The sequence below is a fragment of the Centroberyx affinis genome, unplaced genomic scaffold (genome assembly GCF_046629955.1).
Source record: "Centroberyx affinis isolate AG114_WGS23_722 - 3 ecotype Tasmania unplaced genomic scaffold, CSIRO-AGI_Caff_v1 ptg002997l_1, whole genome shotgun sequence".
NCBI classification, from domain to species: Eukaryota; Metazoa; Chordata; class Actinopteri; order Beryciformes; family Berycidae; genus Centroberyx; species Centroberyx affinis.
The window spans coordinates 149,322-217,533 of NW_027281100.1; the positions used below are offsets into that span (position 1 = coordinate 149,322).

Here is a 68,212-nt window from a genome sequence, read left to right on the forward strand (position 1 = left end):
GCCCTCTCCTGTGAGTGGGGGTGCACCATCCCCCCCTCCAATGATAGAGGGTCCCAGGCGCCCCCCGTCTGCCCCTGTGGGGCGAAGAATTGACCCGTATGGTGAGTCCCAGTGGATGACTTCCCCTTCACTGATTCGCCGAGCAGTTGCACCTCAGTCCTTGGTTACAAACTTGCGTCCTTAAATCTTGCTCCTCTTGCACGCCTCGCCTTATTCTTTTCACCGCTTTCACCTCCTTGAGTTACTTTCCTTTTTTCTTTCCAGTGCGTATCTCATCCCGCATCTCCTTGGTACCTGTCTATTCCTTTGTGTCCTCCTCAACTCTCCATTTCCTACTCCTGTTTTCTTCCTTTTCAGTTAAACCATACAGATATTTCCTTTTGTGGTGGAACTATTCTGCTCCTGTTCAAGCCTGCTTCACCCAACTTTTGTGTTGCTGAAATAATCCACAATGCTCCATTCCTCTGATTGTTCTCCTCATGGAGTAGGGATTACCTATCTATGCTTTTGTAATACTTGGTCTTCTTTCTTTGCTTCTTATTTTTGTTGGTTGGTGTTATTGGCAGCAACAAACGTATGCAATAAGAAATAATCTAGGGAAGATGTAAAGTAGAGGTTTGAAAGAAAACTGAAATGCATTGGTATTTTCCTTCAAAGGAATCATTGGAAATATGCACGAGTTGTGTTGAGTATTTGCTGTAGACTCCCAAGTATTCTATGATGCTATTGCATTGTTATGATTAGGCATTAGGCACAACATGTCAGTCTACAGGGAGAGGATGAACCAATGAAAGCACAAACCACATCATCGATTCTGTTGTTTGTACTGGTGACAGGTTGTTTTGCTAGCATTACAGTGTGTCATTATTACTAAATTCACTGCAAAATCTTGATGAGAAAGTCCTCCAGGCAGCATCTTCAGGGATTTCATGATTTAATTTGTTTTGTATTGTGTTTTTCCCCTCAGGACCACGGCCTCCATCAGACCCGCACGGTCGTTACCCTGAAAACAAACACACCTCCGGGATTGGTACGTCTAGATTCATCTTCATCGAAGGGTTCACGTTTGCTTCTTGAACTGCCAACCTGCTCTTAATACTGTGCTGTTTTCTCCTCTTTTAGACATGATGGCCCCCCGTACCTCATCACCTGCCAATATGGACGTATCTGTAAGTCTGTCCTAAATCAGATGCAGATTTTATACTACAGCTTCTCTCATTCCATCTGTAGGCCTAGAGCTCCTACCTTCATGTCCCTTGTGTATGTCCTTGCTCTGAAACAGACAGCACCAGTAGATTCACAGACAAAAGCAGAGACACAGGCTGAGGCCTCCACTGAGAGTCCAGAGCCAGTGAGTAAAGAGGCTGGGCTGTCCAGTCTAAGTGCTAGGTGTGAAGGTGTATGTGCGCATTCCACCCCCTCTGCCCTAAAGCTGGATCCGGACTTGGGGAGAGATCAAAGGCATTTTGCTTCACTGGTTGACTAAACATTTCTGTCTGAATGTGTGGTTTCACCTGTTCTCACAGCACTGAAAGAGATTGTGATTCTGTTCTGAAAGTCTGAGTGAAAGTATTTGTGGAAGTGGTTTGATTTTTTATTCTAAAAATCACGGTGTGTGGTTATTGGTAATGTGATTGAGCCTTGGCTAACTGTACATTTTGCTGGGAGTTGTGTGGTGGTTCTTATTGCATGACTAAACTTTTATTGCATCTCGTGTTGCTGGTGACTGCTCATGAGCCACATTCAAAACGCAGCACACTAATGTCTCTGATTTGTGTAGATTTCTCATTATCTGCCTTTGTGTATTTCTCAGGGCCCCGGATCCTTCCTAGCCTCTCCAATCAGGGACTCGCCTGCCTCCATGGTCCCAGGACCCCCGCCTGTCCCTGGTGCTCAAGGCCTCCCAGCTGCTCCTGGACCTCATGACCCTCTGCTGCCTCCTGGACCCCATGGCCGTCTGCCGCCTCCTGGACCTCACAGACCCGCACGACCCGGCCTGGGACCCCACGGCCACCTCTACCAACCCCCGGCTGGAATGCCAGGGCCACATGGCCCCCTTCCTCCCAATGTACCTCCTCACGGGCCTCCGCTACCAGCCAACGGACACCCAGGTATGGCCCCACCTGGACCCATGGGAGGAGAGTTTGGACCTCGTCCATCCAACGGACATGCTTTCCGCCCCAGGCCGGGCTCTGGCCATGCGCTCGATCCTCGGGGTCCGCCACCCCCACACTTCCGTCCCCCTCCACCTCATCATTTTGGACCGATGCCTCCACCACATGGTATGGGAGCTATTACCTAGTTCAACCCAGTGTTTACATTAATCATTTATGCACTGTCACTGAGCACTTTGAATGCTTTTCAGCATGCGTTACCCCATGTCATGTCTAATTATTTGCCCTAACAATTGTCCGTCTAGGTGTCCGTGGCCCCATGGGACCACGCCCACCCTTCCCTCCTGATGTGCGCTTCCCAGGACCACGCGACCATGCTTACCCACCAGCGCACCTGCCTCCAGGAGGCTTCCCACCCCATCCTCATCATGGCGATGCTTTTGTTCAGGCTCCTCCTGACGCCCTCCAAAACTCTGTGGGACCCCACACCGGCCCCGCACAGGGGCAGGACTTGCCCACGAAGCAGGAGGCAGCCCCTCAGGACTCAGTCAGGCCAGCCATGGCCGAGCCTTAAAACCACCACAGAGGACTTGAATAACCCCTTACCCTAACCACCACATTAACCCAGATGCAACCCAACTATAATTCATGATTATTATTTTTTCATATTTCAATTAAAGAAGAAAAACTGTGCAATGAAAGTTTATTAAACATGTCCTTACATTAAAGCATCATAAATCAATTATGTGTCTGAAATTGAAATGGTGAAGAGTAGCGAGGATTGCCACTTTGCAAAACAGCTTATTGTGCAATAACAATTTTATTATATGCCTGAGGATTTTCAGTTCTTTTTAGGTTTTTAAAAAATAGCAATGATTTTTAAGGGGCAAAGTTTTTTTGGTTTTTTTTTAAATGTCATTTCCTGTGGAAATTATTTTAAAACGGAGGGAGGTTTGGGTTCTAGCATTTCAGGAATACCATATCTACCATTCTCCCAAAGCTGTTGCTTCAGAATGGACTGTAAAGGAAATGTGTAATTTGATGGCCAGATGTATAACTTATTTTACTATGTTGGTAGAAATTTTAATAATAAAGATTGTAAAAGCTATTGCTGTTATGTTATCCATTACTTACAGTTCATCTACAGATTCACGTCCATTGTCAGTGATCATTAATCAGTATACTGTGCGACACCTGTCTGCATTACATTTCTGCATTTCACAATGCCTTTGCTTCCTTTTGGAAAAAAAAATAAGGCATACATCTGTGCTGTTAAGAAGCATTTATTGTTTTGTTTGTCTTTAAGCATGAGGATGTTCATTAGAATTCAGCATGTTTATCAAAGCCATATGTAAACAGCATGTAAGCAGCTTCTGCTAGTCTTTTAAAAGGTATTCACCCAACCTTTATTATGCACATTTTGCTGTGTCATACAATGCTTTTCAAATGCATCTATTTTGCATTTTTGTATAATATACACAAAGTACTGGGAAATTGGAAATTTAAAAAAAAATGTATGCAAAGGTGTATTCTCTTGTTTCTGTGGCCCATGCACATGAAGATATTTCCCTCAGGTTAACATTATTCTGCCCTCCAGTCTGTTTCCAGCATGTTCTCAACTGGCAGGAACACGATGTGACATTTTCAGGTTGTGCACTGTGGGTAATTGCATCAAATCGAGTCCATTAGGACAGATTGCTCCAGAGGTAATGCTTGATGTCAGGCACCTTCAATACATAATTGCTTAACTCCACAGCTAAAGTGCACTGCATATGTCCCATGGTGCTTGAATATTCTGATGTCTACCATACACCCTAAAATCCCATTGAAGATATAGTAAAGTGGCCTAATACCAGCTTTGCTGACAAGAAAAACTGAAGAAATTTGAAAAATACTCCAAAACCCAGGCTAAAGGCGAGTTCTGCTCAGCTAAGAAATGCTCTTAAAAGTTGACTATGATACTGTTTTACCCAGTGAACAAGGTGTATAAGGTAGCAGCCTCCTGGCCAGATAACATTTTGTCTTCCTGGCCCATCCCAGAGTGTAATGCACACCTAGTGTTTCTGGCCTGCTGGTGAAAAATATTAGGTTACAAGAAAGGGAGTCTAACACGGCAAGCCACAAACAAGCAGCACAATACTGTATGTAGGTCTGCTTCTCTGCCTCATATTAGTCTGCAATCTTGAATCATGGAATAAATATCAGAAAATTAGTTAAAGGAATAGTTCACCCAAAAATGAAAATTCTGTCATCTACTCACCCTCATGCCAAATGAAACACAGGTGAAATTTGTTAGTCCATATAGATGATGGTGTAGATGATGACAGAATTTTCATTTTTGGGTGAACTACTCCTTTAACTTAGAGAACCTGTCAGATTGTGACAAACAGGAGATCATATTAGAAGTTATTGTTCTTTTTGTAGAGGTTTGTCAGTTTTACTTGCAGATTTACCACTTGATGTAGGAGTGATCCTCTGTTCTTAATATTCATTCACTGTAAGGTGCTGTGGATGAAAGCATCCACCACATGGCATGTCATGTCACAAAGAGGACCTGGCCAGCAGCATTTTGTAGTTTATTAGAAATGAAAGCAGTGTAAATATTCGATACAATTTCCCTCAATCTGTCAACAAAACTAAAATACTGTCAACAATTGTCAGTCCTACCATGTCATAGCGCGCACATACAGTTATATTTATCGATTAGTGTATCTTATCAGAATTAATTTACAGTCCTGATATCGTGACATTACAAAAATAAAATCTAAAATCAAATATTACAATGTAGAGAATGTTTTAGTGTAGAATCAGAATGGAAACGGATAACGTTACATGCAACCTCATTTTTAAAAAAAGCCCTTTATAACAGGGTGACATCATAACATTTCAAAATAAAAGTAGTGGGCTCTTAGTAACAACCGCAGAAAAAGACGATCCTTAAGACATCAAGAGTGCACCTCTAGCTCTGTTTGTCAGTAAAGATGCATCTTCTACACACAATCCCACGCAAGCATTGGTCTAGTCTAACTGTATACATGAAAGATGATGTTCCTTTGATGTTCTTTTGATCTGCACAGTATCACTAGATAAACATCATCCACTTCATTTTCTGCTTTCTGGCAAAGTGTTGCTGAAACATCTGGGCCGTGACCAAACGCTTGAACTGCATACAGAATCCACACCGGTATCTACAGCATGCCGACCATACTGCATCCATTTTAGTACCTACACATTTAGAAAAAGGTATGCAAAGCCATTTCGACGCACTACATTCAATACATACTGAAGCATGAACACTGACACGTTGTCTGTTGTCCGGATTTCACCTGGAATTGTGGGGTAAATTTTCTTATTCTCATCGATTCTGTGCTGAAACAAATATTCATAGAGTATTAAAAAAAAAGCTGGCATTTAAAGCGTATTCATTTGAGAAATTTTGACATACACAAATTTCAGAATCGGTATTCTGAAAACGCCTACTCGTCCAGTAGGATGTAAAGGCATTTGGTCACGGCACTGCTGTGCATTATACATCGACGCCTTGATATAACATATGACTCCACCTTCTAGCTTTATAAAGCCCACTGCCGGCTACACATTACACACTGGACCCTCCTGGACTATGGGACAATTTAGGAATGCACTTTTGGTGGCTTGATGGAGCAGATTGTGTAACTGTGAAGAGTTTGCCTTTTATTTAAACCTTGTATTTATTCAGGGAATAGGTTTGCTGAGCGTGCCCAGATTTCCCTGGCCGGTCCCATGGTCCATAGTCCAAACATCAGGACTCTAATTCCATTAAGACTCGAGCTCAAATTAAGCACCTGCAGTGACTCCCGAACACACAAGTCGTGCTGCTTCCCCTTTTTTTCCCCAACGAGCGAAGGAAGACTGGAGATGAGGCGGTATGAATTTTAAGAATACTGCTGCTGTCAGATAAAAACCTTCAACCTTCATATTAACACTCTTGATTTCAGGTAAACACTCATGCCTTCTTGAAACTTTATCATGGGTTTGGCCCTAGGATAATTAAACCTGCTCTAGCTATAAGCGCCCATGTAAACCTTCAGTTCAAGTAAAAACATTTAAAAAAAAAAAAAAAAAATCACCAAAATCGGAGTTAGAAGGGTTTTCTGGCACAGCAGCAACATATGCACAGTCGAAGAAAACTGGAGGCTACAAAACTGCAAAAATAATCTGCTGGTCTGAGCTGATGTGATGAACATTTAGTCACATCAGCCTTTATTTTCTACTTCCAATCGTGAAAAAAAGGGTCTACGGCCTTGGTTTTAGTATTGCTGACTGCTGGATGATGACTTGATAGAGCTTAAAAAAAAAAGAAAAAAAAAAGAGGTGCTTCAAGGTTGACGGCATGCTCCGTCCGACTAACTTAGCTGTCCTTGTGCAACGTCTGATGAAGATGCAGATAGAGTGGTTTCTTTGTCAGGAGCTGCAGTTTCTTCCTCTTGAAGTCGGTGGGCTTCTTGTACCTGAGGTTCAACGACAGAAATGCTTTATGATCCTTATCACACAAAGGAATCCCATGAAATATTCAGACTAAAATATACAGTATACTATGGATCACTTACAGCTCAATTACGATGGGACCAGGCTTGATCTCATCCATTTCCATGAAGGCAAAACATTTTGTGCTGGTAAACCTCTTCTTGGGTTTGTAGTGCTTGAATTCGAAGAAGATAGCTGCCCCTGGAGGAAGAAATGATTGCACTGTTAGGTTTACAGTATGTCACTTTGGCTAACAGTGTCAGCCAAATGCCTACAGTGTAAATGTGTGTGTTGTAAGGCGGCACCTTTCGGTAGTCTCTCCACATGTCTCTGGATCTCTACATCAGTACTGAAGTGGATGTAGGTGTCTTCCTTCCTGGTGGCCACAGGAGTGTCCTGCACTGGGTTCACATCTACACCATTCACATCTGCAGGGACAGACACAGAGGACATGATTTCTAGTAGAAAAGACATTTTCTATAATGAGACAGTAGGAAAGCTGAGAGGGCCAAAGTAGAAGAACCACAAGCAGAGAAAAGAGTCTGGCTGGAATCAGTCTGAAGCCAGCAGGAGTTTGTGAGTTTCCATTACAATAGTAAACATTCATGTGAAATGTGTATGTGGGATGGGAACTTTACCTTTTACACTAATGGTCATGTAAGGATCGATGCATTGCCCTGCATCCTTCAACCCAATTTTGTCAATCTTTAAGGTAAGTAGTGTCATCCCAGGCTCTGAAGGTAACCGTGGCAACAATGTACCTGGAAAGGACAAAGGTTACAGAAATTAACAGCTGTGCACAGTACTTAAATACTGAAAATTGAACAATTATTGGTAGTAGAACATAGTCTGCATAGCAATACCCTACTAAAATTCATAGAATGGCAGGCATTTTCTTTTTTCGTTCACATTTGGTCTATTCGGCAACAAGTTCTATGCACATTTCCATTGAAAAGCTGTGATAAAACGTCTACCATGCAGTGGAGGACGAATATAAAAGACACTTTGGTCAAGCCGTACCTTGCAAAGCTGCAAATGAAGCAGGTGGGGAGGAGAGCGAGTGATGAAGCCATGCACAGCACCGACAGAAGGAACAGAAGAGAGACACACACACATAATATACACACACAATCAGGACCACAGGACAACGTGACAAAAATGGCAGAACGAAGCAGTTCAGTTGTGGGTGGGGGAAGCTGTGGTCATACAGTACCGGGCACTCTGGGGGGAAAGGCCTCCGGACCGCCGGCTCCTGCTGCAGCATCCTCCTCCTCCTCCAGCTCCAGGTTCTCCTCCTCCCCTGGAGCCAGGATTTTCCTGACGGAGAGGGGACGGAAAGTTCCATCAGTGGAAAAATCGGGTTGATACAGCAGCAGAGAGAAGGGTGTAGAATATAAAAGGATAAGAATAGAACAAATATAGGGGATTGAAGGTAATATAAGTGGATGCAATGAAAGCATCATTAGCTGTTCACATGATCCGGTGTTTAGATTGGAGTATATATGTACTTAACTGTGTGCAGACATGCAAATGTGTATTATAAGCTGTTCACATTATCAAAAATTACAGATGGAGGTAACATATGTACAGAAATGTGTCCAGATGTGCAATGGTGCATTGTAAACTACTCACTTTTTCAGAGTATACTGACAGATTTAAGTAGCATAAATGTATGACTATTTCCAGAAATATGCAATGGCTCATATACAGTGATATGTACAGAAATATGTGCATTAACACAGATCAGATTTTGATACTGCACATGGAGAATCATATTTTAGACTTACCTCAAGGGCACTGGCTGGACATCAAAGGGAAATTCTTTGTTGTAGGTCAGTACATTTTGAATAACTGTTGACAAAAGGAAGAAACCTTGAGTAAAATAAAATAGTCAGAATAACCCAATGATGGCACGAGGATTAACAATGTGACACTTTCTTCCCAGTGGGTAAACTTACTGGGTTCCAGTTTCTTCAGGTCTTCTAACTTGAACTCCTCCTTTGACTGTGTGCACTAAGGAAAAACAGACAGGGCATGTTCAATACTCTGCATCTTTAGGAAGAAAGCAGTCATTTCTAAGCCCTTAGATATAAACAGTATGTATATATTGACAATGAACAAAGGAATCAAAACTTGTTGAATGTTGAAAGAAATACAAGAGAGGATCATATGATACAAACCTGCAGACTCGCACTTCTCATCTCCAAGCATGTTGCAAACTTCCCTAATGTTTTCTAAGGTAAAAAACAGAACAATGGTTAGAATATGTAAAAAAAAAAATTTAAAAAAAAAGAGAGGTTAGAGAGAGAAGATGTTCTGTCATTTACCTTTTGCTCTTCTGTGAAGTCAGATGAATTTGGTGACTGGACCTCTTTCTGCAGCTGCCGGGCCAAGCTAGGACCAACATGAACACAGTTAGAAGTACATGCATGCTTTACAGTGAAACTCCCTTGTATTGTGAGGCGGCCGCACTGATGCGTGGCTGGAGGCGACATCAAATGCATTTGCGCCCCCTGCTGGCCAAAGAGAGAAGGTGCGGCGATCTACATTTTGGATTATAATTAAATGTCATTTGCGATGATAAATCCATTAAGTTGACGACCAGATCGCTGCTCGAAAAGGCGTAGAGACCCTCACTGTTCATCCTGCCTGCAAGCAGCAGCCATTCCTCTCTAAACAGATGAAAACCCCACCCATAACAATGAGAGGGTGTGGCTCACTATTTCTCAATATTCTGAGAAATGTTGGCCCATTCTTGCACTGCATGACACAGAATATTACACCACATGCAGCTGTAGTTATATTTTCCCAAACAGGCCAAACAGGCTTATTAAAGAACTCTCCATCAACCAGACTGTGGTGAATGAAGTTGACTGGGATGCATTATGGTAGGCTACTTGCACGGCTTGTGCAACACTGCCACACATGCACGTCATGGATGGGTAGGGTTTGTTTACTCTTGTGAAAACTGACTGACAGATCAGAGGCTAACTTCGTGCAAAGCGTCACCATGCATGAACTATCTCCTATGGGCTATTTGCCTGCACATCAGAAGACAGCCGCGGATGGATTTGGCGGAGCTACAGAGAAACAGAAGCATGCGGTGCTGTTTCAAGGATATAAACCAGCTGCGGAGAGTCACGATACACATGTTGATTGCAACTTACATTTGGTACTCATCTATAGCCTCCACTAATTGTCCCCACGAATCAAAGTCTGTGCCTTTCCTAAAACTGGCGTGCCACTTCTGAATAGTCTTGTTGACATCAGACATTTTCACAGGGCGGGTGTGCGCGCGCTCTCAGGTCAGCATCGCCGATTATATGAATCTACAAGCCTTGCAGCATCGTCGTCACCCAGGTATCTGCTGTCCAGAGGCGCACAGATAAACCGGTGACACCCCGACCAAGCCCTTCTGCCTGCTCACCCTAATATCGCATCCGTGATAGAAAGGAAGTCCCGCCTAATAAAGGGGGTGCGCGCGTTTTGGAATAGGGAGTCGCCCGAATGGACGGGAATATTACTAAACCCGCACAATTTCATAATATTCTATTTATATTGGCGATTAAATTGTTCTATGCTAGTATAATTACGAGAGGCCGTGGTTTACAGTGATTTTTGAACAGCTACGAGGTGTTGTTAGGCACCAGGGCGGCGACACGACGTTGTAGTACAAAAACAAATGTTCAAGGAATCTTTTTTTAACAAGAATATTATTTTTTCGCCAAGTGTTTGAAGAGAAGATGAAGAAAGTGTTTGCTAAGCGACACACCGGTATGGGTGGGTGCTTTTCTGTTGGCGCATTAATTGTTAATAAGTCACAGGTGTGCTTTTATCACTTTCTTCCAAGAAAGGATAAAGACATTAAGATTAGAACAGAAAAAAGAAACAAAAGGACCAGAGGGTTTGCATTGCAAACATATACAGAGGAACAGATGATAATTTTATAGACAATAAGTTAAAAGTATATTAAATGTATCAGGTATTTTACAAAGGCTTCGAACGTGATTCAGCCGGTCAGAGCAAAGGAGTGCAACTATCAGCTGTATGGTTAAAAGTTATCTCTGTTAGTTTAATTGTATATAATTGTATTTTATTATTGCAAGTATTTTAAGGCAGTGAATACCCCCGTACACCACCTGTCTCCGAGATGAGTCTCGCGAACTAAACAATCTCGTGAACTCGCGAGATAGCCTGTAACTGCAAGGCTGTCAAGTCAGCCAGAATATAGGAACTTCCGGTTACAACTTTACAAATTTTTGACGAACATTCCAACGTTTTTGAAGTAAAACCTGAGTAAAACAAAATACCAAATTAAGAATAAAGAATATAGTGAATGACTAATATGTATTAAATTCAAATACAACTGTATTTTTTCTTAAAGGTCCTTTTCAGAGCATATGTATTGTAGGCCTATGTAAGATGCAATATTTTTAGGGCTTTCAAAAATACACAGGGAAAGACCCAATCACTAAACATATAACAGACAACTTGAAAGGATGTCTACGATGTAGAAAATGTCAATTTAATTCGCAAATGCTATGGAAGGGGAGGTTCGGTCGGACAGAAAAAAACAATAATTTTTATTTTATTTTATTTTGACGACAAATCACCTGACTTCCGGTTTTATTCTGGCTACCACTCTCTAACTTGACGCAGTTCGAGTTCCTTGGGGCAGAGGCTCTGAAAAACGGAAACTACACTGTTATTGTTTAGTTTTTGGTTAGCTGGCTTGTTAGCCAGTGACAGAATGAGATAAAATGGACATTGTAACATCTGATTCTTGTGCAGCTGAAGAGGACGAGTGTGCAAACACTGAGGCTTGTTGTCTGATGCGAGTCGGAAGAAATTCAGACTGGCTTCGTTTGCTCGACAACACAGAGGTGCAGTTTGCTAACTAGCTAACTTTCATTTACAGCTTGCGTCGTTAAGATAGCGTTAAATTCAACTTAGTTACCTGAAATTTTACGTTACTCCTTTGTAGTTCTCTTTTTGTTCTCATTACTCCTTCTTTATCGAAGAGTGGTAATGTTAATTCATTAGCTCAATCAACGAAACTGTGGATAACCAACTAGATTAATGTTATTGGTTACCATTGTTGTGTTTTTGTTGTGCACTGTCTAGATAACGATTGGACGTGGTTTAGACGTCACTTACCAGCTCTTGTCTCCAAGCTGTCCCCTAATGATCTCCAGACTACACTGTATTTTCAAGCAAATGGAAGATGGCCAGTGGACAGTGACAGACACAAAGGTAGCCCAGTTTCTGTGTGCTCAAGTTTAAATATGACGCTAACAAGTGCAGCTAATAAAGACTGTGTGTCTTTTCTTTCTCAGAGTCTCAATGGTGTGTCGGTGAATGGACAGCGCATACCTGTTGAGACAGTTAAAGGCCTAAGGCTTGGGGACTCAGTACAACTTGGGGTTCCTGTTGTTGGAACCAAAGTTGAGTATGAGTACATACTCGTCAAGCGGCCCCTCAAAGACATTAAACCCTACCTAGCGAAGGTACATAGTGAGAATGCCAACACAGCCTTTATATCCAAAAGGACAAAGAGGAAATTCAACACGGATGAAGTTGAGCCTTCTACCTCATCGAAGCCCAAACTCTATCGCTGCACTTCATCAGACAAGTCACTTGCACAACCTTGCCCTCCGGTGGAACATCAGCCGAGGCCCAGCCAACCAGAGGAAACTGGTCCTAGTGCACAAGTCCAAGGAGTAGACCGACCCTCAGACGGCTGCGGCAGTCCCAATGACCTGGACAACTTGCAGATGTATGTCGGACCGTCTAATTCCTTTGTGTCACTGCAAATGAGACCCAGTCTTTTGTAGATATGCATGGAGCGGCCGTTGTGATTACATTGTGAATCGAACATTTGATGTATGTTTTTTTGCAGGTACAGCCAGAACATCCTGATGCTGCGGGAGCGGGTTGATGACACCCAGAGGCGGGTAGCGTCACTGGAGCCACAGCAGGTCGACCCGCTCAAAGAGGAGCAGGTCAGGGAGCTGCAGAGCCAGCTGGAGACGCTCAGGGCCAAGATGCACAGGATGGAAACGTTAGAAAAGTCCTTCAGTGAAACCAAGAAGCAGCTAGAGGTGAGACACTTGACTCAATAGATCCTTTCACACATGGAAGACACAGCTTTGCCAGATTAACTTCTCTGACTTTTGTTTGTGGTATACAGTTTGTCTAGACATAAGAAAATGTTGCAGTTTAATATGTTATACCAGGGAAGCATATAACCCATAAGAGCATCATTTTCTGTGAGTCAGTGTTATACGCACAATACTCTGCTAAACAGAGGACTAACCTGTCATGTTTTTTGGTGTAAAGGCACAGAAAACACGGCAGCAAGATGAGCTTCTGAAAAAACAGTTGGATGACGCTATGCAAGAGGTAGGCTAACTGGCACAGAAATGTAGCTCTTACATAATGATGTATACCGACATTTCACTTTGGTACGACGTTTTCATTTTTCAACACATTTACCTGATGTGACTTCATTACCTTTATTTACCAATATACAGGATCGGATATAACAAAACATGAATGTGTATTTTCAGTGTTTTTGTGTGTATTTGCCAATCTGCTGTAGTTTGTATATGTGTTAGAATTATGAGACTCTGAAGTAAAACAAAACTTTGCATGATAATTGAGTCAGACACCAGCACTGAAAACTATAAATGTAATTCCAGAGTGATAGACTGCTGAAAATATTTGTTGCTAATAGATAAAAGGGAATGTGATGTCCTGACTGGTTTTACTGTCAGTCAATTATAAGAATGCAAATGCAACCCCAAACCATATAATATGTATCTAAATGTGATGCATCAAAATGTTACCAATGTAGTGTTTATGGTGTAGTCTTCATACATGAGTGAATTTGACTAACTGTTTTGTAAATCTGTTTATGCCCTTAGCAAAAGAAAGTTATAGAAGAGCTCGCCCTTTCTCGGCAAGGCTTTGAAGAGGTTCTCTTGGCCAAAAACAAAGAGTTGGAAGTGACTAAGGTATGCTGCTATATTCACAGTAACTTTACCTTTTGCACTTCTGCATATTTGGGTATGGCCTCAGCAGAATTCTGAGGCTTGGAAATTACACTGAAATCTTTCCCTGTTTGTAGGAGGAAAAGGAGAAGGCAAGAGCCCAAAAAGAGGAAGTAGTCACACAAGTGACCGAGGTGCTGGAGAATGAACTTCAGTGCATCATTTGCTCTGAGCTCTTCATCGAGGTAGGACTAACAGTCATTCAGTGTTAGTCTACAGAAATGGCATCCTTCTTGTTATCATCTATTGCATTTTTACATTTTAAGTACAAATCCTTTTCTGGGCAACAACTACGTGAGCAGACAAGTTGTGATTACCTTATTCAAGTTCCTCAAATATCTGCAATGAAAAGTAAAATCAAAAATCCTCCCACCCCCACTACTAACTGTAGTATTTGTCATTTTTGGATGCCTAATTTGGATTTGATGTTTTTTTTGGCTTGGCACTCCTCAATAGTGGCAGCTGCTGCACTCTCACCCTCCCCTAGACCTTACGCGTTTGTATCTTAATTGTTTTCCCCTACAGGCGGTCATCCTGAACTGCGCTCATAGCTTCTGCTTTCACTGCATCAAGGAGTGGCGTAAAAGGAAAGACGAGTGTCCCATCTGCCGGCAGGTCATTCAGTCTCAGACCCGCTGCCTGGCGCTGGACAACTGCATCGACAGCATGGTGGACAACCTGAGCCTCGACATGAAGGCCAGGCGGCAGACGCTCATCACTGAGAGGAAAGGTGAGAGGTGCGTTACCAAGGACCTTCATTAGTATCCCACAGTCGACACGGCCAGGAACAGCCTTGAAAAGTCTAAGCAGGGGAATGATGAATGAGTTATGTTCGGCCCGCCCGCAACAGCAACCAGATGAGATGGCCTTGAGCAAAGCACTTGACCCCCAGTTCCTATAGTGAAGCTGCTCAGAGGCAAGCAGTAAAGGAATATAGGTGTGAATGTGTTTAACTATGAATGCGAGGCAGGTGGTGCTGAAGCAAAACCCTTCCCTGGATAAATAAAGGTTGAAAAAATAACACATCCATCTATTTTTCAACAGTGATTAAATTAGTGAATATATTCAGGTTTACAGTTGATGAAAGAATAGTGATCAGAATACAGATATTTAAAAAGGTTATTATTAGACTACTCAGAAACATGTTTGAAAGGGGGAAAAGGCATTTTGTTTTCCCAATGCTGCATTCTGATTTCAAACCAAAAATAGTCAAAAAGCAAGGCATTCTGATTCACCTCAAAGGTGTGTACATACGGCTATGTGTTCAATTTGATGAGAAATAGGAAATTTTGATGTCACGTTTATGTTATTGTACAAAATCGAATTGTGCAAGCGAGTTTTTAGCATTAGGGTCATCACAAGTGCTCTTCCCTCACAAAGTGTAACCATGCTAAAGGCACATGGAGTTTATTCCCATTTTAGATTTCAAATTCATGTGAAGGACGTCAGGGCACGAGGCACCGCTCACCTCGAGGGGGGGAAAAGTGCAGAGACTCGGGAGGAAGGATGTTGCTTTTTCTAATGTTTGTGAAGAAAGGCTCTCATTGTGTCTTTCTGCGTTCACCAGCAGCAAACCCTGCAGAGGTGATGGTGATCCACGATGACGACAGCAGCAGGAGCAGCGACAGCGACGGGAGCATGGTGTCCGTAGGTAGCAGCTTCAGCTCTGTGGTCTCTTTGGACACAGACAGCAGCGTCCGCTCGGAGTCCAGTCCATTCTTCAATAGTTACTCAGATGCAAGTGTTGATGAACTTGAGGATTAGCCCCTTTTCCAGTTGGGCAGTGGTGAGAGTTGGACTTTTTTTGGTGTCAAAGTTTGCATTTCCTTGGAATGTTCCTGGGACATCGCAGACAAAGCTTGGTCTCATCAGGAGTCCAGCGTTCAGATTAAGCTACAGTTCATGTTTTTCTTTTTGTATTATGATTAGTTGGTTGTCTTATTGTCTTTGTTTATTTTCAACAAAAGGAATAAAGTTTCTTCCTATGCATTTTCGCACTCAAAGTCATTACCTGCCTGTATGTTTTGATACAAACCTTGACTTGTACAAGCATTGATTCATACACTGGTTCTTATGAACTGGTAAACTTCATCTGGTAGTAGTCGTAGTAACCTTGTTCTTCTTTGATGATGCCTGACTTCACAAGTTGTGACATGTGAATGACCTTTCAACAGAGAGACAGAGGAGGGCAAACAGAAAAGAACGCTCTGGTGGGATTCCAAAGGTGGAGCACTTAACCACTTAATCTGGGCGCAACCTATCAGGTTTTGTGGTGGAAAAATTGCCAAAAAGCCTTTGGCTGTGCATGAATCATAAAACATAAACAGTAATGTCATGATACTGTGATTCCTAAAGCATGATCAAACCACATGCATCACCAAAAAGGTTGGCATTTTTACTTGACTTACTTATTTTGCTCTTGGTCGGTTATTGGTCCTGACAAGCACCCAAACGCAGTTATCTCCTATCTATACGATGTTAATGTGATCGATGTACCATTTCATGGAGTTTACAGCAAAAACGCTTCAAGATTTTTGCATTCAATCTTGGTTGGTGTAATCTAGACACAAGATGGCGCCAGTTAAACAAAAGCAGATAGTAGATATGATGTACTGTACAATTGTTCATATTTTGTGATGCAAGGCTATTTTTTCAAGCTCGTAGTTCATTTGAGAACTTTGACATGTGCCACAAGCCTTGTCATGCATTGTCATAATATGCAAGGCAAAATAAAATTTTCAGTCAAATGTGAAGAAAAAGTCTGCAAGGATATCATCTTTATAAAGGTTTTTTTGGTCATTGATGTCACTCCGTTGCTTCCTACAGTACACCTGCAAAATGGTATCCAGAAATGTACTGCATACTACTGATAACTTCCAAAATGCTATATGTATCTATTTGGTGGGGAAGGTTATCTGATGTTCATTGGTCATTTAAAAAAAAAAACATGATTACATTTCTCTAAATATTGCTGTTTTGTAAAGCTTAAAATCAGTCAAAATTTAAATAATATTCAACAATGAGTTTTGCATGCCAACCATCACTTTCAGAGCGGGTGTCACATGTTTCAAATGGCCTTCATGGAAGGAAACTCTTCCAACTGCTAAATCCGTCTATCTTTTGGTAATTTCACACATGCGGCAATGTTGCCTAGCAACTAATGCAACAGCTCCTTGCGCTCTGAAAGCAAATGGAAGTGTGATAGCACCATCCCCAACGGTGATGCAGGAAATATGGCACACGCTCCTCACAGACAGATAGGTGCTGTGTGTTGCTGTGTGAACTCCCTGTACGTGCTCCTGCGTTTAATTCTACCATAAATAATGATGGCATGTGTTCAATACTCCAATACCAAATCTCTTATCCGTATGAAACAGCCGGCACTCTGTGAGATATATGAGCCAATATCCCACTGCACCGTATGCTGCAGAGGGGATGTGTGCACTGTAAATGAAAAAGAGCATCAGCAGTTCTGGTAATTTGTTGGCATTTGATTAACAATTGCTGTGAATTCCTGGTGACTAGTGGGCATTTTAACCTATTTTCTGCCTTTCGTTATTGCAGCATAAACAGTGAACTGTGATTGCATTACACTCAAATGACTTTTCAAGCTGATCATTAACTCTCTACATTTCTTGTTTGGGGCAGATTCAGGAATACCCAGTGCCACGATTCACCCCACTGGGCCCTCTCTAGTACCCAGAGTGCACTGGGACAGGACGGCAGCTTCCAGAGTGCGCTCGCCTCCTGTGCCGTGGATGGCTGATGTCACGGCAGTCCATTAGAGCCGGAGTGCGAGGGAAGCGTGTGTCTGTCGGGCCACGTTACACAAGGACGACAGTGATGGACTGCCTCGGGGCTACAGTCGGAGCCTCGTTCCTTCCCTCCTCCGACCCTCCGACTCTTGGAGCAACCTCCATGATGCGTCACGATGTCAGTAACAGCCCCCTCTCTCCCTCTCTCTCTCTCTCTCTCTCTCTCTCCACCTCACTCACTTTCCCTTCCCACATGGGCTACAGAAGCAGTTTTGCTGCATCATGAGCCTAGATCCGTCCATATAAGTTTGTATTAAAGTGTGACCCAGCTTATTACACAATTGGTGAAATATCCCTGAAACAATATTACATCATTAGAGTCTAAACATAATCATATAACTGCATCCTCACACACACACACACACACACACACACACACTTCAGATAATGTCCTGTTTAAAAGCTTTTGCAGAGTCAGTGCATCTTGCACTTAAGCTCCAGGGCCAAGTGATTGTCCCATTCAGTATTGTATTGAAGTCTTTTGCAAACTGTAAATATGCAGCTAGACTCTTATATCTATAATGTGACTGGTGGGTTACACACCAGAGAAACGGTGATTCTACCTCTCATCTATGTCAGATTGAAACATCACATCCCCCCCGGCCAGACAGTCAGCTCTTCTCAGCCGGCTCTGAAAGGTTCAGTCTAGAGTGACTGTGCCCCTCGCCGGCCTATCTGTATGAGCACCGCCATTGAGAAAACAAGCCCGCCCAGAGAAGCGTGGCAGACTGCAGAGGCGAGCTATACATACTCAGGGTGAGGGTTGCTTGAAATTGCCCCTCCCAACACACAAAAACACACACACTCTCTACACACCCCACTCTGGCCAAACAATAGCTCTCCTGCTGCAGCTGATGATAAGACTCCCACATTCTGGATCCCATCGATTTCAGGTCTTGCCAAGCATAGCGTGGCACAAATCGTTGGTTTTGTTGAGACTAAAGCTGACCAAGCTGTTTTTCTCTGTCTAGACTGAGATTCATTATTTACACTACAGGAGTTATTGCATGAGAAATAAAAAAGTACCTATAGGCTACTGGATGTTTTACCTACATTTTCATTTTATGTCGATTTAATGCCAGTGTAATTTATCCATCATCCTAGTTGGCATACCCTTTACCCAAATAAGATGTCAATTTTTCAAGTTCATTCAAATATTTGATACAGAGTTTGAATTTATCTCAGCATTGGTTCACAGCAGACTGAGTTGGGGATGGACAAAGCCATTTTACTGTAATTTTCACATCTATTTTGTGTTATTTGTTGCCAGTCACAGGAAAGCAGGAAAGCACACTGAAAGCAATGTTTGCTGATTTCTACCCTTCCACATTGCGACTGCTTGGTGCCATTGTTTGTCCGATTCTTGCAGATGGATCCTCTCCAATGCTCTTATCCAAAAGGCCTTGGTCCATCTGCCAGCTCTGTAGAATCCAAATGTTCTTCACAGCATGATCAGGGCACTAACCACGCTGCACCAGCATATAGCCTCCTGTAACAGTGATGCACACAGGACCACAACACACTCATTCAGCACTCACACTCAAGGTCGTCCTCATTTTATGTCCATGCATGCAGTAGTGTCGCCTGACTGGAAAAACACTATTGACTCTAATGGAACAATTGTCAGGCAATCTGATGGGAATTTCTGCCCTCTCCTTTTCATGCATGACATTATAATTAATAAAAAAGTACAGTCCAACTCATTTGTAAATCATTGATGGATATAAATATAAATAAGTTGCTATATGACTTTCAGTATTTACATGGCAAATTAATTGTTAATTCCATATAGTAGATACATATTCAACTCAAACTAGTTACTGATTCTTTCTCCATTTCGCACAATGTTGCTGCCCCCAACCGATACAAGAAATGTCATTTGTGAGTTTTTAAATATCAGTTATGGCTTCTTTTTTTTTGACAAACAACAGTGGATATGCTAACCATGTGCAAGGGATATAGGCTACAATGAAAGTACAATACAAACAGGGCGGATGTATAGTGCATTTAAAAGAAATTTAAAGAGACATTGTTACACATAATAAATGAATTGAAAATAATATTTTTCAACTTTCAACATTTTCCATTATTTTTCAACTTGGTCATGGTGTAGCCTACTTGCATTGTTGGATATTGTTGGATGTTCATCTTCATATAGGTTGACTTTAAGGTTGACTCCAAACAATACAATCCAAGCAATTATACAAAATCTACATTTCTTCAGCAGTCATGTGTTAGCTAGGGGCACATTGAGGAGTGCACATCTTTCCATGTTTCTGGGGAGGAGTTCATCTAGCTCAGTGGTCCTCAGGTCTGGTCCTTAGGCTCCAGAGTGTGCTGGTTTTCTAGTCTGCCAGGTAGATAATTGCATTCGTCCCAGGTCTAAATTAGTTCCTTATTACAGCTGAAATGAAAGCCACGTGGCAGAATAGAAAACCAGCAGTAGTACCCTGGACCCCGAGGACAACACCTGATTTGAGGACACAGAGTTAGCAGGTTTCCCATGGCACCGCCCCTCTCCCGTAAGACAGCGTTCAGTGCTCAAACTCCCCTTGAGCAAAACTCTGAGCGTCGTGTTGCCAAGGAGACAGACAGAGCCAAGACAAGCCAAGCCAAGCACTGCAGGTACAGTAACATGGCACTCACTTCTTGTCAGTTTTGCCCCCAAACAGCGAGTTAGCTGTGTTATGTGTATATAAATTGTAGAAAACAAACATAAATACGTGTAGTTTCATTTTAAGATTGTTTGAAATAAATTTGTAGCTAAAGTGGCAATAAGCTAGTAGCAGTTTGGCTAGCTAACGTTAACGTGGGGGGTCCAAAAATGTCTTTCACGTGGATAAGCAGGACCACAGAAAGGCCTACACCTGTGTTAGGATGTAAATTCCCAAATTTTGCTAAAGGATTTATCTGCAGTAACACTCACATGTTATAAAACAAATTATCAACACAGAAATATACTATTCTGGTTCATGAAGATAAGCCAGGACCTAGTTACCATTGCTGAGATCTAACACGTTTCATGGCTAGGAACATGGCCAAAAAAAATCATCTTTATCTTAATGTTTCTTGTTTTTAAGCAGAAAAATCAAAGCTGCAAAAATTGTCTACATGACGACTGGGACAATGTCCAAGTCCCTTTATCCTCCGGTGGCAAAACTCAACCAGGCTGGGGACTGCAGGAAGATACGGAGGATCATTGCTGAAGATCCAGACTGGTCCCTTGCTCTAGTGCCTCTTTTATCAAACCTCTGCCTGCAAAACATTGTGAGGAACTTTGAAGGTATGCTGTTGTTTTCAGTATCATTATACACACTCACATCAGTTACATTATAACAAGGACTTGATTGGATTTCATAGAGTGTACTTGCATTTATTACAGAAAACTTCTACCTGTTACAGAAAAGCCCATAATTGAAGAGCTTCTGCCCGGCCATAAAGACTACGTGCTGGAGAGACTGTCCCCTGCTCTGCCCCTGCATGTCACAGCCAACTTGATCAGCGATGAAGGCTACTGGAAGCGTTGCTGCAGCCAGCGGTGGGACCTTTGCGACGTCTCTCAGTACGGCCACAGCTGGAAACGAATGTTCTTTGAGAGGCACCTGGAGAACATTATTGAGCTCTTTATCCCAGATGTGACCGACCCAAAGACGGTTCTAGACATGGTCCCTCTTTGCAAGAACTACGTGAAGAGGCTGGACATCTCCCAGCTGCTGCCGCCCATCAAGGAGCCCCAGAAGGCAGAAGAGGAAGACGGCTCAGACTTGGCTAGTGACAGTGGCTCCGAGGGACCATCTATGGACCACTTTGACTTTGGCATCCTGCTGAACAAGCTGACCAACCTGGAAGAGCTGCATTTGGTGTACAGGGTCAGGCACTGTGGCATGAACTTTGAGTGGAATCTGTTTGAGTTCACCTCCAGAGACTGTGAGTCCCTGGCCAAGGCCCTAAAGTCCTGTAAGACCTTGAAGGTAAATAGTAATTCCTCCTCAGTGCTTTATGGCGCACTGCCCTTTGTAGCACTCTCTCGCAAAGGATGGAGCCTGATCGTCTGGAGCATGTTTTCTTGTTTTATTTCAGCATTCCCTTCTTCCTCGCCAGTTACTAAGCATCATTTACAAAAATGTTTCAAATGTAGTGAAACAGGAAATTCTTGTTGGCATAGTCAGCATTAACTGTATGCTCTACTTACATCAAACAAAAGACAGCAGAGCCGCTGGCTGCAACCTAAATAAGTCATTATTTGATACAACAGTTATGTCACATGAATTCATTACTGCACGGGAACATGGCACAAACACTACTGGTCACTTTGCATGATGGGGAAGCTGTTAGGTTCCCCTCGAGAGGATATTTATTGGAGTTGATATCATTCCTCTGAATTGCTTGCTTTATTTTACCTCATATAGCCTCTCAGTGTTATGTAGTGCTACCACGTTAGTAGCATTTGCTCCTAAAAAATAGCTTTATGCTGTGTAAAAAAAAATTGAAAAGGACGCACATATGTAACTTGTGACTGAAAGTAGCCATGGGCATTTTCAGTTATTTTCACATATTATGCTAAAATTATCTGTTTTCTGTGCTACTTGGAAAAAAAACACTGTCACCACAGTCTGTATTAATCCACATACTGTATTGTTTCCACAGCTTCTGAGGCTCCACCAAAGCAAAGTGGAGGATGACAAATGCCGTCTGCTGGTGAAATACCTCCTGGACCACCCCTCCCTGAGGGAACTCGACCTCTCCCACAACCTGATAGGAGACAGAGGAGCCCGGGCCATCGGCAAGCTGCTCAACAGGAGTCAACTGGAGACCCTGAACATCTACGACAACAACATCAGAGGCCCGGGAGCCCAAGCTATCGCCCATGCCCTGTCCAAGAACTCCACCCTGTTGTCCCTCAACCTGCGTCTGAACCGTCTGGGAGATGAGGGGGGTCAGGCTGTCGGCCAGGCCTTGCTGAACAACAGCACCCTACTCCACCTGCATCTGGGAGCCAACGAGATGAGCGAGCCCGCTGCCATCGTCCTGTCTAAAGTGCTGGTTCAGAACAACACCCTGAAGAGCATCAACCTCTCCTGCAACAGACTGGGCATGGTAAGCAGGGTATTCCTGTACATGGTGGAAGAATTTCTCTTTTAACTGCTTAATAAGTTGCTGTCAAGCCTGTTTGATAGGGCAGTTATCTGCACAGTAAAGTCACTATTTGTCGTTAGTAAATTGGGAAGAAAAGCTACTGCACACCTGTCTTAGAGACAGGTGCAAAGAGACCTAGCCTTAGACAAATAGTAAAACAAGCCATAACTTGCAAGAAATTTATTACAAAAAATGTATACAATGTTTCGGTCTATAAGACCTTCTTGGAACCATCTTTTCAATGTGGGAAATCTGGAAAAAATATTGGTTATCCTTTAAAATGTTTGTGTACAGCAATAATGTACACAGCAATTAGTACACAGGTAATAATATCTTTACTAAACTTAGTAACAGCTTTGTGTAAAATGTTATTGCGGATAGCACTATATTTTGAAACACTGTATTGCCATCACAGCCGAAGCATAGAGTGCAGTTCACTCCTGCCTGTATAGAAACATAGTATCGTGAAGTAAGCAGACAAAATAGCTCAGAAGTACACAGATTTTCAATTATTCATAGATATGTGTTGAAAACATGCAATAATGGAAAGCTGAGTAGGTGTTGTTTCCCCATGGGAGGTGGATCTGAATTTTCCCCTTCTCATGCTCTCTCCTCTTCAAGATTTCCTTGTATGCCTGTGAGTGGAATTCACTGTGGAGGATCGAAAATCACCCACGTAGCAGAAATGCCACGTGCAGCGGCATCAATATCTTTGACCTTGGCCTAGTCTTCACTAAAATAGAAACGCCTGTTTCAGACATAACAATAAAACACTGTTGACAATCACAATAAGCAGTTTAGAAAGTGTAGGACACAGTGGTATATTGTACAGTAAGAGCTGCCGAGGGGCGACTGTTCAAGGTTGTCAAGTCTGTCCGGAGACCTTTGAGGAACAACTGCCTGCGTTGTGCCAAATGTGTTTATTTGTTCCTTCTCTCTCTTTCTCCCTATCTCTGTGTGTGTGTGTGTGTGTGTGTGTGTGTTTGAGTGTGTGTGTAGGATGGAGGTAAAGCTCTGGAGGAGGGGATGTCGCACAACACCACTGTTACAGAATGTGATATCCGTCTGACGGAGGTGGGTCAGGAGAGCGGCTCCTGCATCAGCCAGGCGGTTCGGAACAACCAGAGCAGAGCGCGCAAGAAACAAGCTCAAGAGAGTAAAGCCAAGTAGACACCAGAGCACCTCCATCCAATACAAACCCATCTATATTACTCATTGATCCCTGCCTCAGCTTGGTTCCTGCAGTGCTTCCTCTGTGTTCATTCAGCCGTGGTGCGCCACCACTGCATTACCGCTGCAGCAACAGAAAATGTGAAACGAAAGTAGCCAAATTTCTTCTGAAACACAAAAGGTGCAGTCCTGTTTGGATTAGGTTACAACACTTACTGTCACAGTACAAAATACAGTACACACAATAACTCCTGGAATGCATGGAATATCACAAATTGATGATATCTAACAGTGTAAATGTAACTGAGGGTTTTTCCCTTAAAGTATGTAAAGAAAAATATTTTCAGCTCCAGAAGCACCACTGCTGCATAGAATTTCAGAGAAAACACTATATGTTTCCTATTGATATCTGTCACATATTAGGCATACACTCATATCTTGCACCACAATTAATGGGATGTGGCAACAATTGTCGTGAAATAATTTTTTGACTGAGTTAATTTATTGAGCAGTTGAGTTTATTGAGCCTTTTTTTCAATTTGAATACACAGATTTGGTATGCAGTTTCTTCAACTGTATATGTAACATCAAGGCAACATTGTGGTAGTGTTGGTATACATACAGACTTGCGTTTTTACCTATATCTATTGTTTAATAGTGTAACACCTTTGCTAGACAGCAACAAAACATTTTTTTGTGTAATTTATATTACACGTTTCCCCAGCTGCTGATCCTCTTGCAAAGGTCATTAGCTTTTCTTTAGGATCATATGGAGAGAAAGGCAAAGCACTTCTGTAATTTGATGGTGGACTAATTCAGCTGAAGGTACATACAGCACTGTACATATGATGGAATATTGATATTCTTTAGAGGGTAATAATCACTCAACCTTGTCCCATAGAAAGCTGTGTGCGTGTGTGTGTGTGTGTGTGTGTGTGTTTGTTTGTTTGTTTGTGTGTGTGTGTGCCCATTCCTAAAGAGGTCAGCTCTCCCTGACAACATTTTTAGTTTAATAAAGGTGTATCAAATATAATCTGAAAAATGTAAAAATGGGTTTAAGGGAAACAAAAACCGTTCAAAGTAGTAAATGTAAAGCAGCGCAAAGCACAAAGATGCTGTTGGCTGCATCGCCTGAAACTTTTTTTTTTTTACAAGGGAGTGTATTGACATTTGCTACATATCAAATTTGTCATTTTACATCTGCACATCAAAAATGTCCCAGTACATGTTACCTTTTAGTTGGTGACACATTCAACTAAGCACAAGATACACATTGACAGTCATTCTAACCTCACGCCTCTGCTTTATTTACAGTACAAAACCTTCCTGCCCTAGAGTCTTCTAAATCCACAAAATCCTTTATACAATATTATAAAAAGATGAGCCCCAACGCATTCTTGAGTGAAAGAGTACATGTTATAACAACCTAGTCTACTCTGTACACATGGTAAAGGGTTCAGTGTTTTGCATGACGAAGCCTCGATGCTAACAGTCACCTATGGAGGAAAAATGTCTGGTTATGAACCTTCCAGTCACTGTCCAGTTCATAACCATTTTGAATACCCCAGGTTTGCTTTTTTGACGCTGTTGTTAGGTAAACATTTCACTGGTAAACACGTTGTTTTCCTGCTCTTAACACATGACTACGTATGTACATCACAGTGAAGCCATCTGAGTGAGAGGCTTGATCAAAATGTACCGATGCTCTCTAAGTAGAAAGTGGATGATCATTAATCAGACGTGATGATTACAGTATTTAACAGTGACCAAAATCCAGAATTTGTTCATTCAGTACCTCCTCCTGCAGTAAAGGTAGTAGATAAACACAGGGCAACTTTTTGGGCAATGCTAATGGGCAACATTGTCCAGTGAGATGCCTCAGAATTGTTGCATTGATTACTTAGGGCTATCATGTTGCCAGGAAATATTTAAGTACATTTTACTCCCTTAAATCAATGAACGAATGGATACATTTTAGCTCCCGCATCTCATGTGGTTTCCTGCTGCTGGAAAAATTGCCGCTCCATGTTGCCCAAAAAAGTTGCCTAGTGTTCCACCCTTAGACCACAAACATTCTAAGAGAGATCTAAATATGTGACTCTCATCAAAGGAAAATGAGGACCTTCAGTCCAACATGCATCTCAGTCGTCTCTGACCTTTAGCTCCTGTCCCCTTCATTCGCCCTCCATTATCTGGAATGGGAGCATCAGTGAGGTTATGACAGTTTGGCTAAACATGCCGTGATTTCAAACCCCTCATTTACAAATGACCCAGTTATCACACAGCTGATCCATGCTGAAGCCTTGTAAAAGCTAAAGAGAATACAGACTAAGTTGAGTAAATGGAATGATAACCAGGTAGGAGGATGTTGTCGCAAGCAGAAGCCTCACCCTGACTGCTATCCTGAGTTTGTTAAGGGGCTTGCATAGATGAACCGAGTTATGACAACGGCTGAAGACAGTTAACAGTGTACAGGTTGTTTTCATTCTAAACTGTCATTTGTCATTTGTTGAATGAAATGTGAGGTTTTGACGGAATCCGTGTTTTTCATCATGTCTCCCTATGAGTATTTTCAATGCTTTTTCTGTTATTGCTATCAAGATAGTCACTAACTCTATACCGTTACACCACACATGGAATGTAATGAGTATGGCTAATTGGTCACAATTTACAAGCCCATCATTGGTTAAGACGAGTATTAACAGGACGTGACCTACTATAGACAAGATTCTGATATTTACTGTACTTAGACATGTAATGGTTCTGAGGGTGTTAATGTGTCAGAAGATGATCTAAGAATGATCCGTGTCAATGTATGATTCACGGCACATCTCATGAGATGAAGGTCTGTCAGTTGATAACTGTGCATAACACATCTGTAATTATTGTGTAAGGATTATTCACAAACGTTGAGGAATCAAAGGAATTAAGTATGAATTGAGTGAGTGATGTGATTGTGCTTGGGGATTTTACAGTTAAAACAGGCTGAATTGTTGGATTTTGGAAGATAATTCCTAGTAATGAGTTTCTCAAGTTCAATAAACATTGACTGCACTCAATGTTTATACGTTTATAGCCTTGATTTTCATTACTGTTTACAGTACATGTTAGCTATTGTTTATGGCTTGGCTCACAAACAACATTAAATCACCTACAACTGGCATGACTAGGGTACTGTATGTACTCAGTTGAGAAGAAATTTATTTTTAGGTCTTTCAAGTAATCCTGTCATATTAAATCTGTCGTTATCAGTAGTTGAATCCAGGCCTCTGCCTATTTCTAGTCTCTTTGATGGCCAGCTCTCTGGCTGTCTCTCGGATATGCATCAGCAGCAGTAGCAGCACATGGCCGGCTATATGAGAGCTGTTTTACATTATGAGGAAAACTCATCTTCAATATTTTTGGGGTGTGATTCTTGGAACCTACACCCTAAACCGCGATGAGTAGCACTTATCACTGTCAGTGATAAGTCACATGTCAGTCACATGTTTCTGCTACCATGTATCATGTGCTATTATGAATGTGAATTCTACTTTGTTGATTCTACTTTCCACTTGTTTTAATGGGTTGATGTTGAGATGAGATGGCTATATATTATGCTATTGTAAGTAACGGTTGATCGTTAGGCACTTAAACAAAGAGGTAGACCGAAGAAAAATATTGCCAAATATGAAATTAAATTGATCTTTGAGACTTTGAACTAGCTGTTGAGATTGCTATATTAATATTGTGGTGAGGTTGTTCATTTTCAGTTGGCCGTTATACAAAATGTACAGGTTGTATTGATTAACAAACAGTTTGAGGAAGTGTTGTGGATTCAGTTTGAAGTTCTGGTGTCCTTTAGCCCTCCTGCACTAAATTATTCATTGAGTATGTTGCTATATTTAGAAAGCCAGGGAGTATAATGTCATTGCAACCAAGCTGATTTTGAACTAACTGGATATTTCAACCTCTCGATTAGACATTATCTTCACACTATGAAAATGTACTCCATTCTGTGAGCAGTGACTTTGAACGAGCACACTCAGATCATATAGCGTCAAAATGTTTCACATGCAAATGTTGAGGTTTTATATTTGGGCCTAAGTCAATTTCACTTCAAGCCACAAGCCATATGATTTACTTCAGACACACTATTGAGGCATGTTAATTATGCTTTGACAAAGAGGCGGATATCTTTTTTTTACATTTTCCCTCATGACTCACATGACTTGTGTGAGTCTGGTTTTCTCAGTGTTTGAGAATTTCCCGTTTGGGCATCCACTAGTTATTATATTCCTTCCATTTCTTGGCAATGTCTTGGGCTACTGATGAGTCAAACCCCATTTCAGACTTCAAATACTATGCTGTGTAGAGAATTTTAGTCATATCCTTGCAAATAGTTTTTCTGTGACTAAGATCTACAACAAGCAAATGTAACTATGGCATTTACAGTGGGACGTTTCTCCCCTTTGTATTCCGTGCTTATTCACCTCTGCTCTTTATAGATATTGCAGGACAGCAACATGACACTTTGGCGACCAAAACTCAAACTGATACAAAGAGAGAACGGTAGTTTGTCCAGTACATTAAAGTACTGAGCAGTATGGTCCTTGCTGCAGAGTATATTTCAAACAACAGTCTCAGAGCATCTGTTTTTCCCTGACTTTTTGAGTGTACTGTAATGATTTTTCCAGACATACTTTTAAATTGTCCCGTTATTCATTGTGATACTGATTCTGGAGAATTTGATACTGTTGTGAACCACTTTTGAAATTATTTAAGAAATCCTTGTTTGTGGTAACCCATGGGTTGCTGAGTTACTGTACCTCTGTTGTAAAGGGGTGGGGAACAAGTCTATATTAGCCCAAGCCTGGGGTAAAGAGAAGGTTCATCTGCCTGTGAGCTTGTTTCCAGGGAGAAAGATCATTATATTCCTTGCTCAGGTCAGCTCAGCCAGGTCTGGCAGCTGCGGGTCATAGGGAGGTCTCCACACAGGAGCCGTTTCTGTGCAGGGAGCGGTGGTCGTGGTTGAGGCAGCCTTCGTTGCGGTGTACGATGAGCACGGGGAAGTAGAGTGCGTCCTGGTAGGCTGGAGGGTTCTCTTCGCTTGCCTGCTGGCCTGACAGACAGCGCGTGCTCTCCGTGGGACAGGACCGCTCATTCAGGCTCCCGCTGCTTCTCCATAGGCAGCTCCGCCGGGAGCCGTACAGCCGACCCAGGGAGAAGCGGCTGGCGCTGAAGGGGATCCGCGGGCTTCCTCCGTTGCAGATGCTGAGGGCGCTGCGAGAGAAGATGGAGGAGCTGCTGATGGTGCGGTGGCAGCGCTCGCAGTTCTGCCTGTAGCCGCCGCATGCGGAGTAGCTGTTGCTGCTCCCTGAGAGCTGGGCCAGGTCCATGAGAACCGCCTCGGAATAGCTGGGCACCAGCTGTTGGTTGGAGCGGATGTGCCACTCCAGCTCTGTGCTGTCGATGGTGTTGACCCGTGGGATGTGGCGGCAATAGGGCCGTTCCTCGGACGGCGTTACTGGGACGTAGTCAAAGCCGAACAGCTTCTCCACGTGGTAGTGGACACAGGCGGTGCGGTACTCTGTCAGCACCCGCAGAGGCCAGGAGAGGGTGAAAGCAGCCGCCACCCAGAACACGGAGTTGGACGCGTACCACGGAAGGTGATTAGGATCAGAAAAGGCAATCATATACTCCTTAAAGTCTACATTCTTGAGGTGCATCCCCTCACGGGCCTCCATGTAGTCGTCCAGGCCCTCATTCTCTGTGAAGAACCTGGCCCGCTGGGTCAGGTAGGAGTTCTCGGACTCCACGTTGGCAAAGCTAAAGCACTTGGTGAACCTCAGCCTGGAGATAGGGAAGCCCTCAAGGCCCAGCAGGTGCTTCGAGATGTCCTTAACCCCACAGTTCCCGTAGTCAAACTCCGCCTCGGCCACATGGGTGTTGACTCGCTCGTGGTAGACCTGCGTAGTGGTGTAGGCGTCTCCGTTACGGTAGCGCGTCACCTGCCGGGTCCTCCTGACATAGTGGTAGCTGATGGCCTTCCACCAGATGCAGGGCGTGGCCTGCTGCATGCGCTGGATGCGCTCCGCCACACTTTCCACATCCACCTTGTACTGCAGCTCGTTCCTGGTGTAGCAGTGCCAGCACTCCACCAGGTAAACCACATACAGCATGACCAGGAAGGCCAGGGGGATGTAGATGTAGCCGTTGGAGCAGGGGCTGTCGTGGTACATCATGGACTTGCCCTTGTACGCGCTGTCGAAGGAGAGGCGTGTGACCTTGGTCACCTGGCACCAGGCCATGGCCCCGACGCAGCCGTACATGAGCAGCGACAGCAGCAGGCATTTCCAGTGGCTTTCCCGACACAGGGCCTTAGTCAGGGACTGTTTCTGGGGCCGCTGCTGCACAGAACAAGACAAAACAGAGATAAGCCTATGGAAAAGCACTGCAAATATCTTTTCATTAAGAACAATGGTTGTCGAAAATCAAATATGTACTCCTGCCTGGAAGTAATTGGTGCTTTTATGAGTATTGACACTAGAATTTCACAGACTAAAATGTAATTATCTTTAGCTTTATGCTTTATCAGTAACCTCAAAGCAGTTGCTCAATTAGCACTGCAATATTGTGATGTGATTTCACAAAACGTTGTTAACATAAAATGGTAATTTATTTGACTGATGTGACTATGGCCTAAATATCTGTTTGGAATATATTTAGAGATGGTAAAAAAGCAGTAACTCTTGGTGGCATATAAAATATTTAGGGAAATATTCAGCGTTCTAAGTGCTTTTACATAGTTTATGCATGAGCTGTAAGCCAATTGCCATGTTTTGGTCTGCCCTTGTTATAATCAAAAGACTCACCCACTCCCATCATCAAATTCAACAAAACTATTTTAATAAAGTAAAAGTACAATATTAAATATATACCTTGTAGCCAACAAGGAACACTGTTATAGGAAACTAGTATGTGGGTGTGTACATGGCCATGCATGTGTGTATGTAAATGTGAATTGAATCTTTTTTGTATTTGGGAATAGAAAAGAATAAAAGAACAAAGACTATCTGAGGGCATGAGAAACCCCACTCTTTTAATGTCAAACCACCCAGAAAAAAGCAACCGTTTCACTGAGGCACATAAAGCCGGTGCCATCCTTTATCACCTCGGGGCATTGCAAGCCCCAATGCCTGCATCAAGAGCTAGTCAGGCCTTATGGGAATGCTGCCACACACACTTGGCAGACATTCAAAAACCCCAGGAAGGATGGATTATAGCTAAATTCATTCAAAAAATTTGAATAACAGACATCGCACAGGGGTACAGGCTAACATGCATAGGGATAAGACACTTAAGACAGGTTAGCTTCTCAGCCTATTCCATAGGACAATCCATAGGTCAAACCGCATCTAGGAGAGGGGGCGTGACCACAACAGTCAAATCAACCAGCAGACTGCATTGATGTCTTTGACCCAACATGTCTGCTCTGTGCTCTTCGAGTGACAGAGGAGAGTAAATAATAGATGTTCTTTCTCCATAATTATCTTCCCCACCTTTGGTCACACGGTCCCCGAGTCCCATACCGACCCAACCCAACACCCCACAGGGCAGAGGGGATTAGCATTGAAATTCCCTATTGGGATGAGCCTAGTGCAATAGGAATATTTACTCGCTGGTAGCCTGTGCATGCTCTGCAGCTATAATCAATAGAACATGACATACTTTCTGGCTCACGTTACACATTATGGCCTCGGTTTGAGCAGCAGAAATAATGATGTGTGGTTGCGCACGGAAGATAATAATGGGATGGACTGTGGAGGACTGCATTACCTCTGCATCTGAAATGTCTCCCTGCCAGTATCTGGTGTAACTATCCTTTGTGCCATTATCTAAGCAAATATACAGTATATGGCAGTACAACATTGAAACTTGCAATGAAATCAAAGGAAAAAATATATTGAAAATAGCAGTCACGCACATTTGGGGGCTTGAAGATTTATGTAAATTATGGTGAAGCTCACAAAATACTGTTATAAGCAAATTTTACCCTTGACTTAAAAGGATCATTTCTGTTTTTCATGTGACAGGAAAAAATATGTGATAGATGGCTCTTTGGTGTGAGCGCAGTCTAAGAAGCAGGTGAAACCAGAATACATATCAGGGCTCAAGGGTGTGTGCTCACATCTGCTTTGTTGAAATATTTGGGAGGAAAGGGAATAGGCCTATATGTTGGAGCATGATGAAAATAATTGAATATGTGCATCCTTGCTTTGAATATGAAGTGGCATATATGCTCCTTGTCCTTTTCAGTTTGAGAGGAAGCATGAATTTATTTTTAAGTCTATGGTGATTCTGCCCAAAACTTGAATCATGTCACAGTTGCCAGTACAGCTCCCATTCATTTAGCATTAGTGTTGGCTAAATTTAGGCAATGCATTCCCAATTCAGCTGAATGTTAGACTACCATCAGGCCAAAGAACCATCTGAATATCACATATAAAACAAGAACTGTCCTTTAAAAAGGGAACACCACTAATTTAAGAATTCATTTAGGTTATTTCCATTTCTTACCACAGTCTTATCAGTATTTTTCAACATTAACAACTCTCTTCCAGAGCTAGAATCCAGAGAATCAGCTCTGATTAAGGATGTCATATCAGTGTAGAGCTGGGAGACGCTCCATGGGCAATGAAGGGGAGACTGACTTTGTGGATTAACTGAATGTTTGTCTGAACTTTAAAATACAACCAAGCTTTATTTTCTATTAGAGATATCAATTCTGAGGTACTTTTTCACAATAAGGGACCTTTCAATTAAAATTCAAATCATAGTAGAGCTGTCCAGTAGGCTTATGGATAGGAGCAATGAAAGAAATTACCTGGAAAGTGAAAACAGTGGTATTTTCCTTTTAGATGCATTTGACAAAGCAATTCCTGTAGCCTGGCTGACTGGCAAGAAAAGCACCTCTACCTGACTTGTTATGTATTTGATTGTCTATTTTGGTCTGAATCTTATGAAACATAGGGGGAAAAAAACCCTACCTAACATATTACTCATGCAGGGACACCCAAAGTAGATGAGAGGGGAGAATACGCAAACCTAGGAAACCGTGGGTATATTCTGATGACCAACTTGGATTTAATGAAGCAGAAGAAAACATCAAGCAAATGGAAACTGAGCTAATTGTAGCAAAAATAGGAAACCGTTTTCTTACAGTGTTTGTGATTTTAATGCTGTCCCCATGGATATGATGAAGGAACATAATGAAGCTATATCTAAAATTGGAGCAACACAGATTGGTAATTAACACAGTTATGGTGTCAGGAAAAAAGCCTCTGAGGTGGAATCAGCGGGAGACATCGGTAATGGTGTTCGGTTGAAATTGTGTGGATTTTTATTTTTCATACCGAAAAAGGTGTTGATTAAACACATAGGGAAGTTGTGAAAGAAGTCCCCACTTTCTGCAAGGACTATATTTGGATGTCTGAATGGTTTTACTGTAGGTATACTGACACAGTTACAGCATCTACTCGAGAATACAAACAACTAATTTAACCAGCATGTAAAATGTAATAGTAGAAATGTAGGGAATAGAAAACAACATACTGTTTTATTATGAGGATATCCTGAGGGAGAGGTTACCTGCCTGCATAGCCATAATGTTATAGCCAATTGGAACAGAGCAAATTCAGTGATGAATCAAGTTCAATGATAAATATATTGATATATTATTGCTTACTCATTGTGACTTTAAAATCAGTAGAATTCATCACAACATGTGCATATTGTGTTTCTATGGTTTAAAATAGAGGTTAAAAAGCATGTCAGTATACTTTTATGAGATCAGTATGGCTTTGATAATGTCACTTTACAGTAGGCTAGTATGTGTAGTAGGTCTACATTATATAAATCCAAACTGAAAGGGCATTAGGACTCCATTTTGAATGAAAGTTGTTGTTTATAGAAGAGGGAAAAAATCCATAAAACAACAGCCTGTTGGGAAATTCAATCCATATTTTATAAAACGTTCCAGTCAGAGCCTTCAAGACCTGAGAAGCTGCAGAGACTATTATTATTAACCAGACTATTATGGTGCCTTTAAGTAAGTGCCTTTCACACTCATGGACACTTTCTCTTGACATAATAAGACCAGCCAGGTTATATAAAAACCCTCTTGTGTAATGGAGATCTCACTTGTCCAACATGTGTGTTCATGAGGGTTAGTAGTTTTAACTGGGGTATTTGAGAGTCTATAAATCAATCACTAAATAAGGGGAGAAAGGTTTAGCCTATTTCACCAAAAAATGTCTTAAATCTATTTAATTCATAACAGGCAACACCTCCTTTAAGGACTTGAATCCCAGTTTCCCCATGGCACATTTTAGACCTCTCCTGTGTTTTCGAATTAGCCTACAAATCAACACAATCTGTTGTTGTCAACTGTCAGCTGCATTAATGGAGAGTGTTAATGCAATCTTGGGACCATGACAGCAGCCTATGGCTAGTTATTACAATATTTAAGTCATACTGATGTCAGTCCCCACAGCGTAATAAACTGTCTGGAGCAAGATTTCCCAGTCCTTTTCATGTCAAGAACCTTTGCGTTTGGAGGATTTTTGTTGGGAGAGATAGCATTGAGGAGTGGAAACCTCTCACTGTGCTAAAGCTTGGTGCATAAAATAACAGTGCCAGTGAAATTAAACTCTCATTTTGCTGAGGACCCGCTTGGGCCCTTTCCAGGACCCCCTAGTGGGCCCCGGACCCCACTTTGGGAACCACTGGTCTAGAAGGGAGCCAGACAAACAAGATACAGCCACGCACGGTCACACTCTCGGGTGCGTGCTTGGACGTCCAGGCTCATATCAGTAGGCTATAGCTGCATTATTCGGCCATTAATACAATGTAATCCCATAAGAAATCCAATTTATCTGCCGCTCGCAGCGCTCCGTGATGCGTTTATCCAGTGAGTGGCCCTAATTGAGCCATATAATCACGGAAATCTGATTACTGGAGTGCGATTATGGGGATTCCGCTGTGATAGCAAGGAATTGTCACATCAATTAAGAGCACAATTCGCCCCGCGTGCATCTTGAAAATGATCCCAATGGAAAGACTGGTGCTCACCTCTTCTCTGGGGCTCTCCGGGTCCTCTTCGGGGACGGTGGTGGTGCTGCTTTCACTGGCCGTTGCAGCCGATGCTGGGGACATGTTGACAACGGTGCAAAAAACGGGGCATGGATCTCCTGGTGGGAATGGGGGTTTCCAAATCGCGGCGAAACATAAACACACCGACAACCGCCCCGCGCATCGTCTAGCGGGAGCCCAAATGGAAACACTCAGATGACAAAAGATGCATCATCCCCGCATCTTCCAGGTGAGCAGCCGCGGGGGGAATCCGCTCATTGTATCAGCGCCAGCTCGGAAGACGCACAAATCAAAGACTCCTCCTGCGCTGCAATGACTAGATGTTGAAGACCGCAAAAGGAGGCAATAATAGGAAATGGCAAAGGCACCAGTCAGCTTCCCGTAGGCGTAGTAGCCATGGCAGCCGCTGAAGCTGTGGAGCAGGAGAGCAGAGTACTACCGGAGCGGGACAAAGACAGGGAGGCAAGAACACGTGTGAACGGCCAGCCCGACACCACGATGTAAATAACAGAGATCCCCGTTAAATCACGACAGCACAGAGGCGGTGCTGCGGTGAGAAACCCACCCCCTGCAGCCCATGAGGGTGCATGACCTTGTCTGTGTGGCCCAATCATGACTATCTCTTAGAAAATGAACTGTAATAATTCGGTGACAAATAAACAAAAAGAAAAGATTCTGCACAAATATCACAGCAAAGTCCCTATATGCCTAAATATGATTGGAATATTAGTGATACTGTAGGAGATAAATAAATACCATGAAGTAGGAAAAGTTCACTGTAAGCTCACTATTGAGTACTACCACACTTTAAGTCCCTATGGGTATGGTGTTACCATAGGAGACACAAAAATACCACAGATACAGTATATGTCCCTATAGGAATATTATAGTGTATGGAACACTCAGCACAAAACAATGGTCTCTTTCAAAATAACATGGATGTTGTTTAATTTCATAATCAAACAGTTGGTCTTCATTCATTCACTCAAGCACAAACACTTTATTAAGATTTCCATTGACTTTAAGGGAAACTTAAAACCTACAGATTTTCAGATCAAACCTCATATATTGTTATATATGAAGACTTAGTTAATCTCATTTCCAAAATACTTTTGCTATTAAGTCTTTTTGTAGACTCATCTAATTTGCATTTCATATGGAGAGATATCATTACAGACCGCTTTTGATTCTGTGTAGTTTTGTCAGTTGCTTCACCATATCAGTGTGCATCAGTACTGACAGAGATTAAAAGCATTTTATTTTTTTTTATAATTTGTCACAACCCTTTATGGCTTTCTCTTCTTTAAGATTGTGCACCATCAACAGACTTTATTGTTTCCTTTGAAGATATCACATCAGATACAAAACCAACATGTCTTTTTTCATCCACCACAACTGAAGTTTATAAAAGATCATCAGAAGATACAAGCTCATTTTCCACCTTGAACTCTATAAAACGAGACAAGAAGAATTCCCCTGTTATAATCACCCTTTGCATCTTGGGGCATATTTATAGAAAGGCTTAGATTTAGGCATTTAGTCAACTGACCATATATTCCACTCTGCACTACAATAGGCTTACACAAGAAGCCATCCTACAGTAGACTCACACTGAGATGATTCAAATGCAAGAAGCTGCAGTTTGAGTTAGAGATATAGTCACATTCCGTTTATCTGATTTTACTTGACTTAATTTGACTTTTATGTGAAATACAAATTGAATGAGTCTACTTTGCCTGGCGGAATGAATGAATACATTTAACATTTACATCTTTTGTGTTTTGTTTTCTTATGTTAGGGAACTGCTTTGCCTTGTGGTGACCCTACAGTCATGTTGGCACAGAAACTGTTTATCATAGCCCACAGTATGGACATTGGACTGGACTGTGGGCATAAAATAGACCACATGAAATAAGTAAACATGACAGCAGATGACATAAAAACAGGTGGCTGTTTTTGGCAGAAGTAACTGCTTCTCTATAACAGCCTATATGGTGAGGCTATTGTTTCATGCACTATATTTAAGATGAATGCAGCCCACTCAAAAGCAGGGAGCAGTAGCTGTCTAAGTGTGCCCTCTAAAGGCCGTACCATAACAAGTCTGTTCAGGTTGGACAAGACAAACAGAGGGTGATAGCTATGTTATTCTTAAGCTTTTGGGATGGGAATAATTAGGTAACACTGTTTTTGTGTATTTTTGCATGTAGGCCAAGGTCTATGACAGAGAAAGAAAGACAAAAAAACAGAATAATTTCAGACCAGAAGGTCTGAGACAAATTGAATCATGTTATAGGCTAAAGTAGCCTACCACTGGGAAGATAGTTGCCAAACAGCTATACACACTATGGATTTGTGTAATATCAAAGTGCAGATTCATGTGCTCCAAGTTGTGGGCCCCTAGCAGTCCCGTTGCAGTATTAATGTTTGTTCAATGTCAGCTCCTCAGATGCTGTCAAACTCAACGGGCCAACATTTACGTCTTCCAGCTTCAGTTTTTGCAGGTTCTTTCTGAAAAGGCCGAAAATCCCTGGATAATCACCCTGTAGTTTCATGCTGCAGCCCGTGTCAAGCTAACCAGAATAAAAGATACAACTTCCGGTAATAGCTTTCAAAATAAAACCTACACGAAAGGGAAATACTATACGTAAGGAAGAAACTGTTTTTGTGTGTTTCAGCCCTGGCATGTTTTGCCTTGACTGGTCCTTCCATCTATCCATCCACCCATTGACAGTCGACATTAAGCCTCTACAGATAACAACGCTATAGGTCCTATTCCTCACTCTTCACAATTACACTTCCGATGTGAATAGGCCTATCTAAAATAAAATCTACCATTGCTTTGTCTGTTTTACAATTAAAGAAAGTTGTGTGCTTTGTAGCTACAAGTCATAGTCTATTTTCCTTAAGCCCTACAATATGATTCAAATGCATTGCATAGGATGTGAGATTTGAGATGCACCTCAATTTAAAGCTTACAGTCGGCACTAACAAAAGTGCGCTCTTAAAGGATCAGAAAAATATGATAAATTCATACAGTAAACAAGTCGACAGGTTGAGACAAATTTTAGGCTTTTATTTCGAAAATCGCATACTTTCCTGTATTGCTCTGGCTGAACCCTGGCTGGCTTTACACGCAGCGTTCATCCAGTAGGACTGGGGTGGAGGGGGGTAGGGGGGGGGTCACGCCCACTGGGGATTCCCCACAGACAAAAACAGCTTTGCTATTTCACATGTCAGCTCTTCCCCCTTATCGCCTTTCATTGCTCACATGCCCTCCGGCCCGTCTCTGCCCGGAGCTCAGTGTTACCGGATATTTAGACGACGGAGGAACAGTTCGCCTCGTTTCATTTGTGTTATAAAGTTTGGAATGACTTTACTATATTCTTAAACACTCTCAAAAATCTTTAAAAAACAAACAAAACAAACAAAAAAAACCCTAAAGGCCATTCCGAGGTAGTGTATTCGTGTTGGAAGCGGTGGCATGAAACGCAGCGGCTCATTCCTCCGGTTTCACAAAGGAGCGGTGGTTTCCTCAGGTGTCACTAGGCTTTCCTCGGAGGACCGGGCACATCACCGAGCAGCGGCAACGCCACCAGCTACCAGGCTCTAAATCCGCAGGTGGTGGTGGAGGGAGGTGGGAAAGCCCAGCGAGGCCACCATGGCGAGCGGCGACTACAGAAAAGAGGACTTGCAGGAGGAGAACCGCACGGACTCTGGTATCGACTCGTACAGGTCCATACTGAAGGAGGAGCCGTTTCCGAAAGCGGCGCGGGACCCGGGCTCCGACGGCAGCGGGCCCAGGGACAAGTTTTCCGCCGGAGAGGAGCGCCTGGACTCTGCTTACGGCTCGTCGTCCCTCACGGTGGAGAGCCTGTCAGAGATAGTGGAGGACTGCAACCTTTCCAGCCGCGAGGAGGAAAAAGCACAGGGCACAGAACTCAGTGAGCAGGAGGAAAACTTGCTCACAACTATTACTGAAGATGGAGACACGTATGTATTAATTTATTTGCTTATTTTCTTTTCTTTTTTTAATCCTATCTCAGATTGTGTTGTGCTGGATTTATTCAGTTGCTTTACTGACAGGCCAGCTGATGCAGACTGATGCAATTTTATTATGATGCCTTCCATTTTAAATATACAACCATGCTATTCCAGTTAGTTAGGCTACCATTCTGTTGGCAGTATTTTGAGTCGACTATTTCAGTTTTTGCCCCACTAATGTCTTTAATGAAGTGGCCTGCATGATCAAAGTAACTTTATCTCAATAATCTCTTGGGTTAATAAGCAATTTTCTCTTCAATTTACCTCAGAAAATCTTTTATACATATATTAGCTCTATTAAATTGACTTTCACAATGTCAGCTTAGTGTGGAATCCACCTCTCCATAGTAAAAACCAAGAATAGAAGGCAGTAGTAGGCTAGTGTAAGATGTTATTGTTTAGTGATTCAGCCAGGTTATGAGAGCATGATCTCAAATTACTACAGTCTCTCTGCACCCAGGTGATGTTTTCTTTGACATCACCTGATGATTCAACCAACTAATTGCCTGTCAGCCACAACACATAAGTCTTTTTGACTCCATGGTAATTGGACATGATGAAACTAAAGTGCTGTTTATGAAGTCTATAAATGAACCTGGATTTACGCCATAGTGTGTGTGTGTGTGTGTTTTTTTTTATTGGTTTTGAAGGGGATTTCATTGTGGTGCGATACTGCTGAGTTTTTATGAGCCTTGTCATGGTCATGGATGTGGACGGACTCCTGTGGGGCGTCTCAGTTGGAAAGCAGAAGTGAAACAGATAGGCCTGGACTTCCCCATGTAGCACAGACAAAGCACATGCTGTGAGGCAGTCATGTCTTTAATTTTTGATCCAGCAGCTTACCAGTAAGGCTAGGACAATGTGTGTGTGTGTGTGTGTGTGTGTGTTTTGGTGGATCCCAGCATTCACCACCCACTTTGATTATTTCACCAGGCGAATGGAAAGATACGATCCCTAAAAATGTTGATTAGTGTGTGCAGACAGACTCACCAGCCACAGCCAGCGTTTCTCAGCCTTTCGACTGGTGGCTGGTGTTAATTTCTCAGTCTGAATCAGTGAGACAAAGGCCACTGCTTCATGCACATCACCCAAAGACTCCTACGTCCGCATGGCCTCTCGCAGCCTTATCAGCCCCAGACCTTCCTTTGTGACCCACTCATCCTTTCAAGTGCTGCTATGTCATCAGACTGTTTTGACGTTTTAGTGCTAATGACTACTGTGACTACCAGCCTAATCAAACCACTAATGTAGTCAGAGCGTCGCTGTGTTGTTGTCTCTCTGACCTCTTTTTATTTCCGCTCCCTGATTGTTTGTGCCGCATGGTTTCAGTGTCTAACTCCTAAGTTTAGATACCTGCTAGAAAACACCTGAAACGCACCACATCAGTCTGCTGAGACTCTGAGAAAGAACCATGCAAACCCTCATTTTTCCCCTGTGGGATTTTTTTTAGCTCTTATTCATTCAAGTCTTACTCAAACCAGGAAGTCCCTTTGACATGACTGTCTGCTCACAGGAGGGCCTCGCTGGCAGGGCAGAGCCGTTAGTCTGCACTCATTTGAATCAGGGTCATTGAGGTCTTTTGTGTCCCAGTGAAATATTTTCACACACACATTTTGAATGAATGACATCATTTGACTTCATTCAGACAGTTTGATAAGTTGCCCTTTTCACATCGCGGCACGTTTGACCTGAAAGGTTGCATCTTTCATTACAAACATTCAAAAACAACTTTAAAAAGCAATACAAATTCATGACAAAAATGCATTTTAAAATACTTTTGTCAAGGGATGAGTCATTTTTTAAGGGATTCTGTTTTTTTTTTTTAAATGCATTGTTGATCACTGAATCCCCTGATTATTTTGCATTTATATCTGTTTGAAGACTAAATTAATCTGGCTGTGAAAAGTTAAAGAATCCAGCTAATGTAATAAAACAGACATTTGGTACAACTATTACAATCATTCATTCAACCAGTATGCTCAATGCAAGACATTGAATGTAACTGCCTTTGACATGCATAGAAAATCTCTGTAAGATAACAAAGCACATTTTATTGATCATCCAGTTAAAAAGTACAAAGAATATGTCATCCATTATAGTGAAATTCCAAGTCGTTTGTGGTGAATATTTTCAATGCTTCAGACATCACAATATTATAAAAAATTTTCATTTGGTAATAGGTGATAAGAATTTTTTTTAAAATATCATTATTGGACTGAATGGCTTTTTTTTTTTTTTTAAATCTCATGGAAAATAACATGATCATAACTGATCAAACACAACAAACACTGAAATCCCATGTGACTCAAGGGGACAGAAAATGTGTGTTAAGTACTGAAATTTCTAATATGAATAATATTTCTCTTTCCATTTTGGTTAAATGGCATTTATTCTGCACCAAACCTCACTACTGAACCTACAGTATAAGCGAGGAAAGGGAACAAGGTCTTAACAGTGACCTACTGTATAGTTCACTGTCTGCTTTACACTCAACCTCATTTATGTCCTTGTGTGAGTAGGAATCAGTTTCAGCTTGTATCACATGAAATTGAAGAAAATATATGTATAAAGATCAGTTTTCATAACTTGGAACTATATCTTTGATTTGGTCAGAAGCAAAAATGTGTTCAAATCCTTTGCTAAATGACAGCAGTCCCACTGTGTGTTATAGGTTAGTCTAAATTAAGCACTAATGCTTGGTTCCATTTCCTGCTTTTTGCACACATTTGTTTGCTACAACTTCCCACTCAGGTTTTGAGGTTACTGTATTGTTCTTTTTCACTTGCTTTGCCTTTAAGCATTTTAACTGAAGCCTACAAAGTTGCAGCCGCTGACAGATTGTTTTAACTTGCCCCTTTGTTTGACATCGTACCGTGCTATCTTTTCTAAAAAAATTCTCGTATTGCTCAATATCTCGACCATTAATTCTTGCCACTCAGCCCACTAAGCATTACATTTCCAGGTATTTTGAGATGAACACTGAGGGAAAATTATGTGGCAATATTTGTTCTCCGTATCTTGTTGAAATGCTCTTTTTTCCTACTTCTCTAGAACGCTGCCTTTGAGTTGATTGCTCAATATAAGAAAAAGTAGGCCTACAAGTTTTTGCAAGCATGATAGATATGACGATATGTTTTCTTTCTGTTTGCCACTCCTTTAGAATCCTGCATTTAGCAATCATTCATGAGGATGAATTCTTTGCTCACCAGTTGATACAGCTATTCCCAAAAGATGTCCTGGACATCCAAAACAATTTGTACCAGGTAAGTGCAACTGCAACACGTCTCATTAAACAAAACTAGCAGAGGTTTTACTGGAACTTTTCAACCCTTGATTACTTCCTCAAAATTAATATTTTGATTGTGGCAACAGTAGTATTATTTATACCTCTGGAATTCAAGGGAACTGCTGTTCCTCTTTCTCTGCAGTACATCCTCTCTCAGGGACGTCATTGTGGGTGGTTCCAGTGTTAGCTCATAAGGGACTTTGAATGGAAACTCCCCTCCTCTACCTCCTGTAGAAATAGAACCACAGGGAACTGTGGAGTGTATCCTTGTGCGAGTGTGGGCGGAGGAATCTTTCCAATCTTTCAAGATGACAGACGTGGTTCTTGTCAGGGTAAAAAACAGTGTAGACAAAGCAAGCTGACAGAACTGCATGAGAACCGCTTGTTTCAAAGGAAACATCTGAAGAGGCAAAGTTGACACTCAGCAATTCGCTCAGTGACTCAGTCCTGTTCTCTTAGAAGAGTTTACCAAAAGCCACACATGCACGGTGGCCATTTTGATTGCCTAATTTCCCCTCAACAGTCAATCTATGAGCTGACATTTGGAGACATTAACAAAGAATCCTTGTTTATCCCTTATGGGTTTTTAAAGGATTTAAATCCACCCTAAAATACACTTGAACAACAGCTGTTAGCAATGTACTTTGCCTTTCCGGAGCTGTTTTGTTGTTTGGTGGTGTATTTTTCTTATTCCTGTGGACAACTGGTCAAACACAGACAGTGTGACGTCACAGCAAGCTGTCTGCAGCACAGCTACAATGGAGTTTAACTGCAGAAAATGTTTCAGTGATCTAAAACATCAGCGGTAAACATCAGGTTTTTGTGTCAGTCCCGCAGAATCAAAGAGCGAGGGTTTTTTCTAGAGCCGCCATTTTGCACCGACGTTCAACAGTCATACAGGGAGAAATCCATCGTAGAAGAGACAGAGAGACCAATTCCTCCATAGAGAGTAGCCTCAATAGACCAGAATGCAATGCAGCACAGACATGTTGTGTTTTGAGTAAGGGGCACGACTCTCAATTCTCCTCAACTGGAGAAACTCTCACTTCACTATCGCTATCACTCCCTTTACCTACAGGTATAACCTACAGCTGAACACAACAAGTTCATGCCCCTTTGTTGTTGAAAAGCATTCTGGAAAATGTAGGAAATCACTAACTGAAGTAAATGTAAACGACAAAGATTGAGGGAAAGTGGGTATATCAAAAAAGTAAATTACAGCACTTCAGTTCTGAAATTTTGTGACATCCAGTTTTGATTGCACATCCCATCCCCCTCCTTTGCCAACCCCTGTGTTATTTCTGTTTTTGACGATACCCAGACTCCTTTGCACCTGGCCACCTACCTGAACCTGCCCAGCGTGGTGCACGGCCTGGTGGAGAAAGGGGTCAGCCTGGAGCTGCAGGACCAGGATGGGAACACTGCGCTCCACGTGGCTTGCCAGCACGGCCAGACGGACTGCGTCACCCAGATGACCAGAGAGGTTTCCCCCAGCAAGCTGGCACCGGTCCTCGAGACCCAGAACTGGAGAGGTGAAAACAAGGACTAGCTCTCATGGTGCTGTTGTCTAGGGCCATTTCCTGTTTATGTGTTTGCATCGTTGGTGTGATGACTTGTCTGCATTTACGGCTGAATTTGTATTTCCCAGATTGCTCAACTCAAATTTTTCAGTATGTCTTTTAGTCCTTTCATGAAGCTGGTACTTGCTCTGAGTCTGTGCCAAAATCTTTAAGTAAACACTTAACTTGCTTGCCATTTCCCATGCAGCATTAAAGAAACATCACATTTGAAATGGATCAATCATAGATATAGACATAGACCTTCTAGCTTCAATCACTTTAGGGAAAACTGGGAAAAGTTAATGGAAATGTAAGGATAAGTTAGATGAGACGCAGGCTGAATCTCAGCATCATTCAGGATTTAAAGCAGATTTGGTTTTGCTCGCCCCAGAAACAGGGGGTGGCACATATCTGACTGATTTGAAAAATCTGTTTAAGTGGATCTCTTCTCTCCTGGTCTCAGAGGTTGATGTTGCCGATTGGAAAACCATCATTTTTATAATGCATTTCTGTTTTGTTTTTTTTGTTTTTTTATCTCAAAATGAACCCAGTGACGTTCCACATTACAAACAAGATGTGTACTTGCAGGTCTTACCTGTCTGCACATGGCGACACTGAGCAGGCATCATCACCTTATGAAGCTCCTGATGAAAAAGGGAGCAGACCTGAATATCCAGGTTAGTCTGTCAAATGTACCTTTCCTTATTATTAGGATCCCAGACAATATGCTTTAAGGAACGTACACTGCATTGCATGGTTTTTTTATGATAATGGGGGAAACACACATTTGACATGTGGGTGTCTCTGTGGTTAGAGAGACTACAGTGTAACTAAGTGTGACTCGGGCTCAAACCCTGCAACAACCAAGTGAGACTCTTTAAGAAAGCTTCAAATTTGTCCTTGATTTAGACAGTCAACCTCTACCTGTACTCTGCTTATAAGCTTCGGTCCACATATCTGTCTGTCTCAGAGGAATATGTGAAGTAAACTAAATCCGGGTGATGGAGAGGATTTGTTTTTCCCATGTATAACCAAGCTTTAGTCTGTCTCTGAATTGGACTGCCCCACGGTGTAACCACATGCGATCCAATAATGTGCCAGTATTTATAATCACACTTATCCCTTCCAAACTCTGTTTACTGCTCGTAACCCTATGTTGTACTCCCGGCTATAAATTTGCTGCACCTGTGCAATGCTGACAGTGATATGAGCTGAGCTCAGGGGTTCCTACAGGATTCATAGAGACGTAATTAGATTTGGGATATGATTAGGCCGGTCCGGCTGCAGCTTTTTCAAGGATCACTGGGAGCCAAGCCGCCCAGTCCCAGTCTGACAGGGGAAAAGCCCCGCCGCTCTGACTTACTATTGATGGCAATGGGAGGGAACACGTCAGTCTGTCCCGAAACTACCCGAGACATTCCTCTGAGTTTAACTCACTGCCCAAAGATATCACTCTGCCATCCCACTGCCTTATTAATTTATTTGTTTGTTTGTTAGTTTTTATTGTTGTAATAATAATAATAATAACTAGGCATCAACTTTAGACTTAATCAAATCCTAAAAATAAAGCTTGTACAACTTCTCAAAAGGGTAACAAAGACATGAAGACATTAGGACATTAAGACGAGATAACTGACATGTCACAGGTTACAGAAGGTGAGTAAGGCAGAGGAAATGAGGGTGAGGGGAGCAACAAACCAAAAAGAAATCAAACACACACTTGTGGCTTTTCACAATGTGGCCAATGAGAGGCTTTTGGAGGGATGTGATCACAGGCGAGACAAAAAAAAATCAGAAAAACCGTAATCTCTCATTTAGAAACGAAAACTGAAATCCTGAGAAGAAAAACTGATGACATCAAGTAAACTGATAGCCAATATAGAAATCTGATATAAATCATAAATTTTTGTTGGTTTTGTTGGTTTCATGTTGTGAGATGCATTGCCCTTCCAGCATAATTGTATTGCCTTATTTATTTATTTGTTTGTTTGTTAGTTTTTATTGTTGTAATAATAATAATAATAATAATAATAACTAGGCATCAGCTTTAGACATAATCAAATTCTAAAAAATAAAGCTTGTACAACTTTTCAAAAGCAAAGTTAGAAAGTGTTTGCACATTAAAACGTTGAATAAAACAGCAAATAAACAAACTACAAATGAACTACTTCATGCTTCATGTTCTTATCCCATATCTCCCCCTGACCTTTTTCTGTCTCCCCCCCCCCTCCTCCCCCGCAGGAAGGAACCAGCGGGAAGACGGCTCTCCACCTCGCCGTCGAGCTGCACGACATGCAGGCGGTGACTCTGCTGCTCAACAACGGCGCCAACGTGGACGGGGCCATGTTCAACGGCTGCACGCCCCTGCACCTCGCCGTGGGACGGCAGGACGCCGCCACCGCCAACCTCCTCTGCCAGTCGGGCGCTGACAAAATGCTGCGGAACATGGAGGACGAGACGGCGCTGGATCTAGCTGACGGCAACGATGATGTAAGTGGGTTTGGCTCGCCTGCAGTGCCGTAACTTCAGTGATGCGCGCGTGCATACTGGGGGTCAAATATTGTGAAATTCCCATTGTTTCGCTTGAGGAATGCAATGCAAATTCAGAGACGGTGTGTCATCGGTAAAACGTGACCTTCTGTTGTATCCTTGTCTTTCAGATTCTGGCTCTATTCCCATTTGACGACATCCAGATCTCCGGGAGGTCGGTGGTGGGTGTGAAGTATTGAGCTGAATCAGAGGTTGAACTATGAATTCGGATTCATCTGGAGCCTCGCCGCGGCTGGCATCTTTTTTTTTTAAAATGAAAAGCTTTATTTCAGCCGAGGAGGCCATGATATAGTTTCTCCATTTGTAGTATGTTTTGATCTTATGGTTATTTATCTGTTTTCCAGGCAAATATGCGCTCTCTGTAAATTTCCCTTCCTTCTTACAAAGAGGTACAAAGGCAAATATGATTCTGCTTAATTGACTCTAACCTGGACTCTGATAAAAAATCAATGTTTGTAAGTTATTTGCTCGTTTTCCGCTTGTTGCCTCGTGTCTCTAGAGGGTTTGCATTTAGCAACATCATCCACTTCACTATGAGTGCCAAAATTTATATCAGAGTTTTCATTGTCCATAAAAAACGCTCTAGAAATCTACCTCTTTATCACATTAACTCAATTTTGATGGTTAGAAATGGAACTTCAACTCAAGATGCTTCGCTGGTTCCCAAACCTTATCAGTGCTGTGATTGCCTTTGTGTTGTACCTCTATCTCTCCTTTTAGGCCCAGGTTTATATTTCTGAAACTCTTTTTTTTATTTAACTCTGCAAGAAACGATAACAAGTGAACATTTGACAGGGTAACAAAGACATGAAGACATTAGGACATTAAGACGAGATAACTGACATGTCACAGGTTACAGAAGGAGAGTTAGGCAGAGGAAATGAGGGTGAGGGGAGCAACAAACCAAAAAGAAATCAAACACACACTTGTGGCTTTTCACAATGTGGCCAATGAAAGGCTTTTGGAGGGATGTGATCACAGGCAAGACAAAAAAAAATCAGAAAAACCGTAATGTCTCATTTAGAAACAAAAGCTGAAATCCTGAGAAGAAAAACTGATGACATCAAGTAAACTGATAGCCAATATAGAAATCTGATATAAATCGCAAATGTACACCTGCAGCTTCATCTTTGATTGTTGGTTTTGTTGGTTTCGTGTTGTGAGATGCATTGCCCTTCCAGCATAATTGTATTGGCGGTAGAACGTCGTGCTGCAGCAGCTACACAGCATGTCAACGTGTTTCTGTACTTATCCTTCGTGTCACTCGTCTGCAGTAAATTCCTTGGTGTGTAATTACACTGGCCTGCCTAGATATAATAAGCAGTTCCAAGCTCATCATTTATTTTGTAATAAAATGAATAAATTATAATTGCATCTTGTCATCTTTTCTTGGGGAGGGGATCCTTGGAAAATGTGGACCTATGTTTATGGACACCAGTATACTGTATGATAAATGCACACACACACACACACACACACACACACACACAGAGTGAATATTCTCTAACATTTATTCTCTGCTGATTATTTATGACCTTTGATTTATCTTTTTGCCTCATGTGCAACCAGTACATGTTGTTCCTCTGTTTATTCCATTTTAAATGTGCAGATAAATAAACACTAATGTGATTTGCGCAACTGGACAGACTGTGCAGTCAAGTCGCCCAAGTTATTTTTATAAATTCTAACGAGCCGGCTGCATGACAAAGACTCTTTCATGAATACAACCCGATTCTTTTCCTCGTTTCCCGTCAGCTGCTTTTGTAGGTGTATCTTTTGTTTTCCTGTTACTGGCTTCTTCCTGATGGCCCCTGTGGTACAATGACGCTGGAACGGCTGGAAATTCCACTCAGCTCTCTCTCTCTCTTTCTCTCTCTCTCCCTCCCTCCCTCCCTCCCTCCCTCCTCTCATAAGCACATGCCCGAGGCGAGACAGGCTGAATAATAAAGAGGCTTTTCAGCTGGCAAGGGATGCATTGCTTGTGCTTGTTTCATGTTCCTAAAGGGATATTTACAAGAATAATTCTCACCTGTAACTGCAAATTGCCATGTTTTTCCATCCCAGGTAATCTATTTAACCTTTAAGTCAGGTAAACAAGGCTGTGAATGCAGTGCTGGGAAGAGTCCGGGCTCTGCAGTGGCAGGTTGAGGTGCACAGATACATGTGTTTTGGTTACAGCTACTAAACCAACAAACCTCTGTGGTCAACAACTAGAACAACGTGTTATGAAACCATGCCTGCTTCCCCATTGAGCTCATGGCCTGGAAAACACTCACTTTAAAGCTCTTTGTGTCATGTGACAATTAAAATATCTTGTCTAAATGTCAATTGCAACCTTGAGAACATAAGACAGGTCTATGTACAGGCCATGTGGGTGTTGTCACAGGCTATGTAAAAAACAAAACAAAATATGTTGTCAAAAAGTCAAATAAGCCAAATTCACTTGTCATTTCCACACTAGCATGAATTATGCTTTTCTACTCTAAATGAGTTATTGTCTTGATAGATGCATCAAGGCCTACAATATGAGCCTATATGATTGTCCGTTATTGGCATAAGATATGTGGAATAAGAACTTAAGTCATAGATAATATGCATCCATATTCATGTTCATAATGAGGAATCTTCAAACATCTCAAATCGATATCTCACTTTTTACAAGTGAATTATGATTTGCTGCTGAAATCAAATGCTGCCTTCAAGTGCTGCGGGGAGTAGTTTAATTATGACCAGAGCGCACTTGATCCAACAAAGTGGGAAATACAGCTGGGAAAGTTGCAGAGATGCAACATTTAAACAGTGGCAACAATGAATGGTAAACAAAGATTGATTTTATATGACATGTTATTGTTTGGTATCATATGGAAATTAATAGTATTGTTGAATGTTTCTATATTCCCTCTTTGTTTAACTTTTAGTTGTCACTCATATACAACAACATTTGGTTCATAAATTAATTACAACCTCAATTATATAGCCTGCCTGATGTGCATTTTCTCCTCTTTGTTTTGCTTCTGCAGCTCAAAGTTACTCTGTGCTGCTTGATTTAAGATAAGATAGCACTTTATTAATATCCTTGGGGAAATTCAGGTGCCACAGCAGCAACTGGAAGAAGAACAACAAGAAGAAAGTGAAGCAACGCCCATACAAACAACTATTTTTGCTAAAGGGTCAATTTTGTTGTTTACGACCAAAAGCACTTGAACGCATGCAATTGGTATTTACGACTTTTGAGCTTACGAGAGGCACTTGAAGGCAGCAGCAGAATCCCATTTCATCAAGGTGCAGTTGTTCTGCCACACCGATAGAGGGCAGGGACGCGGGGGGGGCGGTGTTCTCCGACTCCGGCATCCTTTAGTGTCTGAGGAAGGAGGAGGGGGGCCTTTCCTGCTCAAGTGAACACATCGGCAATAGAAGATAAGTTGAAGACACCGGAGAAAGAGACGGCTAACCCAAGGAAGACAAGCTCTATTTATCAAAATTCCTGCGTTTGTTGGATCCGTGCGGCTTCATGCTTTGTTAAAGCGGAAACGTTTGAATCTCTCGGCGTGACTGCTGCGCCAGGTGTCGGGCCACAGAGTGTGGGAAAATGCCATCTTTTTCATGGAGGTAATGTTAGGTACCAGGAAAAGCTAACTGGCAAATATTATGTTTGTGTGATGCTTAAGACGACTGTTTAGTGCGAGCGAGCGAGCTAACTGTAGACAGTTTACGGCTGTCAGCACGTACTTCCTCGTACGTTGGCATTATCAATCTGTCTTTATTTTTTTTTTTAAGTCTGCAAACAGCCTGCAGGCTAAAGTAAAGCTGTCTGGTCTGTTTGCTTGGTTATGGAATGGTATGTTCACTGTGAATGTAAGAAGCCAAATGTAGCTAGGCCACTCATAGCAACTTGGAGTTATAATAAGGAGACGTGTCATCTTTTAATTTTGTTTTATAATGGTTTTGCTGTCATTCCGGCCTGTTATAAGCAGTCATTCTCTCCTCAGGTGAATGTTGGCAGCACTCTGTCTGTGGTGTGAAAGCCTGTGGGCTGGCTGCCTAGCCGGTCTGTGTGCATTCCTCCATGTAAGAAGCTGCTTGTTCAAAGCCCAGGTCTCGCTGCAGTGGGCTGCTGTGGCCTGGCTGACCGGGCCGGAGCACAGAGCCACACAAAGAGGCTCTGTGTGAGGCAGGCAGGCAGGCGGGCCCCCTGGGAGGAGGCCCTCCCTCTGGATGGGATACACACTCTGTGCCACGGCAGCAAGGAACACACCTTTTTTTTCGGAGAAAGCTTAGGTTTCAGCACAGGTGTGTTTTACTCATCAGTGATTAGTGGGGGGCGCTTGTTGAAGCCGGTCCCATTGCTTCGTCCCATCGCTGAACAAGGAGAACCAGGGAAAAACTGGCCATCTTGGACTAATCTGATGTTGTCGTAGGGCCTAAAGGAACATTGCTGCAGTTCCAAGTGATCAGACAGCTTATAGTAAAAATGTCTCTGTTGCCTAGGGCGACGCCTCTCAATCGGTTCTGCTTCAAGACCCAAATTGTGAAGACACAGTATTCACCTGTTCAAGTTGTTCCTTCTCTGTTAACCTGACAGAGCTTTTAGGTCCCAGCCCACCGCTTGACTCACTGTCTTACGTACGTACTTTAGGATGTAGCCTGTGATACTGACACCATATTGTGTTGCTCTGTAGGGTTTGGCCTGCGCTGGTGCTGCTCCTCTTCCCTTCCGCTGTGGCTGCAGATGAAGAGTCGTCGCTGCTGGAGGGCTGGCGCGATGTGTGGCTCTTCCGCTTCTTCGTCAACGTGCTGGGATACTCCACCATCATCATCCCCGGCTACCTCCTCATTAGCTACTTCAAGCGCATCAATTACCTAGAAACAGGTTCGGGTTAGTGAGCTACACTGCACTCTGGGAAACAAAGGCTAATTAAAGCCAAGCAAACAATGAGAAGAGAATGTGATCATGTGATTAATGCGTTTATGTCTTTCAGGTCATGGCATCTGCTACCCTATCGTTAAGACCTGTGTGTTTGGCAGTGAAGCCAAGTCTGGCCTGTTGGATGACGTGTCGATTGCACCCAGGAATGAGGGTGATTCAGGTTCGCCGGTCAGACAAGCCGTCAAGTTAGTCTTTTGTGCTGCAGGGCTTCAGGTGAGCTCCCTCCCAGGAAGTACAGTCATTTAATCCATATAGCCTACATCTGAGTCCCACCATATTATGTTTCTCCTATTCATCAAGATGTAGCGCGGGGTGCTTTTACTTTTGTTTGTTCAAGGCAACAGAGGCAGTTTGGGCAGCTTTCTGTTTGTTGGCCATTTTAAAAGATATCGCAGTGCAGTTTGCATAAAGGGAGTGGCAGGGAGGAGCCGGTTAACTGGAGCAGAGTGGTAACTGTCCCACCTGTGACATCAAGCTCTACATAAAGTACCAAAGTGAATCAGTCTATCAGTCTCTACAAAAACACAAAGATGGGAATAAATGCACTTTAATGTCAGGGTTTTAATGCCAAGTGAGGGATCATTCAGAAGTCAGGGAGAGAAAGGCAGTTTTATTTGGGAGGGGTGGAGGGGCGGGAATGTTCAAATATGGAAAAACTGAAATTGTATTTACACCCACTAGTGCAGCATGAGGTCACCATGAAAGATAATCTGTTTTCTAGGAAGTAAAAGTAGTGGGAGTTAATTTCATGGGGACTTTAAAGCCTGTATTCTTTGATTCTTAGGCGTCCTACCTGACATGGGGCGTCCTGCAGGAGAGGGTGATGACGCGTTCCTACGGCGCCTCGACTCCCGAGGAGGAAGGTGAGAAGTTCAAGGACTCCCAGTTCCTGGTGTTCATGAACCGCATCCTGGCGCTGACCGTGTCGGGCCTGTGGTGCGTGCTGTTCAAGCAGCCTCGCCACGGCGCGCCCATGTACAAGTACTCGTTCGCCTCGCTCTCCAACATCATGAGCAGCTGGTGCCAGTACGAGGCCCTCAAGTACATCAGCTTCCCCACGCAGGTGCTGGCCAAGGCCTCCAAGGTCATCCCCGTCATGCTCATGGGCAAGATCGTCTCGCGCAAGAGCTACGAGTACTGGGAGTACTTCACCGCCGCCCTGATCTCGGTGGGCGTCAGCATGTTCCTGCTGTCCAGCACGGCCAGCAAGCACCCGTCCACCGTCACCACCTTCAGCGGCGTCGTCATCCTCGTCGGCTACATCGTCTTCGACAGCTTCACCTCCAACTGGCAGGACAACCTGTTCAAGTACAAGATGTCGTCGGTGCAGATGATGTTCGGCGTCAACCTGTTCTCCTGCCTGTTCACCGTGGGCTCGCTGCTGGAGCAGGGCGCCTTCTTCGACTCGCTGGCCTTCATGACGCGCCACTCGGAGTTCGCCTTCCACGCCGTGCTGCTGTCGGTCTGCTCGGCGTGCGGCCAGCTCTTCATCTTCTACACCATCAACCAGTTCGGCGCCGCCGTCTTCACCATCATCATGACCCTGCGGCAGGCCATCGCCATCCTGCTCTCCTGCTTCCTGTACGGGCACGCCGTCACCATGGTGGGCGGCTTCGGCGTGGGCGTGGTGTTCCTGGCGCTCTTCCTGCGGGTGTACGCGCGCAGCCGCATGAAGGCGGGCCGGCGCTCGGCACAGCCGCTCGCGCAGAAGGTGTAGGGCTGAGAGAAGTCGCACCAAACTGGGAACTGAGACCACGTTTTCTGTGGTGCTTTTTTGTCTATTTGTGTGTATCTGGGTTTTTTTTTTTTACCGTTCTTGTCCTTGGGTTTTCATTTTCTTTAACAAAGGTACAGAAAGGGATTCTGCATTTTTGAAGGTATTGGACTTGGCTATCACACCAAGATGCCCCCAAGGGGTCAGTGGGACTTTTTCTGATCAGCAGCCACAGGATTTTTGAGTGCCTGTCAAATTGGCTAACACATGAGGCCCATACTACAAAACTCTGCAAACTGCCCATCAACTCCATATAGTTGAATATTTTTACTTAAACCACCATATGTGGCTTATGCAGCCAATTAACGGTTACTGTGACAATGAGAGATGTCTGTGAAATTCATGGGATATTGGTGTTTGTCGACACCCAGTGAGCTGTGGTCCACTTGGAGCATTGCAGTCTGCAGTATGTACATCTCACATTTGTGTAAAACCTTGTTTCTCCACCCAGTGAAACATTTGTAAAATAACTACATTTCCAGCATCAAATGGCATGATCATACATGCATTAACCAGTTAACCATCAGGTTATACTGACAAACAATAGCTTTTTTCTTTAATTTCCTCTTGATTGTTGTTACTGTGTGTTTCCTCCCATGTCTTTAAAGTGATGAAAAGAGACGGATTACTGGGAGTGTTGGCTTAAGTATATGGGAAAACAGTTTCCCAGCACTAAGAGTTAACCAGAAAACACAATGAAACAGTTCCTACTATTTCATTATTACACACTTGGCTATCCTATGCCAACAGATGTGTTGTAAAATGTTCTGCGGTACTGTTTTAAATTGCAAATCGATGCTCTGTTCAGTTCCTGGAAGGTCTGCAGTTACTGAGCAGTGAGCCTTGGAAATTATCCTCTTAGTCCACATTTAACATCAGCTGAGTGATATTATATTTGTTTTTTTTATTTATTTTGTCAATTCAAAAGTGCATTATAAACCCACTATTAGATTTAGAATTCTTTATTGCTGCCCTTAAAATGTCCACACAGCCGAATACGTGCTCCAGAAAAAAAAAAGTTACTGACTAAAAACACTAATCAAAATTTTGACAAATAAAACGTATTGAGCACGTTTAGACAAAATACACAACCTTATATTGTCTGTCTCATCCACTCGCCCCTTAGTTTTCACTGCTACACTTATGGATGTTTCACACAAAAACATGTGAGAAGACACGTGTTGCTCTCTATGCATTAATTTTGAAGCGTTTATTGACGACATTGCCCGTTTGCTGACTTGATCCTAGATGTTTGAACAGACGTCGCCTCCCTCCACCTGCCCATAACGACAACAGTTTCTCCTCAATGGATTGTCATATTCTGATGGAAAAGCAAATAGCCTTTCCATCACAATAGCCCTGATGTTTATCTCCACGTTGGAGAGCAGGATCCTTTATGTATCTTAACTGCAGGATTGGGATTGTTTGATTTAACCTTGTAAAGCTGCAGGGTCAACCTCCGCACACAGTGCATCCATTACTGTTTTTCTCTTCATTAAAGGTATATAGTGACATGGTTTGCCCTGAACAAATCACAAATCACATACAAATCTTAATTATTTCGTTTTAAAATCAGCGGCTAAAAATCATGCCAGCATACCTTTAAGTCATTGTTTTTTCAAACCTACTTGTTATGTGTTTTTTGCAAAATATCTGTTCCATGTACTGTTTCATGTGAATGTTTGGGAGAATACCGAATGGATGATGTTGATGCTTCATTGGTATAAGAATGTTTGAAGCCGGGCCGACGGGGAGGGGGGGGGGGTTGCAGCACAGAATGCATACAAGGGAAATGCGATGTAACTGGTACCTTGTTTTTATCATTGTAGTATTTCCTTTAGCAACTGGATTAATAATAAAATACATTAAATTAACTTAAAACTATGAACTGAAGTGGTTTGATTTTACTGTTTCACATGTTTGTGTTCATTGTTGGATGTGCAAACCCTCTGCAGTTTGGTCAATACTGTGATCAGATACTCATACCATGAACTGCAATATCGTTCAAATCACACATTTCATCTTTCTACCCTCACTGTCTCCAGTCTTACAAACGTCATGAACGGATTCTAAAATAACTTGAAGGAGCTTCTCTCTGAATGCCATTATCTACTGATTCATAAAGCGGACCACTAAGATGATTCAACATCAGACCGGGGCCCGGGTTTGACTGTGATGTGCGCAAAAAAACATTTCCCCCACTTTCTGAACCTGGCAGCTGCTCGGTGGGGGAACTTCCCCGCGCCTCTCATTTCACGACGTCCCACACCCCATCTGGCTTTTGGAGCGGCGCGTCGTGACGCCAGCGGCTCTCCCCGCTCCTCTTTTCAATAATGCAAATGAAGAATGAGAGAGGTGGAGGTGGAGATGGAGTGAGGAGGAGGGGGGGGGGGGGGAGGCCGCAGACTTGAAGACCTCCACTTTCTGCCCGACCAAACCAGTCACTCTGGGTTCTCGCTCTGACTGGGAGGATGGCGGGGGATTGCTGCTGAGGCCTTTTTATTGTAACTGTTACTGGTGAAGAATTTTTTTTTTTTTTTTTCTCAGCAATGCCCGTCCTTCATGCCCCAAGTGACACTGCTTCACACCTGGCAGGTGGCCCAAAGAGCAGCTCTACTGGAGGAGCTGGGGGAGTCAGGGCCTTGTCAAGGAGAAAATCAAGTAAACCCAGGGTTAACTAATTCCCAGGGGGTTAAAATAAACATAGGGTTAATGAAGTGTGTGTGAAAAGTGAAAAGAGGCTAAGACAAACCGAGGGTTAAGTGTGTTAACTCTGGGTTAGAGATAATGCACAGTGTCAGAGTGTAAAACATTTGTACTGAACAAAAATATAAATGCAACAATTTGAAAGTTCATATAAGAAAATCATTCAATTGAAAGAAATTCTGGGTAAAGGAAATGTTCGTGCACCACATATGAGAGAAATAAGGTTTTCATGGGGTATTCATAAAACAACTTAACATTTATATTCATAGTTTCCCTGCCCAGACTTCCCCAGCTGGTTCCTGGGATACACGCAGCCCTTCTGGCCACCAGCCTGCCTCTCTGACCTTTACCCTCCCTCCACCCTCCACCCTCCACCCTCCACCCACTCCTTTACTGTACAAGTGGAACATAAAAAACACACAGCGAGACAGACTGCATGCGAATCTACATGCCCTCACGCCCAGTCATATAAGGTGATCTTTTTTCGTGGGCTGTGCTCTTTTGTCATTATAGTAGGTTATGCTTCTGTAGTGGAGTGTAGTCTGCAGATGTAGCTTCCTCCCCTGCTCGGCGTGGGTGATATCCTGTTCCTGTCTGTAGTATTTAACCCATTATGATCAAATATGAGAACTAACGCCACGGGCTGCCATGTATCGACTTGTCTCAGACTGTGATTAGCACACACTTTCCTCCTGCGCACCAGTCATGGTTTTTCTGGCATTTGGCATTGTAAATGTCATGGAAACTAAAATGACGCCTCTTATATTTGGATTACGGGATGGTGTGGCTGCTGGCATGTAATGTCAAAGTGCAGCTATTTTCTGAACTTCCTTTTATTTCTGCTTCATGGTCTCACTGTGAAGTATGCACACACACAAGCATACGCACACATTTGGCTTTGCTGGTCCAGAATTAACTGAATCAAATCAGCTGCCCAATATTCACAAGGAACAGTTCAGTGACAGTCAATGTAAATGAACAAGAAGCAGAAGAAGAGTCAAACGCCTTTTACCTGGATCATGTACCGATCAACGCTTTTTATGGCTATTTTATGGCATTTCCACTTTATTATTAGATAGCGCACAGTGGAGAGAGCAGTAAAATATCAAAAGAAGGCGGGTGACATGCTACAAAGGTCACGAGCCGGATTCAAAGCCGTGACACCGCAAGGCACATGTTGTGCTCCCCGGCCCACTGAGCCACCAGGAAGCCCCCCAGATCAAGACACTTGTGGGCTAGAAGGGAGATTTACACAACAGAGCCAAATGTTTCCACAGGAAGCCTTGTGTTAAATGAAGGGCAAGCCAGACGAGATGCACCTTTCAACTCTGCGGGGAGACTGTGTTTTGCCACAGGCTGATAGTGTTAGCCGTCCGGATTCATAATGTAAACAAACTTGTGTCTTCTTTTTCCATAAAACAGCCTGAGCAGGTGAAAGCTCAGCTGTGATCCTCTTAATGATATTATCTGACGCGTAACAAAGGATTTTAAAAGCCTTAAGTCATGGATTGTGCAAGGTCATATTAGGAAGGTGGTGGTAATATTTTGTACACTCAGCTTGGTCACACCAGAGGTGCCAGAATAGCCTCCAGTGTGTTTCTGAATGACACTGCTGAAGTCCCCCGCTATCACTTTGACTCGAGCCAGTGTGTGTGTGAGGTGGGCAGGAGGGAGAGACTCCCACACGAATACACATTTTACTCTTTTACTGATGTGTGCAGAAATGCAGCGCTGCCGCCCCCTCAAACTACTGCAAAACACATGACTTCAAGGAAAAGGACATACTTGACATTTCCTTCAAAGAGTTCTGCTGACGATGCCTCATACTTTCAAGAAGCCCATGCATTCAATACATGACTACAATGTGGTTCTGTATACATGCTTTTCAATGCTGTTGATTGATACTTTATTAGATCAGATAGTGATGCAAAGTGTGTTCCTTTGCCAAAAGTTTTGAGTTCTTTATTGTGTGTCTAATGTTCAGCTACATTCAGCTGATAAGGCTGAACACTCACTTGTATTTGTTTTACATAGTCCTATATCATCACTGATGACGCATTAAAGAACAAGCACTTCAGCATTTTCCACAGGCTGGTTGGACATCAGTGTCACGTTTATGCAACATGACAGCAAATTGTGTCACCCTGAACAATGCAATTTTAAATTTAAATAAAGCTCCTGTAGGTTCAAGGTGAAATCTTAACAATGGCTGCCCCCTCCCTCCATCCTGCTGTATGTGTGCCAATCATTTTAAATAACATCACTGTCCATGACAATTTCTCTGTCATCTCAGGCAAAGCAAATTTGGTGTCGCAGGATTGCACATTGAGAAGTCATAAAAGACTGTGGGGAAAAATGGTGGGGAGTTTTGGGGGGATGCCTACATCGGAGAAAATTAGTCACTTGTAGTGGAAGTGCTTTTTATGGAAAGGGGGAATATCAGAGGAAGCAACAATTGGTGCCCTCTGTTATTACAATCAATCTACTGCCACATTAAATATGCAATATATGTATAGCATGTGTATATATGCAACATTATGGACCTCCTGATCAACATGCTTTGTCAATACTGTCAAACATTTTCATAAAAATGTTTGAGACCACATGTAACTTTAGTATGCAACATGTCTCCACCTAGTGGCTGCCTGACAGCACAGTCTGTAGATCAGTGCAGTGGTTTATCATTTTTTGTTTTGGGTGTGGGTATTGGAAGTGACTTTCATGTCAAAATAAAATAAATTCATGTCAAATAAACAAATGCTAAATCTGGATTCATGATAGTCCTACAAAGCCCACAAATTAAACCATCAAATTTTAAATTGTATACTTCTTTATGATGTCTGTATGTCAGCATCAATATCTTTCAACCATGTACAGTAAAAAGACAACTTCAAACTTAAGGTATTACATCTTTTAATTTTTTGCAAAACAAAAAGACTGAATACAGATAAGCCTGGACTCAGGCAAAGGAATCTTGCAGCCCTCTCTCCATGCAGCGTGCAGTGTTGCACATGAGCAGAACCACCCAAACCCTCTCCAGACCATCTGATAATGGAATGTACCATTCCCCGTGTTCGCATCTTACCAGTCCAACATTTTTAAAACTCAGTGCAACAGGGTACTTAAACAAATGTGTTGGTCACCATGAACCATGTACAGCAAAAATCAAAAACCGCTTTTTTTTCTATGTCTTGCAGAGTTAACGCTCTACACACGAGAGCAACACTGGTCCACCGGACGACATGAATGATACTTTACTTACTTATTTTTTTTTTTTTGTTTTAACCAAATGACAAGACCAGGTTCCCCTAGTTACAGATGTACAATTGAAAAAATTGAGGCTAAAGGGTTAAATCTGAGGGAGTTTTAATCCACTTCTTCCATGCGTGAAGCATCGTCGTCACCTTCTAGTGGGGGAATCACATCTGGGGCGGGTGTGGAGGCGGGCTCCTCTGTGGGCACGTCGTCGTCATCGATACCTGAGGCGGAAGAGGGATTGGGATATTTGTTAGATGCCTATACACTTTCCTCATCATCAAGGCAACCAATCATACTGTTGTATCTCCAGTTAAAATAAATAAGTTCCACATTTCTACATCTACAACTACAGATGTGGCCTTACCCAGTCCGAGTTTGATCATCCTGTAGATGCGGTTGGAGTGGGTCTGTGGGTCGTCCAGGGAGAAGCCCGAGGACAGCAGGGCGGTTTCGAACAGCAGGATGACCAGGTCCTTCACGGCCTTGTCGTTCTTGTCGACGTCGGCCTTCTGCCTGAGCGTCTCCACGATGGGGTGGTCGGGGTTGATCTCCAGGTGCTTCTTGGCCATCATGTAGCCCATGGTGGAGTTGTCCCTGAGTGCCTGGGCCTTCATGATCCTCTCCATGTTGGCCGTCCAGCCGTAAGTGCTCGTCACGATGCAGCAGGGGGAGGACACCAGTCTGTTGGACACGGTCACCTGGAGGAGACCGAAGCAGAGCGTGTTAGGGAAGTAGGATAAAAAACAAGAAATGCGGCATAGTGCTTCTACAGGCAAGCTGACCTATTTAAAAACAAGATTTTAGTCAAGGCACGTAAATCCAAGTTAATAAAGCATGCAGAGCAGTCATGTTAGATCCATCTCCTAAACACGCCATCCTGGTGTTATGTTAACACCAGCCACATGCTAGTCAGATAATTGCTGGTAGCCACTGTTTCCACCAGCAGCTTGGCAGGTGTATCAAAAAAATGTAGATCCATTTTATATTTCAAATTAGTTTCACATCCTGCAAAGCATCCAAATGTAAAACAGATAAATGAGTATATGTATAATGGCATCACAAACACAGTCACCACAGAAGTTTAATTTTCACAAGTTCTGGTCTTCTAGCTTCTCTGGGTGCAACACACCATTGGCTGGAAACAATATCTAGTCACAAACATTAGGCATTCACAACCAATGAACCCAGTGGGGCACACTCAAACGCCACAGGAATCTAAACGGGCCACCCTTAGGCTACAACTCACCAGAATACAAGTTTGGGACAGTTAGGGCACCTGTTATCAAACCAAAAAAACGAATGCAACCGTCAACTGCAGTTGTGAAATTTAAGACGATGAATCCTAAGAATGTGTAGTGGAATTCAACAACAAATCAATGCCTCATGAGGGAATTTAGACGACGAGTTCAGATCACTGACCTTCTCTACTTTCTTGTCAAGGATCTCCTTCATGAGCTTGCAGAGGTTCTCGAACTTGGTCTTGTCCTCCTCCATCTTTTTCTTCTCCTCCTCGTCCTCGGGGAGCTCCAGGCCCTCTTTGGTGACGGAGACCAGGCTCTTGCCATCGAACTCTTTCAACTGCTGGACGCAGTACTCGTCAATGGGCTCCGTCATGTACAGGACCTCGAAGCCGCGCTTGCGGACGCGCTCCACGAAGGCAGAGTTGGCCACCTGATCCTTGCTCTCACCTTGTGAAGTGAACAAAGGAACAATTGAGGACCACAGTGGAAATATGCAACATCACTTTACATGAGATGTGGCTAGAAGTGCAATACCCATAAAGAGCAGTGCAATGATTTTCTGCCTCTGGAAGCGGGTGCAAAGTACAGGATTAATGCTAGTCACTAACAGGAGACAACTATGTTTAAAGCTCCAAACACGTGACATTGTGCCACTTTGCTCTTTACGTAGCAGTGACCCACCAGTGATGTAGTAGATGGACTTCTGGTTTTCCTTCATGCGGGTGAGATACTCTGTGAGGGAGGTCATCTCGTCTCCAGACTGGGAGCTGTGGTAGCGCAGCAGCTCAGACAGCTTCTTACGGTTCTGAGAGTCTTCATGGATGCCCAGCTGCAGACGGCCAATAAAGAACAGTTACATACAGAATTACAAAATACACACACCACCTGAGTCAACTACTATCTTACGCAAATACATCTTCAGTTTTAACCTGCTTTGGAGTATCAGGTGGATGGAGTCTACCGCAGGACAAAGCAGGTAGTGTGAGGAGAGTTGCTACAGACTGGTATTAAGAAATTAATATCAATACTTTCTGGTAATGGCATACTCCCATCCGTCTGGCTCTCCCAAGCAGGTTTTAATACAGACTAATAAATATTTGCCAATAGTAAGTGACTGGTCTGCAGCAAATAATTAATTTGAAAATGCATAGCATAAGGAAAACAGTTCCGCAAGCTCATCTAGCGGGCGTTTAATTGCCAGAGATTGTGTAGCGAATTACTAACAGGGTGAAATGCCTGGGAAATACAAGAGGATAACTCTTCTTCAGCTATAGGGTACAATACTACGTTGTATGACTGGCCTGCATCTAAACTATGCTATACTGCCTTATAAGCAAGGGGGAAACAAGGACTGCTAGATTTAAAAAAAACAACCTTTGGAATCCAGTGATGCACTGAAGACACAAGGAGGGCAATATGGGAGGAGAGCTTCCATTAAAAACTTATGTTCCAAAGAAATTTTCATCAATACAATGCTTAATGTTTCCAACGGTTACCTTGAGATTCTTGGAGAAGCCGTCGTAGAACTTCTTGTAGTTCTCCTTGTCCTCGGCCAGTTCGGCGAAGAGCTCCAGACACTTCTTGACGATGTTCTTGCGGATGACCTTGAGGATCTTGCTCTGCTGCAGCATCTCTCTGGAGATGTTGAGGGGCAGGTCCTCAGAGTCGACCACGCCACGCACAAAGTCTGGAGGGGAACATAGAACACGGCTCATTAGGACAGACGAGCAAACACCTCAGCATTTCAGAAAGGGTTGGGAGTTTCCATCTGAATCTGGAGGGCATGGCACCTAACCCTAACCCCCCCCCCCCCGTCTAGTCAACTTACTCAGGTACTCGGGGATGAGCTCCTCACAGCTGTCCATGATGAAGACTCTCCTGACATACAGCTTGATGTTGTTCTTCTTTTTCTTGTTCTCAAAGAGGTCGAAGGGCGCGCGGCGGGGAATGAAGAGCAAGGCCCTAAACTCGAGCTGGCCCTCCACTGAGAAGTGCTGTAGGGGGGGGAAGGGGAGGAGTTGGTTTAAAAAAACCACACAAATAAAATTACATTTTAATCAGTGGTGATTGGGTACAACTTCAGGTTAAGTCGATGCATACATGCACCTGCCTATGTGTACATGGTTTACCTTGACGGCCAGGTGATCCTCCCAGTCATTGGTCAGACTCTTGTAGAACTCGCCATACTCCTCGTTGGTGATGTCGTCGGGGTTCCTGGTCCAGATGGGCTTGGTCTTGTTCAGCTCCTCCTGGTCGATGTACTTCTCCTTGATCTTCTTTTTCTTCTTCTTGTCCTTGTCTTTGGAGTCCTCCTCGTCGTCAGAGCCCACGTCCTCGATCTTTGGCTTGTCCTCAGCATCCTCTTTCTCCTCCTTCTCTGCCTTCTCCTCCTCGGCCTCGTCGTCGCTGATCTCCTTGTCGCGCTCCTTCTCCACCTACACATCAGAACGACTGGATTTTTAGATTCCCATTGATTCTTTGATATGCCAATTGTTTCATTCTAGCCAAGACTGAAAGGGCTAATCCACCCAATCATATTTGATACTTACAAACAGGGTGATGGGGTAACCAATGAACTGGGAGTGCTTCTTGACAACCTCCTTGACCCTCTTCTCCTCAATGTACTCTGTCTGGTCCTCCTTCAGGTGCAGAATGACCTTGGTTCCGCGGCCAATGGGCTCCCCTGAGAAATCAATTGCACAGTCATGAGCACACCTTGTCCCAAAACATTGTCATGTCAGTGGATGTAATTCTGAGGCAGACACCCTCCACTAGGCGTCCGGCTGCTGACTGCCCCCCAGTATTGTCTATTCAAATTGTTTAACTGACACCTCATTTCCATTATGAAAGAAAAAAAAGAAAAAAAAAGGTATGTGCATTTCACCATCTTGGTATGGCCATTTGGGTGTTCAAATGCATTAACTTATGAAAACTAGAATCCATGAAAACAGAATTTGAGAAAATCTAAAAGTTGATGTCAGAGGACCCTGTGTTAAAGCCTCTCAAAACAGACGCTGTAATTAGCTGAATGTTGCAAACAGGAAGAACACACAACCAATACAGAACTACCATGTCAATCCTGTGAAAATGGCTTCTCAGCCAGCAATTTGTGGTAAAAGTAGTCTTCATGGATACCAAGTTGCGTTTCCGTGTTGCCACATGAGGGAAAACTGCTTTCTTGAAACTCGCATGATGCCATAACACCTACCACTGTCGACCTTGACTGTGAATGAGCCTCCGGCAGAGGACTCCCAGGCGTACTGCTCGTCGTCGTTGTGTTTGGTGATGACGACCACCTTCTCGGCAACCAGGTAGGCGGAGTAGAAACCCACACCAAACTGACCGATCATAGAGATGTCAGCTCCAGCCTAGAACAGACAAAAATGACATTGCTTCAAGTTATTACACTCCCATGTTGCATAACAGGCTCGCTTCTGTGTCCCGATTATTTGATGCTATTTACACTGCCTACTCATCTTGCACTAGAGTGCGCCATCTGTTCAGTTTTGTACCCATTATTGGTCGTTTGTTGCCTTAGTGTTGTGTCCATGCATACAGCAGAGCTGTTCCATTCAGGGTAATTTAAGGCTCTAGTTGGTTATTGTCTTGTGTTGCACTGTGTGCTATGGTTTTCATGTGTGCTACAAACTAGTTTTCAAAGACTGGACGGTACCTGCAGGGCCTCCATGAAGGCCTTGGTGCCAGACTTGGCGATGGTACCCAGGTTGTTGATCAGGTCGGCTTTGGTCATGCCGATTCCGGTGTCAATGAGGGTCAGGGTGCGCTCAGCTACATTGGGGATGATGTCAATCTTCAGCTCCTTGCCACTGTCCAACTTGGTGGGGTCTGTCAGACTTTCATAGCGGATTTTGTCCAAAGCCTAAAAATTGATTGAAATTGATTGATATTGATTGACATTTACATGTGCTCCTAAAATCAATTCATAAGCAAAATAAAAAAAATAGACTTGTTATCCGTTATAATTGAAAATTACAGTCCCTACTCCAAATCTCATGTTTCACATATGTTCAATTTTTCTATATTCCGGGTATCATAACACCCCCCCTCCCCAAAATAAAATATGCACCTAAACAATTGCACAGGAAGAGAAAACACTTTAATAATGCCAAACCCTATACTTACATCAGAAGCATTGGAGATCAATTCCCTGAGGAAGATCTCCTTGTTGGAATAGAAGGTGTTGATAATCAGGGACATAAGCTGAGCAATCTCTGCCTGGAAGGCAAAGGTCTCAGCCTCCTCCTCTTGGCGCATTTCTTCAGGCATCTGCGGAGAAGGAAATCTTATAAGTTAGCAAAATGTCTGGTTTACTGGTACAAATATACAATCACAACAGTATGTTGCAAACAGTATTTGCAGGGGATGTTGTAAAAAAAAACAAAAAAAAAACAAAATAAATGCCCTGGGATTGTGAGTGAAACCTCTTACAGAGAACCATAGGTTGGCATTTAAAAGGTTAAAATGACACCAGGCCGTTTGTTAATGTGGGATGCATTTACTCCAAATTGTTCATCCTGTCGGTTCCGTTATTCATAATACCGCTACGTGATTTGGTCACATCCACACCCAGTTTCGTAACATTGTACATCTGCCCTCTTTATGTACCACCACATATCGGCGGAAGTGAGCCACCAACCAACATGGCGTCGCCGTCCGACAGACAATGGATTCTGCAAACACGTGTTGGGAAACGGCTAACGAAGATTTACGATATTACAGTTAAGAAATGTTATTACGCCGATTGACTATGACTGAAACCTATTAAGCAAATGTTATGCGCACGTGCAAGGTGACGACCACCAATGTAGGACAACCTCCTCCCCAGGCCCAAACTAGACAGAAAACGCCGAAACAATGACTGTGCCGTTCAAGACATCAATCATTCAAAATTCACGTAGCAAATATGTTCTATTCAGAAAAAGACAAAATTAGCCAAGTCACAATCTCATTTGATGTTACATAACTCGACGTTAACGGCTATGTAAATAAAAAAAAGAATCACACCGGCTAATGTTAGCAGCAACTGCGGATAGTGAAAAGTGAGTACAGACGATACCCAACGGTAACCAAATTAACCTAACGTTATCTGAATAACAGTTTATAGGCAAAAGCACATTTCCATAAAGGGTCCTAATCCGGTATGTGGGCCAGCCAGGTCAAGTGTGCATTTAACACGGGTAAATAAAGCGAGTTAGCCTTGTCATCCTCACCACACCTGCCTTGCCGCAAGCAAAGACTGGCCTATGCAGATTGCCGCATTATCATCGGACAACACGACATTTGTCAGTCAATGTATGAAAATTTAACAGTTCACTGATTTTGTATGTAATTGTGCACATAGTAGATAACGTTAACGGTAATTAGCTAGCTATAGCCCATCGGGCAGTATTGATGCTAACGTTTCGTCGTGACTCGTGAGTCTTCATCCACAGCAATATCAGGTTAAACAGTTCAGTGCGGATCCAACAAATACTCAAATATTGAAGGCTAATAGTTTGTTCTGTGAGCAAGCATGTGATTCATTTACATACCTTGTGTGTTCCGTTGACTTATCTTGAATAAAATGCGACCAATTTGATGTCCCTACTGCTCTCTGACGCAGGGAAATTGAAAGGGACTTCCTTTTAAAAGACCGAAATCTTTATAGCCATGCGTTTTGAATGTGCGGGCGTATCCATCCGCAGCCGTACAAGCCTATGGTTGTTTTCAGCGGCTGCCGCGGAGCCCAGCCTGTCACTAAAACTAGTCTCTGAGTAAAGGATGGTCTTAGTAAACCTTATAGGATTTTTCTGACAGAAAATAGGCAAAGAACAGTTACACTGACTAAATATCAGAGGCAATGTTAACTCGAGAGAGTAAGCTAAATAGGTTATATTAATCAGGCAATCACATAAAGCGTAAGCTTGTTATTATAAGGACTGTGCTAGTTGTCTAATGTTAGTTAGGCTAAATGTAATTTGATCCTCTCACCCGCAGGGTATTCAGTCAAACACAACAGTTACAAATTAACTACCTATAAAGATAGTGATTGTGAAAGTGATTTTGCCATAAGATCTTCAGGCTCTGTGCTCCAATGGTCTGACTAACGCACGTTTGGCTCAGGCTGGTTTATATCTTGGAAATAATCTAAAAATAAAATTAACTCAATAACAATGTCAAACCTGTGAAGACCATAGGTCAAGACGGACCCTCTCTCACCTAAACTATCTTCATAGCTGTGCTGCCACCTTGTGGCAGTTTGCGCAACAGGAATGTTTTACTCAGAGGCCAGGTTTTTAGTAACAGACTAGGCTCCATGGCTGCAGTCAGATACTGTGAGGACAGAAATATCTGCATCACTGCTGGGAAATATCGTTTTATTTAGGTATTTTACAATGCACAATTTATAAAAATACATAGGTCTGTTTCGCGCATTGCAATTACCCTAGCAGTTGCCCCCTCACAACTCTACCGTATAATAACAGATGACGGTTTTAACAATCACATATTCACTGCTGTTAAATCTTTGAATCTATTCATGCTAAGGCATGAATGAAATGCATTGGAAATGCAATGACTAACACATTTTGGTGAATTCTGTGTAACAGATATTTGATAATTCAAAGCTCATTATAGCCACACTAGATATTTGTTGTAACGTTGGATAAACATAGACTTTGTAAATAAAGGATCATTCTGAAGATTAAAATTGAAAGAACCATGTTTAATTTATGACGAATTAGTAGATAGTGCGGGTCTTTTTAATCTGATGGAGGAATATTTTCAGCCAGCTGGGTGCGCTTCGTTTCTTCCAGCACTTTCCATGAAAAACCCGCCTAAAAGTGACGTCACGGACTTGTCAAATGCAGGCCTCGCGGCACAGCTGTCAAACCCAAAAGCTAGTACCTACGACAAAAATACCATGGCAACTTCAAACCAACATAAACAAACATTTTAGCATTATAATATGAATACGCATAATGTTATATGTGATGAGGACTGATAAACACTTGGTAAACACTTCAGCCTGCTGATGAATGCTTCCATGAAAATAATTATATCTTCCAGATATTTTAGAATTATAATGCCCACCTTTAGGGGATAGAAGGCTACATAGAACAGTAAACATTACATTTTAAAACTAACTGTGTTACAGACAACAAACAAATAGTTTTGTCAGTGTGAAAGACTGTTTTCATAATAGTTCATTTTGAATAGTAGGCACAAATTAGTGTTTCACTATTTCCACAAATGTAATGATGGAAAAGCATATTTCACGACCAGAATTAATCAGACCAAGGCAGGGAGATACAACCACGTGAAAGCTATCTTAATTATTATTATTATTATTATTATTGTTGTTGTTGTTGTTGTTAGTAGTAGTAGTCGTAATAGAAATACTACTAGTAGTAGTTCGTTTAAGTTAGGGTGGTTGCGGCCCTACTACGGGTTTTCTCCATGGAAGTATGATAGTTTTCCAGATACCTCCGTTTCAGCGGGCACGTCCGAGATTCAAAACAAGCGAACCTCTAACGTCAATGCACTGCAGTTGACCCGTCAGGCCCGGTACGTAACGTCTGCGTCAATGTTTTTGAAGGCCCGTGACTAGCCAGCTTGCTAATCTAAATTTTGTAGAAAGCGTTTCAGAAAACGGTAACCCGCTGATAGCTGTCTTTTATCAATTTATACGCCACCTGATTCGGGGTATGTATATAAAGACGAATTAATTATTTGTTCCGAACACAGTTAGCACGCTAATGTGAGCTTTGCTTGTTCGGTAACATTAACGTTAATGTTAGCTTAGCTTAACTTAATGTCGCTAGCTGTACCGGGTACGGTATTCCACCGGTGAAAATAAGTTAGCGTTAGCCACCATGAGTAGCTGGCTTCTGTGGCTTACTTGTTCTTTGGTAACGTTAACTTGGGGTTATTGACCTAGCGAAC

General features: G+C 42.7%; 9 protein-coding genes across 16 annotated transcripts in view; 6 read left to right on the forward strand and 3 right to left on the reverse strand.

Annotated features, from left to right (window-relative positions):
• mia3 (MIA SH3 domain ER export factor 3) overlaps positions 1-3,552 on the forward strand; it is a 17,221-nt gene extending 13,669 nt beyond the window's left edge. Inside the window, exons 23-28 of one of the 3 annotated variants that reach the window (XM_071537220.1) lie at positions 1-101; positions 968-1,030; positions 1,123-1,169; positions 1,283-1,351; positions 1,814-2,282; positions 2,420-3,552. The exon at positions 1-101 is cut by the window's left edge and continues 13 nt beyond it. In XM_071537220.1, coding sequence (XP_071393321.1) covers positions 1-101; positions 968-1,030; positions 1,123-1,169; positions 1,283-1,351; positions 1,814-2,282; positions 2,420-2,688 — 1,018 coding nt within the window. In that variant the 3' untranslated portion in view covers positions 2,689-3,552. The remainder of the gene's footprint in view (positions 102-967; positions 1,031-1,122; positions 1,170-1,282; positions 1,352-1,813; positions 2,283-2,419) is intronic. The other 2 variants (XM_071537222.1, XM_071537221.1) reach the window with 2 other exon arrangements.
• Positions 3,553-4,681: 1,129 nt separating this feature from the next.
• aida (axin interactor, dorsalization associated) lies at positions 4,682-10,014 on the reverse strand. The gene is made up of 10 exons (XM_071537227.1): positions 9,788-10,014; positions 8,948-9,014; positions 8,801-8,854; positions 8,579-8,633; positions 8,408-8,471; positions 7,834-7,937; positions 7,259-7,381; positions 6,926-7,048; positions 6,704-6,821; positions 4,682-6,604 (listed from the first exon to the last, which is right to left on the reverse strand). Exons 1-10 carry the CDS (start codon positions 9,892-9,894, stop codon positions 6,505-6,507), a joined length of 915 nt encoding a protein of 304 aa, XP_071393328.1. The 5' UTR covers positions 9,895-10,014; the 3' UTR covers positions 4,682-6,504.
• Positions 10,015-11,303: 1,289 nt separating this feature from the next.
• Positions 11,304-15,661, forward strand: rnf8 (ring finger protein 8, E3 ubiquitin protein ligase). 4 transcript variants are annotated; one of them, XM_071537232.1, is made up of 9 exons: positions 11,304-11,503; positions 11,745-11,873; positions 11,957-12,396; positions 12,520-12,721; positions 12,960-13,022; positions 13,547-13,636; positions 13,750-13,857; positions 14,198-14,402; positions 15,240-15,661. In XM_071537232.1, the coding sequence occupies exons 1-9, from the start codon at positions 11,381-11,383 to the stop codon at positions 15,434-15,436; spliced, it is 1,557 nt and encodes a 518-aa protein (XP_071393333.1). In that variant the 5' UTR covers positions 11,304-11,380; the 3' UTR covers positions 15,437-15,661. The 4 variants fall into 4 exon arrangements, with proteins under 4 accessions (XP_071393333.1, XP_071393334.1, XP_071393335.1 ...); XM_071537233.1 differs by having other exon boundaries at positions 15,243-15,661; XM_071537234.1 differs by having other exon boundaries at positions 14,198-14,409; positions 15,240-15,410.
• Positions 15,662-20,613: 4,952 nt separating this feature from the next.
• Positions 20,614-23,793, forward strand: tcte1 (t-complex-associated-testis-expressed 1). Its single transcript, XM_071537219.1, has 4 exons — positions 20,614-20,770; positions 20,890-21,458; positions 22,135-22,584; positions 23,623-23,793. The coding sequence occupies exons 1-4, from the start codon at positions 20,614-20,616 to the stop codon at positions 23,791-23,793; spliced, it is 1,347 nt and encodes a 448-aa protein (XP_071393320.1).
• A 4,955-nt stretch (positions 23,794-28,748) lies between these two features.
• Positions 28,749-34,989, reverse strand: tmem151ba (transmembrane protein 151Ba). The gene is made up of 2 exons (XM_071537228.1): positions 34,906-34,989; positions 28,749-30,182 (listed from the first exon to the last, which is right to left on the reverse strand). Exons 1-2 carry the CDS (start codon positions 34,987-34,989, stop codon positions 28,749-28,751), a joined length of 1,518 nt encoding a protein of 505 aa, XP_071393329.1.
• A 3,202-nt stretch (positions 34,990-38,191) lies between these two features.
• On the forward strand, positions 38,192-47,731 carry nfkbie (nuclear factor of kappa light polypeptide gene enhancer in B-cells inhibitor, epsilon). Of its 2 annotated transcripts, none has more exons than XR_011696220.1 (6): positions 38,192-38,916; positions 42,128-42,230; positions 43,575-43,785; positions 44,364-44,489; positions 46,054-46,302; positions 46,473-47,731. XR_011696220.1 is itself a non-coding variant. In XM_071537231.1 (6 exons), exons 1-6 carry the CDS (start codon positions 38,585-38,587, stop codon positions 46,539-46,541), a joined length of 1,053 nt encoding a protein of 350 aa, XP_071393332.1. In that variant the 5' UTR covers positions 38,192-38,584; the 3' UTR covers positions 46,542-47,731. The 2 variants fall into 2 exon arrangements, 1 of the variants encoding a protein (XP_071393332.1); XM_071537231.1 differs by having other exon boundaries at positions 44,401-44,489.
• A 2,013-nt stretch (positions 47,732-49,744) lies between these two features.
• On the forward strand, positions 49,745-54,083 carry slc35b2 (solute carrier family 35 member B2). 2 transcript variants are annotated; one of them, XM_071537217.1, is made up of 4 exons: positions 49,745-49,971; positions 51,042-51,238; positions 51,342-51,502; positions 52,074-54,083. In XM_071537217.1, exons 1-4 carry the CDS (start codon positions 49,952-49,954, stop codon positions 53,004-53,006), a joined length of 1,311 nt encoding a protein of 436 aa, XP_071393318.1. In that variant the 5' UTR covers positions 49,745-49,951; the 3' UTR covers positions 53,007-54,083. The 2 variants fall into 2 exon arrangements, with proteins under 2 accessions (XP_071393318.1, XP_071393319.1); XM_071537218.1 differs by having other exon boundaries at positions 51,042-51,232.
• Positions 54,084-58,665: 4,582 nt separating this feature from the next.
• On the reverse strand, positions 58,666-65,939 carry hsp90ab1 (heat shock protein 90, alpha (cytosolic), class B member 1). Its single transcript, XM_071537216.1, has 12 exons — positions 65,821-65,939; positions 64,412-64,555; positions 63,942-64,148; positions 63,477-63,636; positions 62,818-62,951; positions 62,398-62,703; positions 62,097-62,262; positions 61,765-61,955; positions 60,950-61,097; positions 60,447-60,715; positions 59,392-59,725; positions 58,666-59,248 (listed from the first exon to the last, which is right to left on the reverse strand). The coding sequence occupies exons 2-12, from the start codon at positions 64,553-64,555 to the stop codon at positions 59,136-59,138; spliced, it is 2,172 nt and encodes a 723-aa protein (XP_071393317.1). The 5' UTR covers positions 65,821-65,939; the 3' UTR covers positions 58,666-59,135.
• A 1,917-nt stretch (positions 65,940-67,856) lies between these two features.
• rbm25b (RNA binding motif protein 25b) overlaps positions 67,857-68,212 on the forward strand; it is an 11,761-nt gene continuing 11,405 nt past the window's right edge. Inside the window, exon 1 of the mRNA XM_071537240.1 lies at positions 67,857-67,972. The gene's annotated coding sequence lies outside the window, so the exon portion shown is untranslated. The remainder of the gene's footprint in view (positions 67,973-68,212) is intronic.

Bases quoted from the DNA above. Each gene is read 5' to 3' on its own strand.
- aida (XM_071537227.1), bottom strand. From the start codon at position 9,894: ATGTCTGATGTCAACAAGACTATTCAGAAGTGGCACGCCAGTTTTAGG. The intron at 9,015-9,787 runs GTAAGTTGCAAT...TGTTGGTCCTAG, and splicing joins GCTATAGATGAGTACCAAAT to CTTGGCCCGGCAGCTGCAGA. The intron at 7,382-7,833 runs GTACTGTATGAC...TGTCCTTTCCAG, and splicing joins CTTTCCCCCCAGAGTGCCCG to GTACATTGTTGCCACGGTTA.
- rnf8 (XM_071537232.1), top strand. From the start codon at position 11,381: ATGGACATTGTAACATCTGATTCTTGTGCAGCTGAAGAGGACGAGTGT. The intron at 13,858-14,197 runs GTAGGACTAACA...TTTCCCCTACAG, and splicing joins GCTCTGAGCTCTTCATCGAG to GCGGTCATCCTGAACTGCGC. The intron at 14,403-15,239 runs GTGAGAGGTGCG...TGCGTTCACCAG, and splicing joins GCTCATCACTGAGAGGAAAG to CAGCAAACCCTGCAGAGGTG.
- tcte1 (XM_071537219.1), top strand. From the start codon at position 20,614: ATGTCCAAGTCCCTTTATCCTCCGGTGGCAAAACTCAACCAGGCTGGG. The intron at 20,771-20,889 runs GTATGCTGTTGT...TACCTGTTACAG, and splicing joins CATTGTGAGGAACTTTGAAG to AAAAGCCCATAATTGAAGAG. The intron at 22,585-23,622 runs GTAAGCAGGGTA...GTGTGTGTGTAG, and splicing joins CCTGCAACAGACTGGGCATG to GATGGAGGTAAAGCTCTGGA.
- tmem151ba (XM_071537228.1), bottom strand. From the start codon at position 34,989: ATGTCCCCAGCATCGGCTGCAACGGCCAGTGAAAGCAGCACCACCACC. The intron at 30,183-34,905 runs GTGAGCACCAGT...TGTTCTGTGCAG, and splicing joins CGGAGAGCCCCAGAGAAGAG to CAGCGGCCCCAGAAACAGTC.
- nfkbie (XM_071537231.1), top strand. From the start codon at position 38,585: ATGGCGAGCGGCGACTACAGAAAAGAGGACTTGCAGGAGGAGAACCGC. The intron at 42,231-43,574 runs GTAAGTGCAACT...GACGATACCCAG, and splicing joins TCCAAAACAATTTGTACCAG to ACTCCTTTGCACCTGGCCAC. The intron at 43,786-44,400 runs GTGAAAACAAGG...GTGTACTTGCAG, and splicing joins CGAGACCCAGAACTGGAGAG to GTCTTACCTGTCTGCACATG.
- slc35b2 (XM_071537217.1), top strand. From the start codon at position 49,952: ATGCCATCTTTTTCATGGAG. The intron at 49,972-51,041 runs GTAATGTTAGGT...GTTGCTCTGTAG, and splicing joins ATGCCATCTTTTTCATGGAG to GGTTTGGCCTGCGCTGGTGC. The intron at 51,503-52,073 runs GTGAGCTCCCTC...TTTGATTCTTAG, and splicing joins TTTGTGCTGCAGGGCTTCAG to GCGTCCTACCTGACATGGGG.
- hsp90ab1 (XM_071537216.1), bottom strand. From the start codon at position 64,555: ATGCCTGAAGAAATGCGCCAAGAGGAGGAGGCTGAGACCTTTGCCTTC. The intron at 64,149-64,411 runs GTAAGTATAGGG...ATCAATTTTTAG, and splicing joins TGATCTCCAATGCTTCTGAT to GCTTTGGACAAAATCCGCTA. The intron at 62,704-62,817 runs GTAAGTATCAAA...TCTGATGTGTAG, and splicing joins GTTACCCCATCACCCTGTTT to GTGGAGAAGGAGCGCGACAA.